Source organism: Trachypithecus francoisi, unplaced genomic scaffold (assembly GCF_009764315.1).
Source record: "Trachypithecus francoisi isolate TF-2019V2 unplaced genomic scaffold, Tfra_2.0 Lachesis_group8, whole genome shotgun sequence".
NCBI classification, from domain to species: Eukaryota; Metazoa; Chordata; class Mammalia; order Primates; family Cercopithecidae; genus Trachypithecus; species Trachypithecus francoisi.
This window is the reverse complement of record NW_022681473.1, coordinates 61,412,909-61,484,997: the sequence shown is the minus strand read 5'-3', so window position 1 is coordinate 61,484,997 and position 72,089 is coordinate 61,412,909. Positions and strand designations below refer to the sequence as shown.

Genomic DNA, 72,089 nt, shown 5'->3' with positions numbered 1-72,089 from the left:
TGTACTCCACTGTATGAGATGTGGGGTGTCGGTCTGCCCCTAGTGGGGGATGTCTCCCAGTTAGACTACTCAGGGATCAGGGACCCACTTGAACAGGCAGTCTCTCCATTCTCAGATCTCAACCTCTGTGTTGGGAGATCCACTGCTCTCTTCAAAGCTGTCAGACAGAGTCATTTGCATCTGCAGAGGTTTCTGCTGCCTTTGTTGTTGTTGTTGTTGTTGTTTAGCTGTGCCCTGTCCCCAGAGGTGGAGTCTGCAGAGACAGGCAGGCCTCTTTGAGCTGCTGTGAGCTCCTCCCACTTCGAGATCCAGCGGCTTTGTTTACCTACTTACGCCTCAGCAATGGCGGGCGCCCCTCCCCCGGCCTCGCTGCTGTCTTGCCGTTAGATCTCAGACTCCTGTGCTAGCAATGAGGGATGCTCTGTGGGCGTGGGACCCTCACAGCCAGGTGTGGGATAAAATCTCCTGATGTGCCCTTTGCTAAGACCCTTGGTAAAGTGCAGTATTGGGGTGAGAGTTACCCGATTTTCCAGGTGTTGTGTGTCTCAGTTCCCCTGGCTAGGAAAAGGGATTCCCTTCCCCCTTACACTTCCCAGGTGAGGGGATGCCTATCCCTGCTTCAGCTCTGGCTGGTTGGGCTGCAGCAGCTGACCAGCACCGATTGTCCTGCACTCCCTAGTGAGATGTACCCAGTACCTCAGTTGAAAATGCAGAAATCACCTGTCTTCTGTGTCGCTTGTGCTGGGAGCTGGTGACTGGAGCTCTTCCTATTCAGCCATCTTGCTCCGCCCCACCATTTGTTCAGTTTTATACTTGCCCTAGCAACATATAACAGAAAGCTAAGATTAAAAAATATCAGATTCCATGTGATATAAAATGACCCACCTCGATAAGTAATAAAACTTTGGTTGAGCAGCTAGAATAAAATCAGAGTGATTCTATTCCTTAGATCCCCTGTGGGTCAATACAGAAGAAGAACATGAATAAGGGCATAAGTGTGTTGCAAGGTGAAACGTTTATTTATTTATTATTTTTTTTTATTATACTTTAAGTTCTAGGGTACATGTGCATGACGTTTATATCATGTATAACTCCCCAATGCAATCCCTCCCTCCTCCCCCCTCCCCATGATAGGCCCCAGTGTGTGATGTTCCCCTTCCCGAGTCCAAGTGATCTCATTGTTCAGTTCCCACCTATGAATGAGAACATGCGGTGTTTGGTTTTCTCTTCTTGTGATAGTTTGCTAAGAATGATGGTTTCCAGCTGCATCCATGTCCCTACAAGGACGCAAACTCATCCTTTTTTATGGCTGCATAGTATTCCATGGTGTGTATGTGCCACATTTTCTTAATCCAGAGGTTAAGACATTGCAAGTAGAGCAGTTCCACGTTAATTAGTTCAAACAGTTTTGAAAGACTGATTATGTGATGTAGATATAGATTTTGTGTTATGGAACTCAATATTTTGAGAGACTATCATATTAGAAGAGTGATTTGCATTAATATTAAATTACTCTAGGACTATTGTGTAGATGAATGATAAGTGAATAAGAGAGCTTGGAATATAAGCCTCATTCTATTTGAGCATTTCTTCCTTACCTAGCCATGGTGACCTTCAAGTTCCAGGAAGTCCAGAATACACCTAGTGCGCTGAGAAGCCACTGCTGTTATTTCTATCCTAAGCAATTTCTAGTTTTTTTATTTATTTATTGTTTTTATAAAGGAAAGAGGTTTAATCGACTCATAGTTCCACATGGCTGGGGAGAGCAATTTCTACTTTAATTCTTAGAATTACATCTAGAATCTGGGTCATTTTCCAGTGTCCTCTTTTCTTTGCTGAACAATGAGGATGAGAGTAACATATCCACTTCATAGGAAGATTACTTGTGTTTATGAGGATTTATGTGTATTGTAATGATTAAAGTATAAAATGAATGTGATAAATATTATGACTACTAAAGTGTAGGATTAATATAGAATGTTGTTATTGCTATTATTATTGCTGCTGTTACTATTTTTCATAGGGCAGGTGGGGAAAGTAGCATCTGAAAGTAATATAATATTGTGGAATATTCATTGTCTCTTGATTGATTGTGGCATTGATTGACGCTTCCTTGAAAGACTTTTTACTTTACTTTTGCACAGGGCATGACTTATGACTAAGTTGATATTGAAGGCTGAAAAATGCAGATAAAATAACAGAAATATTCATTTATTAGGAAGACATTTCAACTATACAATCATTTTTCGATGGGAAAACCATGGAGTAACTTTTCCTTGAACATTTTTTTTGTTAGTTTTCCTATGTTTTGAGAAAAATAAAAATAACTATCGTTTATTCAGGGCATTGAAATAGTAAAATGGTTAAGATATCCCCGAGAAACTGTGATTGTGCAGTAACCAGCTCCTGGAACTTCCCACAATCCCCCCCCAAAACACACACACTCACACACTTACACACACATATACATTTCTCAAATGTCCTCAATACTATCTTCTTTCCCAGATATGAGACTCCAAAGGGCAATTTGAGCCCTAGAGAAACCTCCTTAGCCTTGGAAGTCTCTGGGGAATAACCCTGTTTGTGGATCTGTGAAACTCTCTAGGGCACACTAACGGGAGGAATGCTGGAGCAACTCAGGACATAAAAGCCCTCATGGGGTAGTGACAGTGGTGTTGCCAGGCAAACCTCAGGCTGCTTAAGAATCATCTTCTAGCTGAGGCTTCTCTCAGCAACAAGGTGAGTTGGAGAGTAAAACCAGAAGATAAGGTTGGTCTGTTGACAGAACATGTTCTGACATCATTCCTGAAATCTCTAACTGGCTTCCAAGTACTCCTTTCCATTTCTCCTTATCTTTGTTCTTCATTCCCCTATCCAAGCACTCAAGTCCTGTGCCTTGTCTTTTTTCTCACTCACATCTGCTTTAAGGGAAAGATATGAAGTCACAACTTATTTATCCTAATGGTGTAAAGATAACCCTTTTCTAAGAGGTAGATAGAAATCAGATCCTCTATAGTGAATGTATTGCCTTTGAAGGTAGGAAGCTCTCTGTGACTGGAACGAATGTAGGCAGAAGGTAAGTGTCAGCTATAGAATATGGCATGCATAATTCTAGACTGGTTAGGTATTGGGTCTTTTAAAAAAAACTTTTTATCTAGAACTTGAAATAATTGGAGTGTAGGAATGTTCCCCCTAAAGGAAGAAATTTGTGGCTTTACTCTCAGGTGAAAGATGGTTACAATTAATCTTTACATCAGGAGGGTTTTTATTTCTGTTTCTTAAGGTCCACCCTGCCCATCTTACATAGTAGTATAATGAAGGGTAAAACTATTCTTTTAAGACCAGTCTCCAAGTCTTTGCTATTGTGAATAGTGCCGCAATAAACATACGTGTGCATGTGTCTTTGTAGTAGAGTAATTTATAATCCTTTGGGTATATACCCAGTAGTGGGATGGCTGGGTCATATGGTACATCTAGTTCTAGATCCTTGAGGAATCGCCATACTGTTTTCCATAATGGTTGAACTAGTTTACAATCCCACCAACAGTGTAAAAGTGTTCCTATTTCTCCACATCCTCTCCAACACCTGTTGTTTCCTGACTTCTTAATGATTGCCATTCTAACTGGTGTGAGATGGTATCTCATTGTGGTTTTGATTTGCATTTCTCTGATGGCGAGTGATGATGAGCATTTTTTCATGTGTCTGTTGGCTGTATGGATGTCTTCTTTTGAGAAATGTCTGTTCATATCCTTTGCCCACTTTTTGATGGGGTTGTTTGTTTTTTTCTTGTATATTTGTTTGAGTTCTTTGTAGATTCTGGATATTAGCCCTTTGTCAGATGAGTAGGTTGCAAAAATTTTTTCCCATTCTGTAGGTTGCCTGTTCACTCTGATGGTAGTTTCTTTAGCTGTGCAAAAGCTCTTTAGTTTAATTAGATCCCATGTGTCAATTTTTGCTTTTGCTGCCGTTGCTTTTGGTGTTTTAGACATGAAGTCCTTGCCCATGCCTATGTCCTGAATGATACTACCTAGATTTTCTTCTAGGGTTTTTATGGTATTAGGTCTAACATTTAAGTCTCTAATCCATCTTGAATTAATTTTCGTATAAGGGGTAAGGAAAGGATCCAGTTTCAGCTTTCTACTTATGGCTAGCCAATTTTCCCAGCACCATTTATTAAATAGGGAATCTTGGAATCAACCCAAATGTCCATCTGTGACAGACTGGATTAAGAAAATGTGGCACATATACACCATGGAATACTATGCAGCCATCAAAAGGGATGAGTTTGCGTCCTTTGTAGGGACATGGATGCAGCTGGAAACCATCATTCTTAGCAAACTATCACAAGAACAGAAAACCAAACACCGCATGTTCTCACTCATAGGTGGGAACTGAACAATGAGATCACTTGGACTCGGGAAGGGGAACATCACACACTGGGGCCTATCATGGGGAGGGGGGAGGAGGGAGGGATTGCATTGGGGAGTTATACACGATATAAATGTCATGCACATGTACCCTAGAACTTAAAGTATAATAAAAAAAAAAAAAAAAAAAAAAAGACCAGTCTCAACCTTGTACTATTATTCACAATGTCCTAGAATGCCTGGAAACCTGAAAGTTTTTCTAACACTTATAGCAAATGAAAGGGTTATTTTTGGTTCTTTGTTTGCTGCTACTCACATAATAAAGAGATTTTATAATTTGTTTAATTTTCACCCTGCTTCTTCAATCTAGTATCTATAATGGGTCCACATAAGTTGTGGGAGCCTAGAGAGCAAATATAGAGCCTAGAGAACACTTACACAGCCCGTTTTCCCAGAAATGTGGCAGTATATATAGTAGAGTGTCAAGCCAGGAAAAATTGTCAAAGGCAGAACTTAGGGTCCAAGAGCCTTATCTTCAAAAGATAGATTTGAATTCTACCTGTTTTCTAGATCCTGGGCAATATAGATAAATAATAAAGTCTGAGGACTGCTGCAAGACCAAGAGATGCAATTTTGACTTTGTCTTCTCTAATGGAGCACCCAAGCTCCCATAACAGTTGTAATTCTCCTCAAAAAGGATATGCAGTTCCCTTCAACCCCTGCCCATTTTTTTATCTTCTTTTTTTTCTATCAACATGTTGTTGACTCAGGCAAGTTATTTTCTTTATCTAGGTTTTAGATTCTTTCTTAAATGTGAAATAGTTCAATTTTTACCTCTGCCATTCTTTGAATTTTTGTTTTTATCCTTTAGTTTGTTCTCTCTCCTTCCTTCCTCCCACCATATTTTTTTCTTTTCCCATTTTCTCACTTCTCAGAATTTTCCCTCATTCCTCCTCTTTATAACAATTATTTGACAAAATTAATAAGAGCTTTCTCAAAAAATCACTAAGACATACGAAAACCAAAACAACAGTTATTTGGGTAGGTAAAAATGTTTATTGGCAATCTCATAGGCCACATACTTGAACTAACTCAGCTGTCTTTTATGAAAGAAATGGAAGGAAATTGCTATGTTATATAAATAGATAAAATAATCTAAGCTTGGCTAAGCTTGGAGGAAACTTGATAAGAAATCTTTCAAAGGGTATTTTTGGAGATGTTAAAAACAGTTATAATATGCTTTTTAGTTTATCATGAGAATGGGTCAATCAGAAATGTACAATAGCCTGGAGGTGAGATGCTCAATAGTTGTAAAGCAGAGAGTAAATTATTTCAAAAATGCAAGGGATACAGAATTAAATGTGATTATTTGTGATAGAGGAGAATCTCTTAGTTTTCACCTCTGCTGCAGAAAATCTGGTCAAAAGATGCAAACAAACAAAAATAGAAAAAAAAGAATTCAATATTAATACTGAATATACATGAACAACAAAACCTTTAGTTCAAAATGATCATAATAAAAGAACACATTTTATTTTGAGGGCTTTTAAATTTTAATTCTCACACTGATCCTATGAAGTAGATATTATTATTGCCCACTCATTATATATGTAGGGGCTTTATTGAGGATCAGGGGGAGCTGGGATCCAAATACAGGATGTGTGGATCTAGATTCCATGCTCTTAACACTACATTGCCTCTTAGTCAACTTGATTCCAATCAATCGATAAAGATAACTGATGAGAGTCTTAAGGTTAATGGGTTTTCAATGAGAGTATATTCTACCCTTGTCAACCATGTCCAAAGTCTAATGACCCCATCAAAGGGTCTTTGGTAGCTAGTATAGGTACTGGTTCTGGCAATATGAATGTGCCTTCCAGATCTCCATGGAGGCCTCCATAATCCAGAAAATCAGGGTGTAACATGATCACTGTGCCTTAGCAACGAGAGATTGCCAGATAATTCTGATCCTGAAAAAGTCTTCCATTGAGTCCTGGGTATTTTACTTTCTCTTGGACAGAATGGGTTATTCTATCCAACAATTACTGTTGTTGCTTTACCAAGTATAATTTGCTTCCCCATATATTAAGATTTCACTAATTTAGAAATGGCAAACATTTTTAATTTTAAATGAGTAAAGTGTCTGTAGTTCTTGGGTTGAGAATGATTCTGAGGCTCTGGGGAAACAAAGGAGGAGAACGCATAAACAGAAGCTAGGTGTGTGCAAGGGATATTTCCACCCCTGCCCTTGGCACAAGATATATTGCCTTCATGAAAGCCCTGGACATAAGAAGTGTGATGAATGGGAGTGGCATTTTTTGTAGATAATCAAACTATTCATATTTCATCTTGACTCAGTTATATTCATAGTGGCTAAATTATTATGTCCTCAGCTTCTGACTCAATAGCTTATAAGACATTGATTAGGAACAAGGAAAAAAGTAGCAGGAGAGGCAGAATATATTTTACTACATGGGTTGGTGCTACAGTGTCTGCTTGAAGCTGAATATGACTTACTTATTCTTGGGTGAGTCATTTTCCCTTAGGTCAGTAGGACCTTACTCAACAGGATGCACCTTGGAGTAATGATTTTAGGGATTCTGTCGCCTCTTAAATTTTGCCTCCCTTACCCCCTGAAATACACAGTTATGTGGGGAAAAATGGCTCCACTCTCAAGTAATTAAGAGTCTAATGTATCATTTATCTTTGTCACTGTATTTTTAGGAAGCCATTCATCAGGATCCCATGAGTTCCTTTCCGATGACTAGCTCACATTGGCACCATGCAGATAATAACTACTCCCACTTCCAACACCTTTACTTTGTCTTCACTGGAATTCCAGGGCTCAAGCAAAAGTATTACCGGATGACATTCCCGCTGGGTGCTGTATATGTTATTGCCCTCTTTGGCAATAGCATCATAATCTCTACCATCACGTCTGAATCATCTCTACATATCCTTATGTACTACTTTCTGTGCATGCTGGCTTTGGCAGACATGGGGCTTGCCCTCTGTACTTTGCCCTCTATGCTAGGCATATTCTGGTTTAACTACAAATCCATTGCCTTTGATGCCTGTCTTGTTCAGATGTACTTCATCCACACTTTCACAGCCATTGAGTCTGGAGTGCTGGTGGCAATGGCCTTTGATCAGGTTGTGGCAATCTGGACCCCTCTCAGGTACAGCACCATTCTAACCAATGGTGTGGTCTGCAAAACAGGGTTAGTCATTTTGTCAAGGGCAGTCTGTGTTGTCTTCCCTATGCCTTTCTTCATCAAGAGGCTCCCCTTCTACCACTCAAACATCCTCTCTCACTCCTTCTGCCTCCACCAAGACGTTATGCACCTTGCCTGTGCCAGCACCCGCGTCAACCGTCTCTATGGCCTCATCGCTGTCATCTTCACCAAGGGTTCTGACTCCCTCTCCATCCTCCTCTCCTATGTGTTTATACTTCAAACAGTAATGGCTATTGCCTCAAGGGAGGGTTGTCTGAAGGCACTCAACACCTGTGTTTCACACATCTGTGCTGTACTCATCTTCTATGTGCCACTCATTGAGGTGTCTGTCATTCATCGCTTTGGAAAGCACCTGTCACCCCTGACTCATGCCCTCATGGCAAATGCATACCTTGTTGTATCCCCTGTGCTAAACCACATAGTCTATACTGTGAAAACCAAAGAAATACAAAGGAAGATCTTCCAGATGTTTGTTCAAACCAAGATTACAGCAGAAGGTTAGAGTCTGCCTGTTTGAGAGAAGAAGCAGCTATTCTGTAAAAGCTCAGTTATGACTATGAAAAATAAAGCTTCATTTATTTATTTACATTTTCTGTGTGACTTTAATTGGGCAAAGAAAGATCTCTCTGTTCATAGAGAATATTTTTTTTTTCCTATGCCAAATTGTCCATTGTCTAATATAGAAAGGGTGGTATCTACAAGAACTATTCATTGTACTGGTCTGTAACTCTATATTTAAGACAGCATATAACAGCTAAAGGCAGAGATTATTACAAATTCCATTTTTAAATAAAACTTTTGAATAAACACAGGCCATAAGTTTTATGTGTTTTAAATTCAACTTCCTTAATTTAATTTAATTTAACATTCTAGATCAAGAATTAGCAGTGGCTTCCATGGGCTTAGTAGGAAAGAAACAAACTGTACTCATGAAATAATAAGAAAACACCAGGGAAGAATATATTATTAAATAAAGTATGAGTCAGAAAGATGATCCAGTTGTAGAATTAAGAATATAAATTTATACATTTATATACATTATATAATATACATATTATATATACATTATATATTATATATACATTATATATATAATATATATTTATATATACATATATATAATATATATTTATATACATTATATATATAATATATTATATATACATTATATATAATATATTATATATACATTATATATATAATATATATTTATATACATTATATATACACACACATATATAAATGTATACAGTGAGCAGGGCCACGAACCATATTGTATAACTTAAGATCAAAAGATTAAGGGTAAGGTTTAGCTCTTCCATGCAACAGCTATGTGAATACTGAGTATTCTCTTTATATTTCTTAGCTGCAATTTCTTTATTTTGAAAGTGAAAGTAATATTACTTAGCATCTAGAATTTTCATGAAATTAATCATAAATTTAATAGAACTATGCAACTATGGGTATTCAAGAACATTGAATGATAGAGAATAAGAAAACTTCCGTTTATAGACTATCCACTAAATAAAAGACACAGTGCTAGACCCTTTTACATGTTATCTCATCTGATAATTATGGCATCCTATGAGAGAGAGTGTTATGCACTGATTCCAGATGAAGATATCAAGATACAAAATAGTTAATTTGCTTGTTGGCCAAGTCTGAGCTGAACAGACATCTTCTGTACCTTAGAAAAGAGGTTAAATGGGTTAGGCAAACAGATGGTGAAGACACTCAGAGAAGGGGCTTAAAGAATCATGATTAGTTTTGTTTGAAGGCAAAATAAGTATAAGAGTTGGAAATAACAGAGATGCATGTATACATTGAGCTATGTGTATTTGTTTATGTGGTCAAAATGACTTTTTCAAAGTATTTTGAATGTTGAAATCTAACACACTAGATTCTTTGAGACTTCAGTGTCACTATTTATTACTCTAACCAGTGACTACTTTAGAAGTTTGAAAGATTAGTTCAGAAAGATTTTCTGGGCAAGAAAAGAGTTTTTCCATTTAAACACTGCTTTCATGTACATGAGGACTTATTGAACTTCTTTAGATAGGTGCTTAGATAGATTCATAAAAATAAATTCTATTATCCTTTTCTTAATTGCACAAAAACAAAAGTGCATTTCAGACATTTAAAAAATAATATAACTATCAAATATTATTTATATTTTCTTGACTTTGTGGAGATACTTGAGCTCTGCCATGTCTGGAGGGACTTAAGTGTTTGCCAACACTGTCACAGCCCTGAATCTGGAGCAGAGCTATTCCTCATGTTGTTAAGAGACTTGGCCTAGCGCTACCTTCTCCAACGTGGGGGAAGAGGTCCTAGAATCAGTGTTAAGTGACCAATATTCTCAAGGCATAAACAAGACTCCTTGAGGATTTTTAGGTCTTGGGTGTTTTCACCTATTTAGGATGCTTGAAAGTTATGCAATAACGTATTCTAAATCACAATCTATGTTTTACAAATAAATTCTTCACAGCCGCTATCTTTGGTGCTTTAAGAACACAAAGACTGGCCTCAGAAGCAAGTATAATGGTAAAGAAGATTGTGTTTATTTCTTTATCCCCTTTCTGTCTTCTTCACTTTCCCCTTTAAAGGTGAAGATGGTAGCTGCAGCAATCACAGCATCAACAGTACAAGTGATAGCTACAATACCATCTATGAACTTCAGTAACTGATGCATGATATACTGTATTGTCTCATTACTCCTAGAATTCACTCTATGTGTAAATATATTGAAAGTAAAAGTTTAGATGTCTTATATCTCTGGGTTTAAGTCCTGGCTGTGCTACTCACTATCTGTGTAATCCGGGATGAGATTTCTAATGTATTCAATACTGACTGTTCTAACATACAATCTCTGGATGAGAATATTACTTATTTCATAGAGTTGCAGCGATTAAGGAACTTCATGTATGTAAGATGTTACCTGGAGCCTGAAACAATGTAAACATTCAACAAATGTTGGTTTGTATTATATTTATTATTATTCTCAATTTTTAAAAATACATGGAGGCACAAAGGGTTTATGTAACTCTGTCAAGCTCAGATAGGAAGTAAGTGGGCACAGTCAAAATCTGAAGCCACATTATTCTAGCTGCTAAGTACATGCTGATTCTCACTGTCTCTCTTTTCTGTCTTCTCTCTTGTATACTCAAAGTTGTCTTTCTGTTTCCATAAGGAAATAATTGTATAGTATATTTTAAATGAGGAAGTATAATAGTCATGTCAGTGGCAAGATTTCAGTTCCAGAACAAAATGTCAAGGAGAGAATCTAAAGAAGGGACTGATTTAGTAGTGTGCTATTGAAAGTGAGGTCTATGAACCAGTGCTGGTTTGGCAACTGTCCGTTACCTATCTGTGCTGAGGCAAGTTCCAAAATGGAAAGTGTTTGAAGATGTTTATAGCAATTCGACTTCCCAGTAGTACTGAAGCACATAATTTTATATAGAAAGTCAGAACAATAAAATTATACTGATCCAAGGTGAACAGGGAAAATCGAAAACAAAAATCAAAATGGATTTACCATGGGTATTTTGAGAAGCACTGATTTAAAATGATGCATCCTATTTTTTTCATAGTTAATTTAAACAATATCTATTCTATATATTGAGCTAGGCACAGTGCTACATAATAATGATGATGAAACTCACAAAGTCAAGAACTGCAGAAAAGGTACAGTCTAATGGTGGAAAGAGGCAAGCGAATAGCTGGAATGCTTTCTGGATGCCTATAAGATAACCTAGAGACTGAAAAATGCCATCTGTTTTCCCAGGTAAGAATGGCCAAAAGTTAGCATGAGTTTGATAGTTTGTTGATACGTGTACTCAATCCTTTTAGTGCTGTGAATATATCCTTAAATCAATACCTTCAAGACTAAATTCATTGAGCCACGATGTAATCCCAATTTCTCTATATCAGTTTCAGGAATCTAGAGTATGACTTTTTTATTTTCTTTTTTATTAAACTTAAAGTTCTAGGGTACATGTGCATAATGTGCAGGTTTGTTACATATGTATACACGTGCCATGTTGGTGTGCTGCACCCACTAACTCATCATTTACATTAGATATATCTCCTAATGCTATCCCTCCCCCCTCCCCCACCCCATAACAGACCCCAGTGTGTGATGTTCCCCTTCCTGTGTCCAAGTGTTCTCATTGTTCAATTCCCACCTATGAGTGAGAACATGTGGTGTTTGGTTTTCTGTTCTTGCGATAGTTTGCTGAGAATGATGGTTTCCAGCTGCATCCATGTCCCTACTAAGGACATGAACTCATCCTTTTTATGGCTGTATAGTATTCCATGGTGTATATGTGCCACATTTTCTTAATCTAGTCTGTCATTGGTGGACATTTGGGTTGGTTCCAAGTCTTTGTTATTGTGAATAGTGCTGCAATAAACATACGTGTGCACGTGTCTTTATAGCAGCATACTTTATAATCCTTTGGGTATATACCCAGTAATGGGATGGCTGAGTCAAATGGTATTTCTAGTTCTAGATCCTTGAGGAATCGCCACACTGTCTTCCACAATGGTTGAACTAGTTTACAGTCCCACCAACACTGTAAAATTGTTCCTATTTCTCCACATCCTCTCCAGCACCTGTTGTTTCGTGACTTTTTAATGATTGTCACTCTAACTGGTGTGAGATAGTATCTCATTGTGGTTTTGATTTGCATTTCTCTGATGGCGAGTAATGATGAGCATTTTTTCATGTGTCTGTTGCCTGCATAAATGTCTTCTTTTGAGAAATGTCTGTTCATATCCTTTGCCCACTTCTTGATGGTGTTGTTTGATTTTTTCTTGGAAATTTGTTTGAGTTCTTTGTAGGTTCTGGATATTAGTCCTTTGTCAGATGGGTAGATTGTAAAAATTGTCTCCCATTCTGTAGGTTGCCTGTTCACTCTGATGGCAGTTCCTTTTGCTGTACAGGAGCTCTTTAGTTTAATTAGATCCCATTTGTCAATTTTGGCTTCTGTTGCCATTGCTTTTGGTGTTTTAGAAACGAAGTCCTTGCCATGCCTATGTCCTGAATGGCATTGCCTAGGTTTTCTTCTAGGGTTTTTTATGGTTTCAGGTCTAACATTTAAGTCTCTAATCCATCTTGAATTAATTTTTGTGTAAGGTGTAAGGAAGGGATCCAGTTTCAGCTTTCTACATATGGTTAGCCAGTTTTCCCAGCACCATTTATTAAATAGGGAATCCTTTCCCTGTTTCTTGTTTTTGTCAGGTTTGTCAAAAATAAGATGGTTGTGGATGTCTGGTATTATTTCTGAGGGCTCTATTCTGTTCCATTGGTCTATATCTGTTTGGTACCAGTACCATGCTGTTTTGGTTACTGTAGGCTTGCAGCATAGTTTGAAGTCGGGTGGTATGATGCCTCCAGCTTTGTTCTTTTGGCTTAGGACTGTCTTGGCAATGCAGGCTCTTTTTTGGTTCCATATGAACTTTAAAGTAGTTTTTTCCAATTCTGTGAAGAAAGTCATTGGTAGCTTAATGGGGATGGCATTTAATCTAGAAATTACCTTGGGCAGTATGGCCATTTTTACGATATTGATTCTTCCTATCCATGAGCATGGAATGTTCTTCCATTTGTTTGTGTCCTCTTTTATTTTGTTGAGCAGTGGTTTGTAGTTCTCCTTAAAGAGGTCCTTCACATCCCTTGTAAGTTGGATTCCCAGGTATTTTATTCTCTTTGAAGCAATGGTGAATGGGAGTTCACTCATGATTTGGCTCTCTGTTTGTCTGTTATTAGTGTATAACAATGCTAGTGTCTTTTGGACATTGGTTTTGTATCCTGAGACTTTGCTGAAGCTGCTTATCAGCTTAAGGAGATTTTGGGCTGAGATGATGGGGTTTTCTAAATATACAATCATGTCATCTGCAAACAGGCACAATTTGACTTCCTCTTTTCCTAATTGAATACAGTTTATTTCTTTCTCATGCCTGATTGCCCTGGCCAGAACTTCTAACACTATGTTGAATAGGAGTGGTGAGAGAGGGCATCCCTGTCTTGTGCCAGTTTTCAAAGGAAATGCTTCTGGTTTTTGCCCATTCAGTATGATATTGGCTGTGGGTTTGTCATAAAAAGTTCTTAGCATTTTGAGATATGTCCCATCAATATCTAGTTTATTGAGAGTGTTTAGCATGAAGGGCTGCTGAATTTTCTCAAAGGCCTTTTCTGCATCTATTGAGATAATCATGTGATTTTTGTCTTTGGTTCTGTTAATGTGATGGATTACATTTATTGACTTGAATATATGTTCCACCAGCCTTGCATCCCAGGGATGAAGCCAACTTGATCATGGTGGATAAGCGTTTTGATGTGCTACTGGATTCCGTTTGCTAGTATTTTATTGAGGATTTTTGCATTGATGTTCATCAAGGATATTGGTCTAAAATTCTCTTTTTTTGTTGTGTCCCTGCCTGGCCTTGGTAGCAGGATGATGCTGGCCTCATAAAATGAGTTAGGGAGGATTCCCTCTTTTTCTATTGATTGGAATAGTTTCAGAAGGAATGATAGCAGCTCCTCTTTGTACCTCTGGTAGATTTCGGCTATGAATCCGTCTGGTCCTGGACTTTTTTTTGGTTGGTAGGCTATTAATTATTGCCTCAATTTCAGAGCCTGTTATTGGTCTATTCAGGAATTCAACTTCTTCCTGGTTTAGTCTTGGGAGGGTGTATGTGTCCAGGAATTTATCCATTTCTTCTAGATTTTCTAGTTTATTTGTATAGAGGTGTTTATAGTATTCTATAATGGTAGTTTGTATTTTTGTGGAATTGGTGGTGATATCCCCTTTATCATTTTTTATTGCATCTACTTGATTCTTCTCTCATTTCTTCTTTATTAGTCTTGCTAGTGGTCTATCAATTTTGTTAATCTTTTCAAAAAAGCAGCTCCAAGATTCATTGATTTTTTGGAGGGTTTTTTGTGTCTCTATCTCCTTCAGTTCTGTTCTGATCTTAGTTATTTCTTGCCTTCTGCTAGCTTTTGAATGTGTTTGCTCTTGCTTCTCTAGCTCTTTTAATTGTGATGTTAGGGTGTCGATTTTAGATATTTCTGGCTTTCTCTTGTGGGCATTTAGTGCTATAAATTTCCCTCTACACACTGCTTTAAATGTGTGCCAGAGATTCTGATATGTTGTATCTTTGTTCTCATTGGTTTCAAAGAACATCTTTATTTCTGCCTTCATTTTGTTATGTACCCAGTAGTCATTCAGGAGGAGGTTGTTCTGTTTCCATGTAGTTTAGTGGTTTTGATTGAGTTTCTTAATCCTTAGTTTTATTGCACTGTGGTCTGAGAGACAGTTTGTTATAGTTTCTGTTCTTTCACATTTGCTGAGGAGTGCTTTACTTCCAACTATGTGGTCAATTTTGGAATAAGTGTGATGTGGTGCTGAGAGGAACGTATATTCTGTTGATTTGGGGTGGAGAGTTCTGTAGATGTCTATTAGGTCTGCTTGGTGCAGAGTTGAGTTCAACTCCTGGATATCCTTGTTAACTTTTTGTCTCATTGATCTGTCTAATGTTGACAGTGGGGTATTACAGTCTCTCATTGTTATTGTGTGGAGTCTAAGTCTCTTTGTTAAGTTTCTAAAGACTTGCTTTATGAATCTGGGTGCTCCTGTATTGGGTGCATATATATTTAAGATATTTAGCTCTTCTTGTTGGACTGATCACTTTACCATTGTGTAAATGGGACCATTTTTGATGGTTTAAAGTCTGTTTTATCAGAGACTAGGATTGCAACCCCTGCTTTTTTTGTTTTCCGTTTGCTTGGTAGATCTTCCTCCATCCCTTTATTTTGAGCCTATGTATGTCTCTGCATGTGAGATGGGTCTCCTGAATACAGCAGACTGATGGGTCTTGACTCTTTATCCAGTTTGCCAGTCTGTGTCTTTTAATTGGAGCATTTATTCCATTTACATTTAAGGTTAATATTGTTATGTGTGAACTTGATCCTGTTATTATGATGTTAGCTGGTTATTTTGCTTGTTAGTTGAAGCAGTTTCTTCCTAGCATTGATGGTCTTTACATTTTGGCATGGTTTTGTGGTGACTGGTACTGGTTTTTCCATTTGATATTTAGTGCTTCCTTTAGGAGTTCTTGTAGGGCAGTCCTGGTGGTGGCAAAATCTCTCAAAATTTGCTTGTTTGTAAAGGATTTTATTTCTCCTCTACTTATGAAGCTTAGTTTGGCTGGATATGAAATTCTGGGTTGAAAATTCTTTTCTTTAAGAATGTTGAATATTGGCCCCTACTCTGTTCTGACTTGTAGAGTTTCTGCCAAGAGATCTGCTGTTAGTCTGATGGGCTTCCCTTTGTGGGTAACCCAACCTTTCTCTCTGGCTGCCCTTAACATTTTTTCCTCCATTTCAACTTTGGTGAGTCTTACAATTATATGTCTTGGAGTTGCTCTTCTTGAGGAGTATCTTTTTGGCGTTCTCTGTTCTTCCTGAATTTGAATATTGGCCTCCCTTGCTAGGTTGGGGAAGTTCTCCTGGATAATATCCTGCAGAGTGTTTTCCAACCTGGTTCCATTCTCCCTGTCACTTTCAGGTACACCAATCATACATAGATTTGGTCTTTTCACATAGTTCTATATTTCTTGGAGGTTTTGTTCATTTCTTTTTACTCTTTTTTCTCTAAACTTCTCTTCTTGCTTCATTTCATTCATTTGATCTTCAATCACTGATACCCTTTCTTTCAGCTGATCAAGTCGGTTACTGAAGCTTGTGCATTTGTCACATAGTTCTCATGTCATGGTTTTCATCTCTATCAGTTCGTTTATGAACTTCACTACATTGGTTATTCTAGTTAGCCATTCATCAAATCTTTTTTCAAGGTTTTTAGCTTCTTTGCGCTGGGTTTGTAGTTCCTCCTTTAGCTTGGAGAAGTTTGAAGTCTTCTTCTCTCAACTTGTCAAAGTCATTCTCTGTCCAGCTTTGTTCTGTTGCTGGCAAGGAGCTGTATTCCTTTGGAGGGGGAGAGGTACTCTGATTTTTAGAATTTCCAGCTTTTCTGTACTGCTTTTTCCCCTCTTTGTGATTTTATCTACCTTCGGTCTTTGATGTTGGTGACATGCAGATGGAGTTTTGGTGTGGATGTCCTTTATGTTTGTTAGTTTTCCTTCTAACAGTCAGGACCCTCAGCTGCAGATCTGTTGGAATTTGCTTGAGGTCCACTCCAGACCCTGTTTGCCTGGGTATCAGCAGCAGAGGCTGCAGAAGAGTGAATATTGCTGAACAGCAAATGTTGCTCTCTGATTGTTCCTCTTGAAGCTTCCTCTTAGCGGTGTACCCAGCTGTGTGAAGTGTGAGGTGTCAGTCTGCCCCTAGTGGGGGATGTCTCCCAGTTAGGCTACTCGGGGGTCAGGGACCCACTTGAGCAGACAATTTGTCCGGTCTCAGATCTCAAACTCTGTGCTGGGAAAACCACTATTCTCTTTAAAGCTGTCAGACAGGGACATTTACATCTGCAGAGGTTTCTGCTGCCTTTTGTTTGGCTATGCCCTGTCCCCAGAGATGGAGTCTACAGAGGCAGGCAGGCTTCCTTGAGCTTTGGTGGGCTCTACCCAGTTGGAGCTTCCCGGCCACTTTTTTTTTTTTTTTTACCTACTTAAGCCTCAGCAATGGCAGGCACCCCTCCCAGCCTCGTTGCCACTCTGCTGTTAGATCTCAGCTGCTGTGCTAGCAATGAGGGAGGCTCTGTGGGCGTGGGACCCTCTGAGCCAGGTGTGGGATATAATCTCCTGCTGTGCCATTTGCTAAGACCCTTGGTAAAGTGCAGTATTAGAGTGGGAGTGATCTGATTTTCCAGGTGTTGTGTGTCACAGTTTCCCTTGGCTAGGAAAGGGAATTCCCTTCCCCCTTGTGCTTCCTGGGTGAGGTGATGCCTTGCCCTGCTTTGGCTCTCGATGGGCTGCACCCACTGTCCTGCCCCCACTGTCCAACACACCCTAGTGAGATGAACCCAGTACTTCAGTTGGAAATGCAGAAATCACCCATCTGCTGTGTTGCTCACACTGGGAGCTGGAGGCTGGAGCTGTTCCTATTTGGTCATCTTGGCACAGATCAAGTGTCTCACTATATTACCCAGGCTGGTCTCCTGGGCTCCAATGCCTTGGCCTCCCAAAGTGTTGGGATTACAGGCATGAGCCACCACATCTGGCCTAGACTGTGACTCTTTTATACAATATTCCATAACCAGAGTTTTGGTCTTTGCAGTGGTGAAAAACATCAAGGAGTAGCTCCCACATTAACTGACGTCTTTCAGACTGCCTTCTACCTTAGCTCCCTGATGCTCACTTTTCACTTTAAAAATCAGGGCCTGTGGTAGATAGAATAACAGCCTTTTAGATATTCATGACTTAATTTGGAAACTGTGAATATGTTATGTTACATGACAAAATGGAATTAAGGTTGTTAATAAAATGACTTTAAGATAAGATCATCCTAGATCACTTGGGTAAGCCTAACGTAATCACAGGGGTCCTTTAAATGTGAAAGTTGGAGGCACAAGCATCGATGTCAGAGTGATGTGATGTGAAAGGAGAACCTCTTGATTCACCGTTGCTGGATATGAAAGAGGCCACAGGCCAAGGATAGTGGTAGCCTCTAGAAGCTGAAAAAGGTAAGGAAATGAACTCTCCCCCAGGGCTTCTTGAAATAGAGACATTTTGTGGCCTTGATTTTAGCCCAGTGAGACCCCAAAACCATCAAGTTTGTGATAATTTGCTACATTGGCAGTAAGGAACTAATATAAGGGCCAGTGTTGGAAATTTAAAAAAAGATAGAATTTGTGCCCTGGAATATGAACACTTCTAAGATCACCTTCAAATTCTTTCTATTTGAACTCATGCTTAGACTCTAGGCAGTTTCTACCACCCTCTACTGTTCAAAATACAATGTTCATTGTACTATAAAAAAGAGGCATGTACCTTTTAGAAAACAGTAACCATTATTTTGAGGTAGAAAGACATGCAGGCAATCTAAAATGATACATGGTCCCAAAAGGTTTTGCAACAGGCTTTAGGATGTAATGTCATCCCATTTTTATGTCTACATTTTTGTAGATAAGAACCACACCTCAGTGGGCATTTGAGAAATGCACACATAGAGGTATGAGCTTGGATGTGTATTCGTTTTCCTTTATGCATGCACTTCCACATAAGCCTGTATATATGTGTATACACATAGAAATATACATTTTCACACTGATACACATCAATAGAAACAAATTCACATATCTCAAAATACTTGTGTTTGTACTTCACGTGAATATTGACACACTCATTTATATAACTTGTATACCAATCCAGATAATTTCAAATACACTTAAAATCTCATAGTTCTACATATGCTTAGAACCATAAAACAACATCTGCACTTTCTATATTCACATACATATGCAAATTACAAATAGAGTCAAATACAGCCAATGGCCTGATTTTGTACAATCTGTGGGCTTTTTAATATTTTAAAGGGTTGTATTTTTTAAAAGGAGAAGAAGAAGCATAAAGATGGTATATGTCTGAAAAATTATAAAATATTTATTTTATGGCCATATAGAGAAAAAACTGTTTATCAGTAGACTAGAAAATTATGCATTCAAGTACACACACTCACACACATACACACACAATCATGGTAGTATGAATGAGTATGGTGGGACTGGCATGCATGTGAGTCAAAAGGAACTCAAATTTAAGAGTAATATTTGACTTCTTTCATTCAAAAAACAAAAAACACATGAATATTTAAATCTCTCCATTGGAATCATGCAAACACAGGCTTTACTCTCTGTACTTTTCTATACTCTTTTAATTCTCTTCCCATCTCAATTGTCTAACTGAGCAGCACTTCCAGAACCATAGACTCAAAACCTCAGAGACATCTCCAGCACCAAACACAATCCACCAGAATGTGATGGTAGTCTGATGGAGGACAGCATGAGTGAGTACAGCCCTTCAGGGAGCAGAGGAGGAAGGGCTCCTCTGACCCAGATGTCCTGACGTAGGAGGCCAGTGGTAGCAGGAGACCACAGTAGGTGGTATGGAGAGGATGGCCATATGTGAATATTTTTTCTTTCATAGAAAGTCTCTTAGTATGTCTTGGCAAGGTGAGATGAAGAGAAGGTTGCATCCAGTCAGAGGAAACTAGAGGGTGTTGGGTGGAATGAAAGCAGTGAAAGAGAGGGGAAACAGTAGCTATTCTGTCTCCTGCCTAGACTTTCAAGGACCTTTGCCTCAAGTTGACCTGAGTTAAGAGCTATGAGGCAAGTTTAGTGGTACGTGTGGACATATCATAAGTGATAATGCTGGATGAGAGCATTCTTTTTATTCACAGCACAGAGGGTCCATTTTGTCTCAGCCTTTCCAATGTGGCCAATGCTTTCTTGATGTATCCCTGTACCACAGCTGCCATTTGAATGTCCTTAAAGCACTCACAACTTTAAAGTGCAAGTGCTACTGGCCCTGCTCACAATGGTCATGGCTCTTGTCTTTTTCTGCTGGTTCTTGGATTATTTTCCCAGTGCACTTGGCTTCTCTGTGTCCACCTTTCATATTGGAGACCAGTACAGGTTCTTATCTCTGGGATTTGGACTTGATCTTCCTGATAGTCCTGGTGCCAGCGTAATTGACACCTTGGGTAACTTTACTTTCAAGTGATCCAGACTGGGAAATCTCCAGTAGTGCAGCAGATAGCCTATCCTTGTCACAGGAGGGCGATTCAGATAGAAGGACAGAAATGATAATGCACTGTCTATCCCCTTTCAGTAAGTATTGGCCATTTATCTACCTCGCTTTTGGAAGTGCCCATTTAGACCATTTTCTTATATTTTTAATGAGTCATTTGTCTCTGTATTGATTGATTGTGAGACTCTGTCAGATACATGCATTGTCACTCTTTCTTCTGTGACTTGCCTTTTCGATCTTGTAATGGTATGTTTTCAAGTAGTTTATTTTTTTGAAGATCAATTGTTGATATTATTTTTTAATGGCTAATGCCTTTTAGGTCCTGCCTAAGAAATATTTGCTTTCTCCAAATTCTTGAACATATTAGCCTATTTTATTTTGTTTCAGAAGCTTTATAATTTTAGGTTTCAAATTTAGGCTTATATTGTATTTCAAAATGATTGTTTTACATTGCAGTAGAAGTTGAGGTTCATTTGTTTCTTCATACAGATCGCTGACTATTCTAAAGACATAAAGATATTTCTCTGTCACTGAATTGCACCAATTCCTTTTGTAGTAATTCATTAATTATATATTTGGAGCTATTTCTAAATTTGTGTCATTTTTTTAACCATGTATTGATTTACTTTTACAGAAATACAAGGCCACCCTTAGGGTATGTGAGACACTTGACAAATATATGTTGTAGGGTCCACATCTAGATAAAAAATTTCATTAAAATAATGTTTAAAAATACATCAACCCATGGGAGATATCATTATGAATAGATTAATATATTAGTCAGAGTTCTCTAGAGGGACAGACTAATAGGATAGATATAATAAAAGAAAGTTTATTAAGGAGTATTAACTCATATGATCATAACATCACATAATAGGCCATCTGCAATCTGAGGAGAAATGAAGCCAGTCCAAGTCCCAAAGCTGAAGAACTTGGAGTCCAATATTCAAGGGCAGGAAGCATTTAGCATTGGAGAAAGATATAAGCTGGGAGGCTAAGCCAGTCTAATCTCTCCATGTTCTTCTGCCTGCTTTTATTCTGGCCATGCTGGCAGCTGATTAGATTGTGCCCATCTACATTAAGGTTGGGTCTGCCTTTCCCAGTTCACTGACTCAAATGTTAGTGTCCTTTGGCAACACCCTCATAGACACACCATGAAACAATACTTTGCATCCTTCAATCCAATCAAGTTGACAATCAGTATTAACTGTCACAAGTTAACACTTTGTCAACTTGAACCCACACACATCTCCAAAACCATACATAATCTTCAAATAAAGACAACAATAAGGTTATACTTACATCTAACGTAAGACAATTATCCTTTATACAACCGAAAACATACCTGTCCACAACCCAAATGCTAATTCATAAAGTTAACAACACTTAAATGCTGACATGAAATCAATAAATCTTATGTCACATGATAAAAGAAAAGGAAATAAAATGAAGATATTTTCTTAGTACAAGTGTATACATGCAGAAACATTTAACAAAAGAAGGAGGAAATACTCATGACAACTACAGTTCTTGTTTCTGAAACTGGTCACATGATCATAGCTGGTATTGATGACTATCTTCTTGTACTACTCATTCTGTATTCCCTTTGCCTTCAGCAAGCATCTCAGCAGGTTGTGGTTTTTTTTCCTGGTGGAGTGATCCAAATCTTCATTCCTGAAGGGTCTGGGCCATTTTTAGTCCTGTCTTGACTGGGCTGTTGTGGTTTCCCATTGACCTCAACCACAGGGCATGGTAATACTAAGAGATGCCCCAAGGGATCTCCTGTAGTCCCCGCATACTCTTCCTTACCTCTATTGCGGATTTGTAGTAGACTAATTTCATCTTGATAGTCCTGGTCAATCATCCCAGCCAACACTGTAACTTCCTTCTTAGACTGTTGAGCCCAAAGTGTCCAGGTGGCAACCTTAACTTCCAGTTTAATGAAATCTTTGTTGTGTCTCTTGGTGGCAGTGTTCCTCCCTCTGGAACTAAGACATCTAGGCCAGCAGAATGTAATGTCACAGGAACAGGAAGCAAAAATTTTGCTAATGGATCATTAGAGGTGATGATGAGTGGTGCCACTTCCACTTCCACTCCTTGATTCTTAGACTCATGAATCCTGATTATGGAAGAAGCAGGACCATATATTGGATGCTGATTCAGAACATACACAGCCTTCTGGAGAACTTTGCCCCAACCCTGCAAAGTATTGTCACCTACTTGGCATTGTAATTGTGACTTCGAAAGGCCATTCCACCATTCTATCAATCCAGTTGCTTCAGGATGATGGAAAACCTGGTAAGACGAGTGAATTCCATGAGTACGAGCCCACTGCCACACACTTCTTTAGTCATAAAGGGAGTACCTTGGTCAGAGCAATGCTGTGTGGAATACCATAATGGTGGATAAGGCATTCAGTGAGTCCATGGATGGTAGTCTTGGCAGAAGCATTGTGTGTGGGATAGGCAAACCCATATCCAGAGTAAGTGTATATTCCAGTGAGGACAAATCTCTGCCCTTTTCATGTTGGAAGAGGTCCAGTATAATCAGTCTGCCACCAAGTAACTGACTGATGATCCTGAGGAATGGTGCCATATCTAGGGCTCAGTGTTGGCCTCTCCTGCTGGCAAACTGGGCACTCAGCAGTGGCTGTAGCCAGGTCAGTCTTGATGAGTGGAAGTCCATGTAGCTGAGCCCATGTGTAACCTCCATCCCTGCCACCATGGCCACTTTGTTCATGGGCCCATTGGGTGACCACAGATATGTCTGGAAATAGAGGCTGAGTTGTGTCCACAGATAGCGTCACCCTATCAACTTGATTATTAAAATCCTCCTCTGCTAAGGTCACTCATTGGTGAGCACTCACAATGAATACAAATATCTTCACAGTTTTTGACCACTCAGAGAGGTCCATTCACATACCTCTTCCCCATATTTCTTTGTCACCAATTTTCCTGTCATGGTTCTTCCAAGTCCCTGACCAACCAGCCAAACCATTACAGAAATCAGTATATAATCACACATCTGGTTCTTTCTCCTTCCATGCAAATTGCACAACCAGGCACACTGCTTGAGTTCTGCTCACTGGGAAGATTTCCTTTCACCGCTGTCCTTAAAGGATGTCGCCGGGCGCGATGGCTCAAGCCTGTAATCCCAGCACTTTGGGAGGCCGAGATGGGCGGATCACGAGGTCAGGAGATCGAGACCATCCTGGCTAATACGGTGAAACCCCGTCTCTACTAAAAAATACAAAAAACTAGCCAGGCGACGAGGCGGGCGCCTGTAGTCCCAGCTACTCGGGAGGCTGAGACAGGAGAATGGCGTGAACCTGGGAGGCGGAGCTTGCAGTGAGCTGAGAGCCGGCCACTGCACTCCAGCCTGGGCGGCAGAGCAAGACTCCGTCTCAAAAAAAAAAAAAAAAAAAAAAAAGGATGTCGTAGAAAGGGGTTGTGGTGCTATGGCTGTCCACTTTCGGGTGGTGCCTGCATCATGCACCGCCATCTGTGAACCAGGCCCTAGTCTTCTCTTCCTCTGTCAACTGATCATAGGGAACTCCCCAAGAAGGCATCGATGCAGGCTGGGGGAAAGAAGGCAGGGTGGCAGGAGTGGAGACCATGGACATTTCAGCCACTTCCCCTTGTAACTTGTGCCTTCAGGACCTGCTCAAGCCTGATCACGTATATACCATTTCCTTTTGATGATGTAATTCTGCTGTTCATGACCCACTTTATGGCTAGATGAGTCAGAAAGCACCGAGTTCATGACAGGCAGTTGAGGTCACATGGTGACTTGATGACTCATAGTCACCTATGGGGGCCTGCCAAAGGCTCCAAACAGCATCCCTATCTGCCACTGACACCTCAAGGACCATTGGATTTGCTGGGTCGTATGGCCCAAGTGGAAGAGCAGCTTGCACAGCAGCCTGGGCCTGTTGCAGAGCCTTCTCCTGTTCTGGACCCCACTCAAAACTGGCAGGCTTTCCAGTCACTCAATAAATGGGCCAGAATAGCACACCCAAATGAGGAATGTGTTGCCTCCAAAATCCAAATAGGCCCAGTAGGCATTGTGTGTCTTTCTTGGTTGTAAGAGGGGCCGAATGTAGCAACTTATCCTTCACCTTAGAAGGAATATCTCTACAAACCTCAAACTGCTGGACTCCTAGAAATTTTACTGAGGTAGAAGGTACTTAAAGTTTAGTCATATTTATTTCCCATCCTCTAGCATGTAATTGTCTCACCAATAAGTCCAGTGTGTTTGCTACTTCTTGCTAACTGGATCCAATCAGAATAATGTCATCAATGTAATGGATCAGTGTGATATCTTGTGGAATCAAAAAGTGATCAAAGTCTCTCTGAACAAGATAATGAAATAACGCTGGAGAGCTGATATAACCCTGAGGTAGGATAGTAAAGGCATATTGCTGGCCTTGCCAGCTGAAGGTAAATTGCTTCTGGTGGGCCTTATGGACAGGAATGGAGAAAAAGGCATTTGCCAAATCAACGGCTTCATACCAGGTACCAGGAAATGTGTTAATTTGCTCAAGCAATGAAACCATGTCTGGTATAGCAGCTGCAATTGGAGCCACCACTTGGTTAAGCTTGTGATAATCCACTGTCTTTCTCTAAGATCCATCTGTCTTCTGCACTGGCCAAATAGGAGAGTCAAATGGGGATGTGGTGGGAATCACCAACCCTGCATCTTTCAAGTCTTTGATGGTGGCACTAATCTCTGCAATCCCTCCAGGAATGTGATATTGTTTTTGGTTTATTATTTTTCTAGGCAGAGGCAGCTCTAATGGCTTCCATTTGGCCTTTCCCACCATGATAGTTCTCACCCTACCAGTCAGGGAGCCAATGTGGGGAGTTCTGCCCACTACTAAGTATGTCTATGCCAATTATGCATTCTGGCACTGGGGAAATGACCACAGGATGAGTCTGGGTACCCATTGGACCCACTGTAAGTCAGACTTGAGCTAAAATTCCATTAATTCCCTGATTTCCATAAGCCCATACTTTAGCGGGAGGACCACAATGACGTTTTGGGTCCCCTAGAATCAACGTCAGCTCAAAGCCATTGTCCAGTAGTTAGTCCCTAAAATATCTGAGCATTTCTGTTTCTTCAATGCACTGTTACCCTGGTAAAAAGCCATAGGTCTGCTTGGGGAAGGATGGGAGAAAAGTTAACAGCATAAATTGTTGGTAGTGTAGTGGTGTCCTTCCTTAAGGGGACCTGGCCTCCTCTTCGTTCAAGGGGTTCTGGGTCTGTAAACTGATTCAAGTCTGGAAATTGATTGAGGGGCCATGATGCTCTGTTTTATAATTCAAATTAGTTTTTTGGCCACTCCATCTGGAAGTTTTCTGCTTAAATAAATTAAATGAGATGCAGTAGGCTTCCTATCCCTTTCACTTCTAGGAACACTGTGATTAATTAGCCAATGCCAGAGCGCTACACAAGTCAGGCTATTCTGATTGCTGCTTTGCCTCTGCTGTTTATTGTGGTAGCTACGCCCATCTTGCCTTTGACAGTTGAGTGCCACCATTTGGCCCCTGCCACTTCGGGATCAAATTATTTCCATTGCATTTAAATGTTGTAGTTCAGTGCTCCAGTTCCTACTGTAAGATCTGGCATACAGAGAAGAGCAATCACAGAGCAGCACCTTCAAGGATGCAGGTGCTGCCCTCACAAATCTATTTTGAAAGGCACTGGTCAAGGGTATAGCTTCTGGAACCTCCCAGCTGGGATGAATAAGTCTAAAGTGACTAACCCACTCCAGCATCCCAATCTCCCCAAGCCTTTGGATCCCTTCTTTTACATTGAACCAAGGGAGATCAGATGTTTCCAGGTCATCCACAGTGGGCCACCTTTTAATCTATATTTCAGCTAACCAAACAAATAAACTATTAAAACCTTTTGTAACTCCCTGAGTTGCAACATTACATGCAGAATCCCTTTTTAGTGGGCCCAAATCAATTAATTCAGCCTGATCCAACTCTATGTTCCTTCCACCATTATCCCATACCCTTAATATCCATTCCCATGCCTGTTCTCCAAATTTCTGCTTATATAAGTTAGAAAACTCAAGTAGTTCTTTTTGAGCGTAGTGCACCTCCTCATGTGTCACACTCTCAACCTCACCTCTAGGGGTCTGCTGGGACTTTAGTCTAGTTATTGGTCTAGGAGCAAACAGGGGTGTTTGGGGTGGGTCCTGAGACGGATCTACATCATCTTGCCTGGCAACTGCCTCAGGGGAGGACATCACTATTGCCTCAGGCAGCACAGGGTTTATCTCCTCAGACAAAGGTGGAAAGGCTGATGGCAACATGGTTTGGGGAGGGGATGTTGCCACTGCTGGGGATGGGGAAGCTGTTTCTTCTGGCAAAAAAGGTTCATCAGAGTTTACAAGGTCAGTGTCTCCAGTTTCATCAGGGTCCTCCCACACATCCCCATTCCAAGTTGTAGGGTCCCATTCTTTTCCAATCAATGCCTCACTTTAACAGTAGACATCTGACAAGGCTGTGCATGCACCTTTTGTTGCAGGTCAGCCACTCGCATGATAAGAGCTTATGTCTGATTTTCCACAATTTCAGCTCTTTCTCTGCAGAAGATAAGACTGTGACTCTGGGCAATCTTAGCAGATTTGAGGCTCAGTATCTGCTTCTGAAGTTGGGAATTAGAATCCTTGAGTTCATAATTTTCTTTCATCACTTTGTTCAGTGAACTTAGGAGCAACCAACCAACTTCATTACGTTCTTTGGTTTTCCACATATGGTCAAAGGTGTTATGTACAGAGTCACTAAACTCCTTGATTCTCATGAGTAATGGGTCTGGAGGGTCAAATGCATTTATTTTGCATAACTCTCTAAACAGTTCATGCCAAGGACTATCAGTGTTCTCCATGCTATTAGAAGTAAAGTCCTTAGCATTTTTGGGTCTAATCATATTAAGCAGTCAATTCTAGAATCCCCCAAACCAATGAAAAAACTCCATCCTTACTATTCTGGTCCTCTAGAAGCACTCCTGGTAGCAAAATCTGCATTAGTCAGGGTTCTCTAGAAAGACAGAATTATAGGATAGATGTATATCTAAAGGGGAGTTTATTAAGGAGTACTAACTCACAGGATCACAAGGTCCCACAATAGGTTGCCTGCATGTTGAAGAGGAAAGAAGCCAGTCTGAGTCCCAAAGCTGAAGAACTTGGAGTCTGATGTTCGAGGGCAGGAAGCATCCAGCACGGGAGAAAGATGTAGGCCGGGAGCTAGACTGGTCTAGCCTTTTCATGTTTTTCTACCTGCTTTTGTTCTGGCCATGCTGGAAACTGATTATATTGTGCCCCACCTGGATGGAGGGTGGATCTGCCTTTCCTAGTCCACTGACTCAAATGTTAATCTCCTTTGGCAACACCCTCACAGACATACCCTGGAACAATACTTTACATCCTTCAATCCAATCAAGTTGACCCTCAGTATTAACCATCACAATTAAAATTTAGAATAATGACGGAGATGGATTTTTTTATTGTATTAGTTTGTTAGGACTGCCATAATAGAGTATTACAAGCAGTGTATTTAACAACCAGAATTTATTGTGTCACAGTTCTAAAGGCTAGAAGCCCACTGTCAAGGTACCCACACGTTTGGTTCCTACTGTCAGCTGTGATAGAGAATCTGTTTTACACCTCTCACTTACCCCTTCTGGTGGTTTGCTGGAAACCTTGGCTTATAGATATATCATCTTGATCTCTGCCTTGTCCACATGGCATCCACATGTGTGTGTATATCTGTGATCAAATTTCTCCTTTATACAAGAACTTGGATTCTTGTATAAAGAATGTTGGATTAGGATCTCACTATACTCCAGTATGACCTCTTTTTAATTTAACTAATTATATCTTCAATGACCCTAAGTAAGGTCATACTCTGAGGAACTGAGGCTTAGGACATCAACATATAAATTTGGAGGGGTTGGGGAAGAGGATAACTGTCTAATCAGGACATGTAAATTTTACTTTTGTTTTCTGGTAATGACTAAGACCTTCACTACAGTGTTGACATTAACAAGATTCTCTTTGAAATTAGTGGAAGACAGAGCATAGACCTAGATATTTCCCCTCTATCCAGATTTGATTTCCCTACATAAATGTGGTAACTCAGCCTAGATGGTGGAGAAAATGATGATGAGGGCACCATGCTTAGGCAAGTAAGAAGAAATGAGGCAGGCAAAAGTCATCTCATTTTACACATGCCCAGATCAAAAGTGAGGAGGCTTAATCTTCTACATCAGACCTGGGAAGTCTGCTTCCTGATGAGGCACAGAAGCAACAAAATATCCTTCCTTTAGCTTAGGGGACAAATACACTCATCCAGGGAGGTCAGTATATTATTGTGTCCCTCCTCAATAAAGAAAGATAAATGTAAACATATTGTGAGGTATTTTGAAAACCCACATGAGGTTGGTTACCATGAACTTGCAACAGTAACAATCTGCTATTTTGTGTTATTATTTCTAGCAGTTGCTCAGTGGTACAGGGATACCAAAGTATAACATTTTGTATGGTAGTTGTGATAGAAAAATAGATATCAAGGTTATTTATATTAGTATGGCTGGAATGATGGACTATAAGTACTAATTTTATATGAAGGATTTTAAGAGAAAAGAAGATTGAAGGATATATATCTATATATATACACACACATACATACATGTTATATTTAATTCTTTGTACATAATACCTATATTATATGTCTATGTAATATAATAAACTTAATGTTATATATCATATGTAAATTGATATACATATGTAAGTAATGGATTATATGGAATAACATGGGATGAATAAAAGAACTAGAAAAATGGATGCTGTTGTTAAATGCAAAGATGTTCAAAAAGTATCTCTAAGCTTTGGCAAGGTCCATGCCATGTCCATACATGATTGACTAATGTATTGTGCAGATAGAGGTCAAAAAAAGTGAGGATATAAAAACCTGAGGCTGCGGCCCAGGTTTCTACATGTATTTATTGAAGTGTTCCAGTATTCTCATGTTGACATCGTCGGCAACCTATTCTTTCATTGAAACGTCTTTTCTAAATATCCTTCTTGTCCTGCTCTTGTAACCCTACAATTACAGATTGAAGAGACTTTAAGTTTATTGTAACCAACCTTTACTGGGACTCTCAATACTTCCCATAATTCCTTGTACATCCCAATGGAGACTGGGCTTCAGCACAGGGCTGTAAGTCAGATTCCTAGTCCTCAAAGCACCTTGCAGAGGTACCAGCTTTGGAAAGACTCAAATGATGAGGGGCTTCTAGAAGAGCCAATCAGGAAGATTGACCTTTCCACTACACACTCTTTTTTAGCCTGCCTTTCCCTACTGAACTTGAAAAGCAGCGTGCTTGAACAGAGAAGTACTTTCCAAAGAGCCTGAATGTCATGTCTGCTTGGAGTCACTGTTCCATTTGAAAGAGGGGAAAGGTCAGATGAGGAAATGCAGGTCCTGCTCAAGAGGTCACATTCTGTTTTGGGGGAAAAGTCACTCTAAAAGAAATGAAGAAGAAAGAAAGAAAGTAAAAGGACCTGAACTTGGTTCTGCTTTCTTTATACTGAGGATTTCATAAATAGAAGTCAAAAACAACAACTACAGAAAAATAATTTGCAACCAGAGATAAACCGAAAATTCCTATGACCAATGCCATCCAGATCTCTAAAATAATAAAATCTTAACTATTCCCTGTAACCTGGACTCTCTAGCAAGAACAATTGTATTCCAGATTTTGTAGGCTGATATGTGAAAATATATCATTAACTTTGTGACTATGATGATCACAATCCTACCACAAAAACATTAATGTAAAGCTGATAACCTTGGTAGTTTTTGTGTATTTTTCTCTCTTTAGATGTATGTTGGGTTTTGTATTTTGTGGGCTGCATATTCTGAAGTCTGACTGCTTTGCACCCTTTTCAAATAAGGGTTTTAAATACTCCTTTATCAAATTTTTAGACATCTAATCAATCATGAGATTTAAATGAAATCAGAAAGTGTTGACAAAAATTAAATATTTTAATACCAACAGGACCCTATTTGGTGATCGAGACAGAGAAAGCTCTATATAAGCTTCAACTGTTCAGACTGAGCAAAGAGAGCCTTCCAGCCTCACAAATTTTCAGAACTGACTGTGGCATGATCTCCATTGGAATTGCCGTTGCCTGTTTGTATAATGACCCACTCAGATTTGAGGGGCTTTGGAACAATTGCTACCTCAGTAAACCCTGATGCACCAAGAGATGCTGCACATCCTTATGAACCCCACATTCATTAAATACGCATACTAATATGTATACATATGATGTTCAACCTCACACATCAGGTATGTAGCTGGGCATGTGCCTTCACAAAGCCTGCACACTTAGTGACCTTGAATGCACAGTATGATGGTAGCACACTAATTATGCATACTGATAGCAAATGACTATTCATACTTTTGTATGCAGACATGCTTATTCATACACAGGCTCACATTCACATGCAAATCCAGTCCCTGATGCATATACCTGTCAGATACACACAATTTACATGATATATCAGCACACTTTCATATTGCACAAAATATCCCTTCAGTTGTAAATATACATACTTGCACTAAAAATACATGCATATATAGACAAACTCACATTCATGTAGTATTAAAATTTCTTGCACATTTCTGAGCATTCAAATATCCTGCCTTTTCATTTGTGCATGCAGAGGAGAGAGGAAATGTAAGGGTTAACACTTCTAGCTTTAGTCTCCATTCTCAGAGGAGGCTGGTGTAAATATGAGGCAGCAGGCTCAGGGGGAGTGGTAGATCTGATGCTTGGGGGAAGTGAAAGGACAGACCTAGTTCTTTGAATAGGTCCTGATCTGAGGTCTCTGACATAGGCTGAATCCAAGAAACTTTTTAGAACTGCTTATGAGCATGCTCTACTTGGTCAGAGATACAGTAGAAGTCAGGGCAAGTGGATCCCTGTGCCTCAGCCACCTCTTCACTTCCCAAAAAGCAGTATGATTTATGGAACACTAAGAAGCAGGAAGGCGAGAAACTGTGCAGAATGGCCTTACTCACTGGGAGCTTCAGGTCTAGAGATCAATGGCCATTGAGCTTCATTCTGAGAATGGGAGAAGACTCGGTTCTCCCACTGTGTCCTCCAGGGTAAGCCTAGAAAGGTAGGAATACTGCCTTCACACAAAAATACTCCAAGAAGGAGGTTGGTTCTGAGAGTTACCCTGATCCAGTATTACTGGTTTTAGTTTCAGATACCTCAGTGAGAAAACAGAGTTTGAATTTCCCTGAAGCTATTTCTAAGCAGATCTCAGTTTATTTTATCCTTTATCCCTTCACTGACTTAAGCAACACCCTGACAGATACCTGTATTTAGTTCCATATAATGGGTGCAGTAATTGAAGTCCAACAGAGCCTGTGAGTACTTTCTTGGGACTCGAACTCATTACCACAGATAAAAGTTGAACTCTACTCTGTGAGAGAAGATGGTTCTTAGAACCAATTTCTTAAACAAAAGGTACACAGAGATTTACAAGTTAATTTTATTTTAGAAAACAGCAAGCTTGAATGGCCGGGCGCCGGTGGCTCAAGCCTGTAATCCCAGCACTTTGGGAGGCCGAGACAGGCGGATCACAAGGTCAGGAGATCGAGACCATCCTGGCTAACACAGTGAAACCCCGTCTCTACTAAAAAATACAAAAAAACTAGCCGGGCGAGGTGGCAGATACCTGTAGTCCCAGCTACTCAGGAGGCTGAGGCAGGAGAATGGCATAAACCCGGGAGGCGAAGCTTGCAGTGAGCTGAGATCCGGCCACTGCACTCCAGCCTGGGTGACAGAGTGAGACTCCGTCTTAAAAAAAAAAAAAAAGAAAACAGCAGGCTTGAATCTGAAGTCCAAAGTGTGATCAGTGGGGCTACAATATTTGAAAAGGACAAGACATTTCAGCTCTCAGTATGCATTAGGCTCATAAGATTTCTAGCCTGTCAATAATAATAATAATAATAATAGCACTGTAGGGGAGGAAGGAGAGTTGGGCAAGAAGGGAAATTATATTGTTCATCTTTTCCTACCTTTTAGAGAATGTACATTTCAATTTCTCAAAACAGCAGCAGGCTTATTACCTGTGCTTCCCATATTTAAAAACCCCCCACATTAGACAAAAATGGCCAAGGATTGGTTAGCTCTCTGTACACTCCACATGACTTGTAGCATTAACTCTATTAAGTCTGCAAGTCTATGAGAAAAGAAAGACAAGGCAACTTTTAACAGTGAAGGCACTAGATTCCATGGGTCAGCAGAGAAAAGTGGAGAAAGAAAAGGGAGGCGGTTGGCAAGGGTCCCCATCTCCCAATTTAGTCTTGAGTCACAGGGCACCTCTGCTCGTCCATTGTCCACCAAGAGAAGAAAATTTGAGAGCAGAAGTTCAGAGTCAGCAGAATGAAATGAGGAAGGCTGAGATGCATCACTTCATGGGGCTCTATGAAAAGGCCATTAAGGAGACTGGGGAAGGAGTAAAGCAGAAGACAGTAACTGGTTTTTGCAAGTAGTCGAAAGACTCACCAGCCTCTAAAGCGGGCATAGAACAGGAGAATTCTCCATTTAGTCTCATGAGCAGAAGTTAATAAAGACATCATCCCAGAGAAAGCAGCACACACCCAGAGATGCCAGCAGGCCAAACTGGAGACTGTGCTAGAGGTTCCAGTCCAGTGAAGTAGCAGGGGTCCTGGGTGCAAATTCAGATCTGCCTCTAATTCAGCATGCAGTTGGGCATGCCCTCTTCATGACTCTTTGTCATGATAGGGCAGCAATCTCTGCTTTCCCCAACTCAGGTGTGTGCCCCAATTAATCGTTATCTAGCACAGGTGGCATGAGTACCACTAAGCGTACTGGCTGTGCAGTTGTGCATCCAGAACTAACTTATTGTGTGGCCTTGGGCAAATTATGTCACTGAAGCCTATTTTTCTCATTGTAAAGTGAAGATACAGAGGTTTTGTGTATGTTAGATACAATAAAACTTAAAAGCCTGCAGTGCTGTATCTTGAAATTTAGTCATTCCTTGCACAATGACTCAGAGATAATTGTACACTTTGATAAATTGCACCTTTAACCAGCACCTCTTACGTTGCCTGGTGCAACAATGAGAATAGTCTGAGTATGTTTCTCCAAGTGCCCCAAGCCTGTGGAAGTGTGTTCTCACAAGTAGACGGTGACACACAAGAGGAAAAGGGCAGGTGGAAGGAAATTCCCTGGCTCAAACAGAATATATAAAGAAGTTTGGGAAGACCAGACCAGACAGAAGGGATAGAACAGAATGCCTGGACCCTATATAATATGTGGCTTTCAATTTTCACCATAGCTTACATAGAAGAATTTGCCTTGAGCAAATCTACAGCTATTATCTTAATAGGATGGTCAAGCTTCAGGTTTAGAGCAAAACTTAGGAAGTCAGAGTCCCATTTATCTCATGCTGTTATAAATCTTGGGAAAATTAGAAAGAAGCAAGCCATCTTTGGGATTATGAGGCCCTTTTAAGGAACCATTTGATCTAGGGAATGAAACATCTGTAAGTTCCCAAAGGCAATTTGTTAAGGAGGATTGGAAGGGATACTCTTCTTGCCTCTTCCTTTGAAGGAGGTAAGAACTAAGGATTTCAATCAAAACACAGAACAACTGAGTTTAAATAGTGAAAAAGTAGTGGGTAAGAACCAAGTGAGCTTTGTGCCATCAATTCTGAAGTAGAAAGTGGTCACCACAGGAATCAGTGGGTAGAAGTAACCCAGGTAAAGCAAGTGCACACCAGAGGGTGGCATTCGCACAGCAGTGCAACATTTAGAAGGAGAAATGAACATTACTTTCTTTTGGACACAGCATCAAGGTAAGGTCAATTGGATTATATCAGAACATTTAGGATATTGTTAATCCAATCATGAGTCTATTGAATAATGATATTTATTTGTTACTTTCTCTAAGGATTTTAAAAATTAAACTCCTGCCCTGTACCAAGCACAAAGATACTATGTGTAGTGTAGGGTTCAGGGCAGAGTTCATGAAAAATTTACTATCTAGGATGGAGGCTAGCAAACTATAGCCTGTAGACTAAATCCTCTTTGGAGTTTATTTTTGTAAGTAAACTTTTATTGGAATTCAACCATACTCACTCATTTATATATTGACTATGGATGGTTTTACACCACTGTAGCTAAATTGATATGTTGTAACTAAGACTGTATAGCTCAAAATTCCTCAAATTTTTATGATCTGACTTTTTACAGAAAAATTTTGCTAACCACTAATTTGGGGGGGCCTATACTAAGGATAAAATATTGAATTACAGGTACGTAATTGATCAGTAATTTATCCTCCAGCCCAAGCCCTTATGGTAACTGCCCCTAAGCTAACTCAACATCAATACATAAATTTCTATGGGCATTGAAGCCACACTGGCTTCTTAGCCTGACAAGTTGTCCGAGCAGCTTAACAGAGGGATAAATAAGACCTGCGTGAAAAATTGAAAATATCAGCTGTCAGTTTTAAAGAATAGAAGGAAAATAATTACTATGACATTATTTGTCATGATTTTTTTCCTTAATAGATTCTGCTTTCAAGAAAACATTGATGCTTGAAAAACAACTGTACTTGCAGCTATCACATTTTGTTCTACCCTATTTTGAATGACATATATATATATAAAATAAAGAATAGCATCATTTTATGTTGCAAGATTTTATTTATAAAAAAGGTTGAAATTATCCCACCTTATCTTTAAACTCAATTGCCCTATTACCCAATTGTCCCATCCAAAGGCATATCAGTAATAACACTTGTTTTGATTCCTATTTGCAGAGAGTAGATCACTTTCCCAATGGAGAACATATTAACCAGCCCATGGTGCTGGCTTCAGGGAACAGTTCTTCTCATCCTGCTTGGAATCCCAGGCCTGGAGAGTGTCCAGTTTTGGATTGCCTTTCTGTTCTGTGCCATGTATGCTGTCGCTGTTGTTGGAAATATCACTCTCCTCCATGTAATCAGAATTGACCACACCCTGCATAAGCCCATGTACCTCTTTCTGGCCATGGTGGCTATCACTGACCTGGTCCTCTCCTCCTCCACCCAACCTAAGGTGTTGGCCATATACTGGTTTCATGCTCATGAGATTGAGTACCATGCCTGCCTCATCCAGGTGTTCTTCATCCATGCCTTTTCTTTTTTTTTTTTTTTTTTTTTTTCTTTTTCTTTTTCTTTTTTATTATACTTTAAGTTCTAGAGTACATGTGCATAACGTTTATATCATGTATAACTCCCCAATGCAATCCCTCCCTCCTCCCCCCTCCCCATGATAGGCCCCAGTGTGTGATGTTCCCCTTCCCGAGTCCAAGTGATCTCATTGTTCAGTTCCCACCTATGAGTGAGAACATGCGGTGTTTGGTTTCTCTTCTTGTGATAGTTTGCTAAGAATGATGGTTTCCAGCTGCATCCATGTCCCTACAAAGGACGCAAACTCATCCTTTTTGATGGCTGCATAGTATTCCATGGTGTATATGTGCCACATTTTCTTAATCCAGTCTGTCACAGATGGACATTTGGGTTGATTCCAAGTCTTTGCTATTGTGAATAGTGCCGCAATAAACATACGTGTGCATGTGTCTTTGTAGTAGAGTAATTATAATCCTTTGGGTATATACCCAGTAGTGGGATGGCTGGGTCATATGGTACATCTAGTTCTAGATCCTTGAGGAATCGCCATACTGTTTTCCATAATGGTTGAACTAGTTTACAATCCCACCAACAGTGTAAAAGTGTTCCTATTTCTCCACATCCTCTCCAACATCTATTGTTTCCTGACTTCTTAATGATTGCCATTCTAACTGGTGTGAGATGGTATCTCATTGTGGTTTTGATTTGCATTTCTCTGATGGCGAGTGATGACGAGCATTTTTTCATGTGTCTGTTGGCTGTATGGATGTCTTCTTTTGAGAAATGTCTGTTCATATCCTTTGCCCACTTTTTGATGGGGTTGTTTGTTTTTTTCTTGTATATTTGTTTGAGTTCTTTGTAGATTCTGGATATTAGCCCTTTGTCAGATGAGTAGGTTGCAAAAATTTTCTCCCATTCTGTAGGTTGCCTGTTCACTCTGATGGTAGTTTCTTTTGCTGTGCAAAAGCTCTTTAGTTTAATGAGATCCCATTTGTCAATTTTGGCTTTAGCTGCCGTTGCTTTTGGTGTTTTAGACATGAAGTCCTTGCCCATGCCTATGTCCTGAATGGTACTACCTAGATTTTCTTCTAGGGTTTTTATGGTATTAGGTCTAACATTTAAGTCTCTAATCCATCTTGAATTAATTTTCGTATAAGGGGTAAGGAAAGGATCCAGTTTCAGCTTTCTACTTGTGGCTAGCCAATTTTCCCAGCACCATTTATTAAATAGGGAATCCTTTCCCCATTTCTTGTTTTTGTCAGTTTGTCAAAGATCAGATGGCTGTAGATGTGTGGTATTATTTCTAAGGACTCTGTTCTGTTCCACTGGTCTATTCTCTGTTGTGGTACCAGTACCATGCTGTTTTGGTTACTGTAGCCTTGTAGTATAGTTTGAAGTCAGGTAGCGTGACGCCTCCAGCTTTGTCCTTTTGACCTAGGATTGTCTTGGCAATGCGGGCTCTTTTTTGGTTCCATATGAACTTTAAAGCAGTTTTTTCCAATTCTGTGAAGAAACTCATTGGTAGCTTGATGGGGATGGCATTGAATCTATAAATAACCTTGGGCAGTATGGCCATTTTCACGATATTGATTCTTCCTATCCATGAGCATGTTATGTTCTTCCATTTGTTTGTGTCCTCTTTGATTTCACTGAGCAGTGGTTTGTAGTTCTCCTTGAAGAGGTCCTTTACATCCCTTGTAAGCTGGATTCCTAGGTATTTGATTCTCTTTGAAGCAATTGTGAATGGAAGTTCATTCCTGACTTGGCTCTCTGCTTGTCTGTTACTGGTGTATAAGAATGCTTGTGATTTTTGCACATTAATTTTGTATCCTGAGACTTTGCTGAAGTTGCTTATCAGCTTAAGGAGATTTTGGGCTGAGACGATGGTTTTTCTAAATATACAATCATGTCATCTGCAAACAGGGACAATTTGACTTCTTCTTTTCCTAACTGGATACCCTTGATTTCTTTCTCTTGCCTGATTGCCCTAGCCAGAACTTCCAACACTATGTTGAATAGGAGTGGTGAGAGAGGGCATCCCTGTCTTGTGCCAGTTTTCAAAGGGATTTTTCCAGTTTTTGCCCATTCAGTATGATATTAGCTGTGGGTTTGTCGTAAATAGCTCTTATTATTTTGAGGTACGTTCCATCAATACCGAATTTATTGAGCGTTTTTAGCATAAAGGGCTGTTGAATTTTGTCAAAAGCCTTTTCTGCATCTATTGAGATAATCATGTGGTTCTTGTCTTTGGTTCTGTTTATATGCTGGATTACATTTATTGATTTGCGAATGTTGAACCAGCCTTGCATCCCAGGGATGAAGCCCACTTGGTCATGGTGGATAAGCTTTTTGATGTGCTGCTGAATCCGGTTTGCCAGTATTTTATTGAGAATTTTTGCATCGATGTTCATCAGGGATATTGGTCTAAAATTCTCTTTTTTTGTTGTGTCTCTGCCAGGCTTTGGTATCAGGATGATGTTGGCCTCATAAAAAGAGTTAGGGAGGATTCCCTCTTTTTCTATTGATTGGAATAGTTTCAGAAGGAATGGTACCAGCTCCTCCTTGTACCTCTGGTAGAATTCAGCTGTGAATCCATCTGGTCCTGGACTTTTTTTGGTGGGTAGGCTATTAATTGTTGCCTCAATTTCAGAGCCTGTTATTGGTCTATTCAGGGATTCAACTTCTTCCTGGTTCAGTCTTGGGAGAGTGTAAGTGTCCAGGAAATTATCCATTTCTTCTAGATTTTCTAGTCGATTTGCGTAGAGGCATTTATAGTATTCTCTGATGGTTGTTTGTATTTCTGTGGGGTCGGTGGTGATATCCCCTTTATCATTTTTTATTGCGTCTATTTGATTCCTCTCTCTTTTCTTCTTATTAGTCTTGCTAGCGGTCTGTCAATTTTGTTGATCTTTTCAAAAAACCAACTCCTGGATTCATTGATTTTTTGGAGGGTTTTTTGTGACTCTATCTCCTTCAGTTCTGCTCTGATCTTAGTTATTTCTTGCCTTCTGCTAGCTTTTGAATGTGTTTGCTCTTGCCTCTCTAGTTCTTTTAATTGTGATGTTAAAGTGTCAATTTTAGATCTTTCCTGCTTTCTCTTGTGGGCATTTAGTGCTATAAATTTCCCTCTACACACTGCTTTAAATGTGTCCCAGAGATTCTGGTATGTTGTATCTTTGTTCTCATTGATTTCAAAGAACATCTTTATTTCTGCTTTCATTTCGTTATGTACCCAGTAGTCATTCAGGAGCAGGTTATTCAGTTTCCATGTAGATGAGCGGTTTTGATTGAGTTTCTTAGTCCTGAGTTCTAGTTTGATTGCACTGTGGTCTGAGAGACAGTTTGTTATAATTTCTGTTCTTGTACATTTGCTGAGGAGTGCTTTACTTCCAATTATGTGGTCAATTTTGGAATAAGTGCGATGTGGTGCTGAGAAGAATGTATATTCTGTTGATTTGGGGTGGAGAGTTCTATAGATGTCTATTAGGTCCGCTTGGTGCAGAGATGAGTTCAATTCCTGGATATCCTTGTTAACTTTCTGTCTCGTTGATCTGTCTAATGTTGACAGTGGAGTGTTGAAATCTCCCATTATTATTGTATGGGAGTCTAAGTCTCTTTGTAGGTCTCTAAGGACTTGCTTTATGAATCTGGGTGCTCCTGTATTGGGTGCATAGATATTTAGGAGAGTTAGCTCTTCCTGTTGAATTGATCCCTTTACCATTATATAATGGCCTTCTTTGTCTCTTTTGATCTTTGATGGTTTAAAGTCTGTTTTATCAGAGACTAGGATTGCAACCCCTGCTTTTTTTTGTTCTCCATTTGCTTGGTAGATCTTTCTCCATCCCTTTATTTTGAGCCTATGTATGTCTCTGCATGTGAGATGGGTCTCCTGAATACAGCAGACTGATGGGTCTTGACTCTTTATCCAGTTTGCCAGTCTGTGTCTTTTTATTGGAGCATTTAGTCCATTTACATTTAAGGTTAATATTGTTATGTGTGAACTTGATCCTGTCATTATGATATTAACTGGTTATTTTGCTCATTAGTTGATGCAGTTTCTTCCTAGCCTCGATGGTCTTTACATTTTGGCATGTTTTTGCAATGGCTGGTACCGGTTGTTCCTTTCCATGTTTAGGGCTTCCTTCAGGGTCTCTTGTAAGGCAGGCCTGGTGGTGACAAAATCTCTAAGCATTTGCTTATCTGTAAAGGATTTTATTTCTCCTTCACTGATGAAACTTAGTTTGGCTGGATATGAAATTCTGGGTTGAAAATTCTTTTCTTTAAGAACGTTGAATATTGGCCCCCACTCTCTTCTGGCTTGTAGAGTTTCTGCCGAGAGATCTGCTGTTAGTCTGATGGGCTTCCCTTTGTGGGTAACCCGACCTTTCTCTCTGGCTGCCCTTAAGATTTTTTCCTTCATTTCAACTTTGGTGAATCTGGCAATTATGTGTCTTGGAGTTGCTCTTCTGGAGGAGTATCTTTGTGGCGTTCTCTGTATTTCCTGAATTTGAATGTTGGCCTGCCCTACTAGGTTGGGGAAGTTCTCCTGGATGATATCCTGAAGAGTGTTTTCCAACTTGGTTCCATTTTCCCCCTCACTTTCAGGCACCCCAATCAGACGTAGATTTGGTCTTTTTACATAATCCCATACTTCTTGCAGGCTTTGTTCATTTCTTTTTCTTCTTTTTTCTTTTGGTTTCTCTTCTCGCTTCATTTCATTCATTTGATCCTCAATCGCTGATACTCTTTCTTCCAGTTGATCGAGTCAGTTACTGAAGCTTGTGCATTTGTCACGTATTTATCGTGTCATGGTTTTCATCTCTGTCATTTCGTTTATGATCTTCTCTGCATTAATTAGTCTAGCTGTCAATTCTTCCACTTTTTTTTCAAGATTTTTAGTTTCTTTGCGCTGGGTACGTAATTCCTCCTTTAGCTCTGAGAAGTTTGATGGACTGAAGCCTTCTTCTCTCATCTCGTCAAAGTCATTCTCTGACCAGCTTTGATCCCTTGCTGGCGATGGGCTGCGCTCCTTTGCAGGGAGAGATGCGCTCTTATTTTTTGAATTTCCAGCTTTTCTGCCCTGCTTTTTCCCCATCTTTGTGGTTTTATCTGTCTCTGGTCTTTGATGATGGTGACGTACGGATGGGGTTTTGGTATAGGTGTCCTTCCTGTTTGATAGTTTTCCGTCTGACAGTCAGAAGGACTGTCTGTTGGTCTGTTGGAGATTGCTTGAGGTCCACTCCAGACCCTGTTTGCCTGGGTATCAGCAGCAGAGGTTGCCAAAGATAGAATATTGCTGAACAGCGAGTGTACCTGTCTGATTCTTCCTTTGGAAGTTTCCTCTCAGGGATGACTCCACCCTGTGAGGTGTGGGGTGTCAGACTGCCCCTAGTGGGGGATGTCTCCCAGCTAGGCTACTCAGGGGTCAGGGACCCACCTGAGCAGGCAGTCTGTCCGTTCTCGGATCTCAACCTCCGCGTTGGGAGATCCACGGCTCTCCCCAAAGCTGTCAGACAGAGTCGTTCGCCTCTGCACCGCCCCCGCTGCTTTCCCTATTGGACCTCAGCTGTGGGCTGTCCCCAGAGGTGGAGTCTACAGAGACAGGCAGGTTTCCTTGAGCTGCTGTGAGCTCCACCCAGTTCGAGCTTCCCAGCGGCTTTGTTTACCTACTTAAGCCTCAGCAATGGCGGGCGCCCCTCCCCCAGCCTCGCTGCTGCCTTGCGGATAGATCGCCGCAGACGGCTGTGTTAGCAGTGAGGGAGGATCCGTGGGCGTGGGACCCTCCCGGCCAGGTGTGGGATATATTCTCCTGGTGTGCCTGTTTCCTTAAAGCGCAGTATTGGGGTGGGAGTTACGCGATTTTCCAGGTGTTATGTGTCTCAGTTCCCCTGGCTAGGAAAACGGATTTCCTTCCCCCTTGCGCTTCCAGGTGAGGCGATGCCTCGCCCTGCTTCAGCTCACGCTGGTCAGGCTGCAGCAGCTGACCAGCACCGATTGTCCGGCACTCCCTAGAGAGATGACCCCAGTACCTCAGTTGAAAATGCAGAAATCACCGGTCTTCTGTGTTACTCGCGCTGGGAGTTGGAGACTGGAGCTGTTCCTATTCGGCCATCTTGCTCCGCCCCTCCATGCCTTTTCTTTTATGGAGTCTGGGGTGCTCATGGCTATGGCCCTGGATCGCTATGTGGCCATCTGCTTCCCACTCCGACACTAGTCTCATGACCCCATTGGTCATGATTGAACTGGGGACTGTCGTGATGCTGACAGGGCTGCTGTGGGTGAGCCCCTTCTGCTTCATGGTGTCTAGGATGCCCTTCTGCCAACACCAAGCCATTTCCCAGTCATACTGTGAGCACATGGCTGTGCTGAAGTTGGTGTGTGCTGATACAAGCATAAATCGTGAGTATGGACTCTTTGTGGCCTTCTCTGTGGCTGGCTTTGACATGACTGTCATAGGTATGTCATACATGATGATTTTGAGAGCCGTGCTTCAGTTCCCCTCAGGTGAAGCCCGCCTCAAAGCTTTTAGCACATGTGCCTCCCATATCTGTCTCATCTTGGCTTTTTATATCCCAGCCCTTTTTTCTTTCCTCACCCACCGCTTTGGCCATTGTGTGCCCCGAGTGGTACATATCCTGTTTGCTAATCTCTATCTACTGGTACCTCCCATGCTCAACCCCATCATTTACGGAGTTAGTACCAAACAGATCAGGGACAGAGTTACCCAAGGATGTTGTGGAAACGTCCCTTGAGCCAAGGGTCACAAAATGACCACCACTTAAATTGTACCACTGATCTAGGGACATAAATGAATATTTTTCTTTTTTTTTTTTTTTGAGACGGAGTCTTGCTCTGCCGCCCAGGCTGGAGTGCAGTGGCCGGGTCTCAGCTCACTGCAAGCTCCGCCTCCTGGGTTTACGCCATTCTCCTGCCTCAGCCTCCCAAGCAGCTGGGACTACAGGCGCCCGCCATGTCGCCCGGCTAGTTTTTTGTATTTTTTAGTAGAGACGGGGGTTTCACCATGTTAGCCAGGATGGTCTCGATCTCCTGACCTCGTGATCCGCCCGTCTCGGCCTCCCAAAGTGCTGGGATTACAGGCTTGAGCCACCGCGCCCGGCCATAAATGAATATTTTTCAGACTATTACTTACCATAGGTGAGTCAGCTCTGTAAACATTTGACCCGGAGGTAGATAACCCTCCAGAAACAAAAGCAACAATTTCAGGGCAAGAGATTTCTGAGACATGCCATAAAAACTTAGTTGACCTCAGTTCATCATCACAAGAAATAATAAGAATATTTTCACCTATTAAGTCAGTGAATGTTTTTAAAAAGAATGTCACCTTTCACAGATGATTAAGGTAAAAACATTATTTACACTACTGGTAGGAGTACAACTTAGTACACTTTGTTTAAAAGAAATTTAGAAATGTAAATAAAATAGTTAAAAAGTATTCTCTCTATATGTATCTATGCATCTATATCTATATATGCAATTTCCTCTCTGAGAATCAAAAATTTGGAAGCAAAAACCTGTACAAAGTAATGCACAAAATCATTATGTATTAAAACCCAACAGAAAACCAGTCAAATATTGTCCTGTTTTTTCCAATTCTGTGAAGAAAGTCATTGGTAGCTTAATGGGGATGGCATTGAATCTATAAATTGCCTTGGGCAGTATGGCCATTTTCCCAATATTGATTCTTCCTACACATTCCATTACTGGCTATATACCCAAAGGAATATAAGTCATGCTGCTATAAAGACACATGCACACGTATGTTTATTGCGGCACTATTCACAATAGCAAAGACTTGGAATCAACCCAAATGCCCATCAGTGACAGACTGGATTAAGAAAATGTGGCACATACACACCATAGAATACTATGCAGCCATAAAAAAGGATGAGTTTGTGTCCTTTGTAGGGACATGGATGCAGCTGGAAACCATCATTCTCAGCAAACTATCACAAGAACAGAAAACCAAATGCCGCATGTTCTCACTCATAGGTGGGAATTGAGCAGTGAGATCACTTGGACACAGGAAAGGGAACATCACACACCAGCTCCTATTGTGGGAGGGGAGGGGGGAGGGGTGAGGGGTGAGGGATAGCATTAGGAGATATACCTAATGTAAATGATGAGTTAATGGGTGCAGCACACCAACATGGCACATGTATACATATGTAACAAACCTGCATGTTGTGCACACGTACCCTAGAACTTAAAGTATAATAAATATATATATATATTGTCCTGTAAGAAACCAGATAAATCAATGTGCAATTGAATATTAGATGCCTTTTAATATCTGACATTTGCAACAAGTATCTAAAGATGTAGTAAGTGATGAAGATATGTTATGTTTAGAAAAAAGATAAAGAATTGTCTTTAAGACTTGATGCCAATTCTAAAATGGAATGCATGTACATAAAAAGAGATTCAAGAAATACATTCAAATCATAGTAAAAACTATTCTGAGTAGCGAGGCTTATAATAGTTTCATTTTCTTTTTGGGCCTTAGTGTATTTTTAAAAAATATCCTCAATTGAGAATGTTTTATTTTAGTATGGGAAAAAGTCATGAAAATAACAACAGAAACACAGGTAAGGGATTAATTCAGTGCCAAAGTTTAGTGAGATGGGATGGACAATCTGAGAGGATGACAGACAGTGGCATAGATGAGATCCATCGAAGCTCAGGGATCCAGATGTAGAATTGCTGCTGGATCACAGCTTCTTCAGGCTGCTAACTAACAATGGGGATCAGGTGAGCTGAAGTGTTGGTCTCTCTTTTCCAACATTTTCTTATTCCCCTAGGACAATGGATTTCAGAATGAAGCAGAAGTTTTTGGAAAGAATGAGGAAGATCTTCTCTTCTGAATGGAATATATTGTATGGTTTAAGGTGATAGGAAAGCTATTAGAAATTTTAATAACATATTTTCATGGTAATTTCTTTCTAATTAACATTGTAAACCATTTTTAAAAGCATGCTTGCTTTCGATTCACTGGACTTGAACTGTCAACCTTTCACAGCTCTTTCTGAGAAAGCCAATGAAGAAGGTTCTAGAATTCAAGGTCTTAGGTTTCTAAAGCCAAAATTAGATTAAGGTGCTTTGAGTGGATTCAGGAGCATGTTTGCCTCTTCCAGAAAAAAACAGATTATGTTGAAGTCTGAAGATACTACCCCAAAAGAATGGGTGTTCTGAGGAGAATTTTCATCCTCCCCAAAGTTCAGAGTTAAAAGGACCAATTTCTCTCTATCTGTAAATTAGTGAATGAGAAAATTTCTCTTTCTCTTTCTCTTTTTAAAATTAGCTTTATTACTGTGTAACTTGCAGTGATAACATTTTAATGTTTCTATACACATTTTGATGAGTTCTAACACCTGTGCAGCCACCAGTTCCTCAATCAAGATGAAGAACATTGCAATCATTTAATAAAGATTTCTCCTGCCCCACTGTAGTTAGTCAACCCCCTTCCACCTCAACCAGGGAAACTTTCATATGATTTTTTCACTATAGATTAATTCTTATGGCTCTAGGACTGTACATCAATAGAAGAATAGATGATTTATTATTTTGAGTCTGTCATCTTTCATGCGTATAAAGTTTCACTCAAGCTGTTGTGCATATTAGTACATTTCCTGATTTTGCTGAGCAGTATATTCCATATTTTCAACATGCCTTTACTAATACAGTGATGCTTCTCTTCTTTGCTCTAGCCCTTCTACTATTTTTATACTTCCAAACACATCAATGACTCGTCTGTCTTAAGTCTTTGCTCTTATTTCTCCAGTGGCCCCAGTTGTTCTTCTAGAGGGCATTCTGGGTCCCATCATTATCCTTCAGATCTCAACTAATGCCACTTCTCCTAGAGGTTTCCTCACCCACTTGTCTTCACCAGCTCCTGAGCCATGCAACTTTTCTATCAATTCACGTGTCTTGTTTCCAACTTATCACTTACCACAATCTCAAATTTTTATTATTTATCTATCATCTGTCCCTATGACTTGAATATAATTTTCATAAGAGAGTAGTGCTGTTTCTCACTCATTTATTCTAAAACCTAGCACACACATGAAAAAAAAAAAAAAAGAAAGGCACATGAATGAACGAATTTTAATGTTTCTGATTTGATACATTGCCCCAACAATCCAGTACTGTCCAAAAGTTGGCATTTGCAATTATACTCATGCCTCACTCCCCCAAAACTGACTATAGTGCCAGACCTCTCAGTCTTAAGGACTCCTTTCATTATCTGCACTGAAGTAACATTTTGAAGGAGGCTGTGTGATTTGGTTTGGATCTTTGCCCCCACCCAAATCTCATGTCGAATTGTAATGCCCAACATTGGAGGTGGAGCCAGCTGGGAAATGATTGGATCACGGGGGTTGTTTCTCATGAATGATATAGAACCATCCCCTTTGGTTGCAATAGTGAGTGAGTTTTCATGAGATTTGGTCATTTACCACTGTGTAGCACCTCCCCTCTTACTCTTTCTTCTTCCTCCCTGGCCATGTAAGATGTACCTGCTTTCTCTTTACCTTCCGCCATGATTGTAAGTTTCCTAAGGCCTCCCCAGAAGCAGAAGCTGTTATGCTTCCACAGCCTGCAGAACTGTGAGCCAATTAAATCTCTTTTTCAAAATGAATTATCCAATCTCAGGTATTTCTTTATAGCATTGAGAGAATGGACTAACACATTGTCAAATAAGATAGGTTTGTTATAAAATAGCAAATTGTCTCTGACTCATCTCTTTTTATAAAAATTAAAATGTTTGTAACATTTTAAATTCCTATTCAAGCAATATATTAAGCAGTCACTCTGCACCCAGCATTTTGCTGGAGAATGGGGATAGAATGAGGAATGAAAGAAACTGACAAGCATAGCATCTAGTTTGTGTGATTTCTACCCAAAATCAAAATACTGAATTTCTACAATTTTAGCTCCAATATTGAAACTATTATTTAAGATGTGTTGTACTATCATGATTGTAAGCTACCTTAGGTATTCTGAATCAATGAAAATAGACAATTCTCTTCCTTACAACTTGAAGAATCCCAGTGTCCATGACATGAAATACGTAACTAACCTAGAGTGTGTCTATACTCATTCACAAAAGCTCTCAAGTGAGTACATTGAGTGAGGGACTCCATTTTCCATGTGTTAATGGGCAGAGTCACCACAGTGCCTCTCTTCCCTCAAATAACACAAATCTATGATCATAGTGACTAAGACAGGCCAGATAGAACATTTCAAAGGCAGACCCCAGTAAGTCAACGTACTGTGGTTTTTAAACATTGCTCAGAATCATACTGTGATCTCAGGGTTTAGTTCTAGAGTATTTTCCAAAGGGCAACACCTCCTCAGTAATGTCTGCTCTGCATAGAACCAAACACAGTGCTATTAGGATGCTGACATTTCATACTCAAATCAACAAGCATTTTTTGACCAGTGGCTGTGTACCCACTGCAATGCGTGGTGCCTGGGATGTAGAGATAAAGTTTACAGGTCTTCCTTAGAACCCTACCTCTGCCCTCCTACAGTGCCTGTTCCATTCTGCTCTCATCATACTTACTGACTTTTTTATATCCTAATGATCTGGCTCTGTGTGTGCCTCTATATCTTATCTACCATGAAGAAAAATGTTGCTTTATTTACCTCAGATGTTGGCAAATCCTAACACAGAGTAGGCATCAATAAGTATGTGGGAAGCAATATCTTTCTATTCAAGGGAAGTGATAGGCACATGTCAGTAAAGACCTAAAACACATACTTTCAATACTCTGCATGTTAAGTATTTTAAGACAAAAATAAAATCCTAAGCCTCCAAACCATCTGAATGGATCCCTCCTCTCAACTAAGGGCATTGTAAAGTTAACCTGTCAATCTAGTTCAAGCCATGATGAGAAGGTGAAGTCAGTCATGCCTCATTACCATTAACATCAACACAGACCTTAAGACTGGTAGAACAGACTCTTTAAGTCTGATATGAAACATTTCCAATGTGTCCTCTCTGAAACCAGCTACTTGGAGGTTTCATCTGCATGATAAAACCTTGGTCTCTACAACTCCTTATATTAACCCAGACAATACATTCTATTGATTCCAGGCCATTAGATAATAATCAATTACCAATCAGAAAATCTATGAATCTGCCTGTGACCTGGAAGCCCCCACTTTCAGTTGCCCTGCCTTTCCAGACTGAACCAACGTACACCTTACACGTATTGATTGATGTATTATGTCTCCCCAAAATGTATAACACCAAGTTGTAGCCTGATCATCTTGGGACAGGTCAATAAGGCCTCCTAAGGCTGTGTCATTGACATGTCCTTAACCTTGGCAAAATAAACTTCTAAATTAAGACTTGTCTCAGATAATGTTTGGTTTATATTATTGTTGGCATTTATGCTGTGTGGGTAGGCCTATGGCCCAAATCTCCCCAAGAAAATGACTGGGCTGAAGGCAGCAGGAGTGTGAGGTCCTGTTATCCCACCTTAACATTAAAAATCTTAATGTTTAATTTTGGCCTACAAACCCTGAAGTCACTGGTTCTTCCTACTCTGTCTACTGAGGTCAGAGGTTTGAAAGCCAGAGAAGGAAGGAAAGAAAGGCCCAGACAATGTGCTGCCCGATTTTGCAGAGCATGGCCCTTCCCTTTACTTCATCTCTACCCCAGATGAGGCTGGGCTCTCAGTTTGTGGTTTTCAGTTCTCCACGTATCTATCCTAAGTGTGGCCATCATGGAGACATGTATAATATGTAAATGAGCTCATCCAAATATACCTTGTAGATGAGGAAACAGAAACCAAGGAATCCAAGTAGCAACTTTGGGTTTCTTTCTGAGCCAGAAAATAGAAAAACTCAAAAGGTGGGAAAACAGTAAATACATAAGTGAATAAAAAGCAGAGCTACTAGGTGGGAATTGAGTCTAAGAAATCAGGTAAAAGTCTTAAAGAAATGTGTAAGCAAAAGGTTGTGGACTACATAACTCTGAGGAGGAATTCACATTGTCATTCAATTTAATGATGCCCCTGAAGTTGTAGAAAACTGTTCCTTGGGGAGAGAATAAAAGATAAATTTTACTTGTCCAATTTCTGCTTCTTGAATGTGCCAGCTCCATTTGAAATCTCATGCTTTGGAAAAAGGACCAAGGCCTACAGGGAAGAAAGAGAAGCAGGATACCTTCTCACTCTATCTCCCCATGTTAATTGGTTTCCTGACTGAGTAGAAAGGGCTCAGTGGATGTTTAAGCCAGATTTGCAGCAGGAGTACTCTTGGTACCAGAAACAGGGCAATCATAGTGCACAGTCTCTGCAGCAGGAAGGTGTAGGCAAGACATTAGGAAGGGAAAGTCTGTTCCGGGAGGGGTAAATGTTGCTCTGGGAAAGGAATAGAGAAGCCTAACATGTGGTCACATAGGCTGTGGACCAACTGGGATGGTGGTTTGAGTTACCAACTTTATGAAGATAGTTTTATTGAATAGCACAAGGCATGGGGAAAATTCATCCATTCATTCATTTCTTCAGGAACTTCAATGAACTCTTTAATGTGTCTTCTGTTTTACTAGCCCTCAACAGTCATATTTTAAAAAAAATTTCATAATTAATTGTAAGTTGTCTTAAATGTGTCCACTAAATCACTCTTACTACTGCATGCCCAGCACTTAGTGGCCTGTAATGGCATAAGTATTAACAGGAAAAGTTCATTTGTTACATGAAGAAATATGTGAATGATGAATGTTGTGTTCTAAAGAGGTCTCACATAGCATTTTTAAAAGTGAGTAAGCCCCAGTATTGCTTCTCTGGGAGCTCTCGCTCTCACTGAGCAGTTGGCTCATCGACAATGGCAACTCGTCTAGTAGCAGCTACAGAAGAAACTAGCCCTGAGGTATTACCCTTTTCCCAAGGTTCCTGGACAATAGGGCTGAGATTGCCTTAGGTGTAGCAAAGGAGGAGAAGCACTGTAGAAGCAGGAGACCTGGCATCTCCCAGGAGTCCCAGCTCAGGCCTTTCCTCAGTGTGTGACTAGAGAAGTTTCTGCCCTTCCTTACTCCATCAAGTTTGTCTCCATTTCTCCTCTTAGAATAAGGCAGCAATCAATGATCAGGCCTGCCTACATCCCAACACAGAGAAAGCATTTATGTGTAACAAGGAAGCCTGTATATTTATGAATTCCTCCTTGGCAGGGGTACTTGAGTGCACAGATCTATTGAAAAGGGGTCTGAAACACAGAAAACGTTCTACTCAAAAGTAGGATTTTTTTGTTTGTTTGTTTGTTTGTTTTGAGCAGGAAGAACATATTGAGCACCCATGCAGGGCATGGAGAAGACACAAAGCCTAACACTGAACTCGGTCCTTACGATTTTGTATGGAGAGATAGACTTGTAAAAAGTTAGAAATGCAATTCATTTGGGCCAAACAATACAATTACATATTTTGAATCTAGCTCTGTCACTTGGAAACTATATGACCTTGAATAGTTACTCAATGACTCTAAGTCTCATTTCCCTCACATGTAAATGTTGATTAATGCTTTTTCCCAAAGTTGTTGGGGAAATTTACTGATATACTCTATAAAATCTGCTAGCATATTTTCGTATTAACAAATTAAATGTGATATTACAATGTAATAGGTAATTGCCTTGTAATTGTCTGTATGCATCTTTTTCTATAGAAAAATCATCCAAAGTTTGAGCAGAAAATTGCTGTATTTTCCCCTGTATCTCCAGGGTCTAGCATCCTGACTGGCATTTCATCAGTATTCAATGAATATCTATTGAATGAATAAGTAATCACTCTAGCAACTTTGTTGTATAATGATTAACACAATTCCTAAAGCATGTACTAGACTCACTGCACAGACATATTGCACATATACCCACATTTGTGTACCTTCAATTTTTTAATTTCTCTGTGCTGAGAATCTTCACTTGCCTTACACAAAACCCAGGAATAACTTTACTCAGCAAAATTTTACTGCATCCTCTAGTACACAGCAAAATTAATGTCACTTATGCTGAGTCAAAAGAGTAAAGGCAGAACACCTATTAGTCTACTAAGTATGTGTCAAGAAACTAGAACTATGATAAATATGTAAAAAAGTGATGCCATAGAAAGGGAAAAAAGTATGCATCAAGGAACCACAGATATGCCCACGTTTATTTCATCACAGATATCCATTACCAATAACTGCCTAAACATAAAGATAAATTTTTGATCCTATAACACTTTTCCTTACTCTACTTTAAGAAAAATATATATACCAGATACCAAGACCTTTGGTCTTGCTATAGGACTTCTTGAATCTTTCTTACTGTAATTATTATTAAATTGATAACCAAGGGTGAAATATAACTTAATATTTTATGAATAAGCATACATAAGTGTTATCTGGATGAATGTGATAATTTGTTCTCACTGATGCTCATCTCCAGTGTCAAAGTGTGAAGCTACTTAATGAATTAGATTTAGATTTTGTGATACCATATATCAAAATGCACACATTCCAAAATATGGTATATACAGAACAAACATGACCTGTTATGTATCTTCACCCACAAGCCTTACCCATTCCTGCATTTCCCCAGATGTACAAAATCTGATGCACCATAACTGTGGAAAGTTAGATAATTAATTCTTCCAGTGGATACTTACTCTACTTCTTACACGTGATTCCATTCTCCTAGACCCTATTTTTTCTCCTCTGGAACACTTGAATGATTCTTCTTCGAATCTGCTTGGTCTTCACACTGTAGGCAATGGGGTTTAGCACAGCGGGGAGGAGTAGGTATATATTGGCCATGATCATGTGCACTACTGGTGATAAATGTTCCCCATATCTGTGAATCGTGGAGGCACCAATAAAAGGAACATAGAAGAGGAACATGACAGACATGTGAGAGAGGCAGGTGCTGAGGGTTGTGAGCCTTTCACTTCTGGAGGCAATGCCCAGCACAGTCTTCAGGATGAGTACATAAGACATTAGAATGAGGAGGGCATCGAGCCCCAGTGTGAAGATGACGGCGATGAAGCCATAGAGGCTGTTGACACGGGTGCTGGCACAAGCTAGCCACATCATATCTTGGTGAAGATTATATGAATGAGAAAAGACATTGGAATTGGAAGAAGGGTAGATGCTTTATAAGGAAGGGCACAGGGAGGACCACACAGATTGCCCGGATGAGGACAGCTATTCCAATCTTTCCAATAACACTGTGAGTGAGGATGGAAACATAGCGTAATGGGTTTCAGATGGCCACAAATCCGTCAAAGGCCGTGGACACTAGGACTCCTGATTCTGCTATTCCAAATACATGGATGAAGAACATCTGCATGATGTATGCATCGAAAACAATCTCAGGGGCATTAAACCAGAATATGCTGAGCGTGGAGGGCAAGGTGGACATGGAGAGACTAACGTCAGTGAGAGCCAAGATAGAGAGGAAGTAGTACATGGGGTCATGGAGACTCGGCTCCACCTTGATGATAGCTAGGATGGTACCATTTCCCAGGAGTGTGAGTTTGTAGAGAAATCCCAAGAGAAAGGCCAATCATGGCTTCTTGTCTGGCATTCCTGGGATACCTGTCAAGATGAAGCTATGGCGGTTGGCATATGATGCATTCAAGTTCGTCATGTTGTTCTCACCATGGGTGGGGCTGGACTCTTCCACTTAGTTCACAGCTCCTAAATAGAATATATATTCTCATATGGACAGAACAATGGCTTCATGAATGCATAGGTAGAATAGCAGAGGAACGAATAAAGTTAAAAAACAACTTTTAGATGATACTTGTAACACTTTGTCTTTTTCCTTCCTACACAGTTACATGTGATTACCTCCCTTCTCTTGGAATAAATTTCTTTATTTGAAAAATGGAAACAAGAGTAAACATCCAGTGTTTAGACAGTAAAGAATTTTGCTGTCTCCTTTGATATCTCCTCCTCATATAGTTTTCAAGGTTTAGCAGAAAAGAAGTAGACATAACCAAGGTCTTAATAACATAGAGCATATTGCTAAATAATTTTTAAAAACCCCACTAAAAAACCTCACAATACCATCTAAACACACTTATGACTATATACAATCCCACAGTCATCACAACCTACATCCACATAAATCCATGTGTATGAGGGTATTTTATATATATGTATATATATATGTGTATATGTATATATGTATATATGCATAGGTATATATGAATCTATATGTGTGTGTATATATATAGATACATACAGCTTCCAAGTATACACATATGAACTTCTATATACACATACACATAAATATACTAGATTGGTGCAAAAGTAATTGCAGCTTTTGCCTTTTTTAAATCTAATATGTTCGTGTGTGTGTGTGTATATATATATATATAGAGAGAGAGAGAGAGAGAGTATTGGATATCTATTGTAAGGATAATTGTAATGAATTACATATGCAAATAGACACATTATTGGATGAAATTATTCTATTTAACATTTAATCTTTAGAAATTTAAACAATTTATAATTTTCCATAGTCTCATTTTAAGATAGCTAGAAGAAAATAAAGTTTATTGGCTCATAAACAACCAAATATAAGGTATAAGGTAATACTTAGCCCAGTTCTTTCAGGCTCCCTAACTGATCTTTCTGTATCCATGAGTGCCCCCTTCTAATACATTCTTCATTCGGCAGTTAGAATAGACTTTTTTAGAACAAATATAAATCTCATTTATTTATTTCAAGCAAAACTCCTTTAAGGGTTCCCAATGTACTTAGAACAAAGCTCTAAATCCTTATCTTAGCCCTCAATGTAAAGCGAGATTCAACCCCTACCTACCTCTCTAGCACCAACTCACACCATTTACTCTCCCCTTCAGTCTCTTTAATCCAGCCAAATTTGCAGTCTTTAAGTTCCTGGGTCCCAGTGAGATACTTCCTGATACAGCGTTTCTCCATGAATTCTTTCCAGGTCTTTACGTTTTTCTTCACCCCTCGTGAAGCTCTTCTTTGCCTAAGCAAAGCCTAGCTATCCTTCCCAATTATGCTGATTCCAAATATCCACAGTAGCTTAAGGTTTCCTCATATGTTGTTTTCATATTTTTGGGGTCTTCCTTCTTATCAGTGAGTATAGTTAAACATTGCGTACGTATTTGTTTAATGTCCATCTCTCCTACTAGAAGTTAAAATTTCCTGACGTAAAGGACTGTTTTATGGTTCATCACCTCATTGAGCATATGCAAGGCATTATCAATTTTTTCCATATTAGTGCAATTAAGACATAAAACAATGAATGGGTGAATATGGATTATTGAATGTCAATCTTCTTTCCGAAGAAGTCTTATAATCTCTCAAACTCTGTTCTGATCTCCTGCATATGAATTAAAAATCTTCAACAAAGAGAAAAATCTATTTTTCTAAGAGACCACAGACAAAAACTTAAATTGGGAGTCTGTGAGAGGTACTATGGTGTCTTTGTTCTCACCTAGGTACTTGTGAGAAGAGAGAAAAACATTTCAAAATCTCGTCTGGGAGCTCCGAAGTTGGGGTAAGATCAGGCATGTAAGAACAAGTAGTTTCCCTACCTTTTCTACCTCGTTTCTTTGCTCTAGGATGAGGATTTTCTGTTAGAAAAATGTGACTGCTAATAAGTTATTTTACAGATTTGGGTATCTTAGACACAGAAGAATTTTTGAAAGGTAGTGTAGTCCACTCATACTTGTTGTGTTGTGTCTTTCTAACAAAATTTGGGCCCCTTCCTCCCAGAAATCACAATGGTCAGATCTAAACAAAGCACTTTGTGATGCCTGCCTAACCTTCTGCCTGCACTCTGAGGAGGGGTTTTGTTTTACTTTAAATGTTAAGTGAGAGCCTTCACTTGTTTGGGCCTGCTGTTCTGTATCCCCAGCCATTCTTCTGGTTTTCAGGTGGGAACGACCAGCTGGTTCATCCCTACTAGTGGTTTTTCTTGGGACCTACTTGAAAAATCTTTAACATTCCTGAAGTCCTGAGGACCTGCTGAAGCCCTGTTCTTCCATGCAAATAGTTGATTCTTGTTTATCCCTGATGTTTTACTGTTTTTGACTCTGATTTTCCTTACCTGAATCAGTGTTTCACCCTCATCTTCTTTTTTTCATTCTTATCTCCATTCTTCATATTCTTTCTTTTAATCTTCTTTAAATTCCAGACACCTCCTTTCTCTATCTCCCAATGAAATTCTTATACATTCTTCCATTCCATCTTTATTTTATGCCTAGCCTTGCGCTACGTCCTCCCCATAGTGTATGTCTTCTTCTTTTACTCCTAATAACAACACCTGCATTTTACCTTTTCTTTCCATCTTTGCTTTCTACCACCACATGACCCTCTATACACTATTCTCATCTGTCCTTATCACATTCCTCTCTAGAATCTTTGTGAGGATTTAATTTAAAAATGTCCTAAATAATCTTACACAGAGCTTGCTATGTAGAGTACATGGAAAAACATCTTTTAAGATTAATTTATTACCTTTATCAACCTGGTGCTATGGTTCAGAATTAATTTGGTTGCTTTCCTTTCCTGAGACTAGCATGTAGAGGCCCTTATAAGACTGCTCAAACCCCTGTTGATGTCTGGAGTCATCAAGATTCTCCAAGGATTTCACAACTTCTCTGAAAGAACTCCCGTGAAGGGTGTTATGTAGTGCCACTTGAGCTATCCCTTCCTAATTTCCCTAAGGATTCTAAACCCTTCCTTTATCTGTCAGACTGTCCTCTATTCAGTCAACATATATGCAAAATTTTTCTTCATTTTAATTTTATTTGCATAGTCTTAGCCAGGTGTTAACTCACATACATGCACACAATTGCATGTGTATGCATGTGCAAACACACACTGATTTGAATCATGTTTAATCACTAAGTAAGATTTACAGTTCCAGCCCAATTTCAGTTGAGGTCTTCTCATTCCAAAGCTGGTCTCAGTCTCAATGATGACATAGTGTTGCAATTTGCCATGAAACAGAGCTGGAGTTTACTGTTGTTTGGAATGGATAGAATGATTGTCTGGACTCTGCCTATCAGGAGCATCTAAAAAAACGTTCTTTGAATTTGCTGAACTTCTTTCGTTTTCTGAATTGTTATTCCAATACCTCATGTATAATTTCTTGCATTTAATTTAATGTATTTCTCTGTAAGGATGTTTTGCATTAATGAGGTAATTCTTAAAAATACAGGAACAGCTGGTTTCTCTAGTCTGTGCCTCTGTGTGGTTAGACCTTAAATTGTCCACAGACCCTTTCTATCACATCTTCATGCCCTTTTGATCTCATTTATTTTCCATCACAAGCATATTCACATAATCACAGCAGAAAACAAATTCTTGTGGTGATGCTTTAGTTTAGGCATGATTGAGATCATATGGCCGAAGGCTATTCATTTATTTTTAATTTCTAAACCCATTTCTTCCCCACTACGTACTACAACCAAAAAGAGACAATGCAAGCTATAAACATTAAGAGCTAGGGCTTTATAATGTGTGTCAATACATTTTTAATAAAAAATTGTGAATATTTCTGTCTGAAATACTATTGGGGATAGAACAAAAACACACAAAATGCTTGATGCAACCCCCGCTGAGTGTTAAACTGGTGGCTTGAACTTCCCTGAAGATATCAGGCCTTGACTCCTCCATGTCACAGAAACTGATGCCACCACTAGAATCAACTTCACAAAGACTCCTATATTATCCCATTAATTTCCTATTATCGGGAGCTTAATCCATCAAAAGTGTTCCTGTCCATATCTAAAATGGTTAAATATAATAAAAAGAACAGAGTTCATGAGTCTTATATACCGTGTTTTAATTTACAGTTTTAATTTTTTCAGCTCTTTGGACTTAGGGAAAGTTATTTAACCACTCATTCATTCAGCATTCCTTGTTAGCTATTCTTAAATGAGTTCTACTGGTGAAGTCCAGCTATTCCTCCTCCTTCCCATCAGCATTTATACAACCAAATAAGCCTAATGAAAGTCATATAAGCATGTTGACTATTCTCATTTTAAATGTATTTATTAGTGAAATTATAAATTAATTGCCAAAGGCCTCACATATTCTTTCATTGCTTCCAAATTATGACACTTTATTTTTTCCTCTGCTTGATTATCTCTACTAGCATCAGAGATCTGGTTTCCTTTTACATTAGGAAAAAGAAATTAGCCAGTATTTGTCTAATTTCTTTGCTTAATTTTAATGCAAAACACTCTAAAACATGAAAAATAATTATTAGGAAAGGAAATTTCCTCTGAAGGAGAACTAATGAATCCTCTTTGCTCAAAAAGGGGGAATATATGAACCAAAAAAAACTTTAAAAAAATTAACTCTATGAAAACTAACTAAAACAGGCAACATGTTGAGAAACATTCATTCTTGAAAGCCTTTACAACTTCAGGCCAAAATACCACTCTCCTACCATTGTCAAATTATTATTCTTCTCCTTCTTCTTCCTCCTCCTCCCCCTCCCCCTCCCTTTCCTCCTCCTCCTCCTCCTTCTCCTTCTCCTTCTCCTTCTTCTTTCTCCTTTCTTCTTTCTTCTTCTTCTTTCTTCTTTCTTTCTTCCTTCTTCCTTCTTCCTTCTTCTTCTTTCTTCTTTCTTCTTTCTTCTTTCTTCTTTCTTCTTTCTTCTTCTTCTTTCTTCTTCTTCTTCTTCTTCTTCTTCTTCCTCTTCTTCTTTCTTCTTCTTCTTCTTCCTCTGACAGAGGAGTAGGAGGAGTAAGAGGAGTAATTGTTTTAGCAGTAGTTTTACCAGGTTGGGAGTGGTTGACAAACCAGCAGTTGTGCTGCCAGACAGTGCAGACTCAATTTCAGGTGGAAAGAAAAAAGCAAAACTTGGTTAACTAAGACTGGAAAACTCAGTAGGAAATAAACAAGCACCATCCACAGTTTTAGTAGTCATCGGGACATTTTACAGGGAGAACCTGGAAATTATTGTTATGGAAGGGCTCTCCATATATCTCTGGCTTTGTGAGAAAGTATTCAAACATGTGAGAGAAACTGGAGAGAGCTTTATGGCATGAGAAAGCAAAGAGAGACTTGAAAACTGGTTGAATATTAAATGTATGCTACACACACCACTCAAATCAATCAGTGCAAGTGTTTCTGACTGAAGGGTTTTAACAGCAATTTCTGCCTCAATATTGGCATACCACCAAGACGTGTATACTCATGGGCAATTCCTAGGAAGCCAGGCTAAGGAAGTGGAATACAAATAAAATGATCTGGAAGTAATCAGTGGTTGCACTTAGTGTAATAATGTGAAATACGAGTGATCTGAAATGATCAGCGGCAACAATTAGTGCAAGAGATTTATTTTGAGAAGACAAATTTCAGTTTAAATTCATACAAGTTACTAAAAATAAAAGAAAATTTAAAAACACAACAAATCTCTTAAAAGCAATTAAGAATCTAAGGTTTCTATTATATCCATGATACCTGGTTGATAACAAAAACCTATGAGACTTTTAAGGAAACAAGAAAACACAAGCAAACAAGAAAACATTTCATGCTCATGGATTGGAAGAATCAACATCATGAAAATGATCATACTGCCCAAAGCAATTTATAGATTCAATGCCATTCCCATTAAACTACTATTGGCATTCTTCACAGAGTTATAAAAGCTATTTTAAAATTCATGTGGAACCAAAAAAGAGCCTGAATAGCCAAGGCAATCCTAAGCAAAAAGAACAAAATTGGAGACATTATGCCACCTGACTTCAAACCATATTACAAGGCTACAGTAACCAAAATAGCATGGTACAGGTACAGTAACAGACATATAGACCAATGGAAAAGAACAGAAAACCCGGAAAGAAGATTACACACCTGCAACCATCTGATTTTTGACATTTGCTCCTGAGCTTGCAAGCAGGAGTCATCAGGACATTTCACAGGGAGAATGTGGAAAAATAAGTAATGGGGAAATGATTCCCTATTTAACAAATGGTGCTGGGGGAACTGGCTAGCCACAGGCAGAAAACTGAAACTGGACCTTTTCCTTACACCATACACAAAAATCAACTCAAGATGGACTAAAGACTTAAAGGTAAAACCCAAAATTTAAAAATCCCAGAAGAAAACCTAGGCAATACCATTCAGGACATAGGCACGGGGAGCGATTTCATGACGAAGATGCCAAAAGCAATTGCAACAAAACCAAAAATTGACCAATGGGAAATAATTAAAGTAAAGAGCTTCTGCACAGCAAAAGAAACTATCAACAGAGAAAGTAGACAGCATGCAGAAAAGGACAAAACTTTTGAAATCTATGCATTTGATATCTAATATCTATAAGGAATTTAAACAAATTTACAAGAAAAAAACACCCCCATTAAAAAGTGAGCAAAGGACATGAACAGACATGTCTCAAAAGAAGACATACATGCGACCAGCAAACATATGACCAAAAGTTCAACATCACTGATCATTAGAGAACTGCAAATCAAAACCACAATGAGATGCTGTCCTTTTTTTTTTAATGGAGTCTCGCTCTGTTCCCCAAGCTAGAGTGCAGTGATGTGATCTGGGCTCACTGCAACCTCCACCTCCTGGGTTCAAGCGATTCTCCTGCCTCAGCCTCCTGAGTAGCTGGGGTTACAGTTACAGGCGTGCGCCATCATGTCTGGCTAATTTTTGTAGTTTTAGTAGTTGGCCAAGCTGGTTTCGAACTCCTGACCTCATGATCTGCCCCCACCTTGACCTCCCAAAGTTCTGGGATTACAGGTGTGAGCCACCATGCCCGGCCAAGATGCTGTCTTATACTAATCAGTATGGTTATTACTGAAAAGTCAAAAAACAAAAGATGCTGGCAAGGTTGGGAAGAAAAAGGAACACTTTTACACTCTTAGTGGGAGTATAAATTAGCTCAACCATTGTGGAAGAAGTTACGGCATTTTCTCAAAGACCTAGAGGCAGAAATACCATTTGACCAAGAAATCCCATTACTGAATATATACCTAAAAGAATAAAAATTGTTCTATTGTAAAGGCAAATGCATGTGCATATTCATTGCAGCACTAGTCACAATAGCAAAGACATGAAGTCAACCTAAATACCTATTATTAATAGACTGGATAAAGAAAATGTGGTATAGATACACCATGTAATACCATGGAGCCATAAAAAGGAATGAAATAATGTCCTTTCCAAGGACATGGATGGAGCCGGAGGACATTATCCTTAGCAAACTATCCCAGAAATAGAAAAAAAAAAAAACCACTTGTTCTTACTTATAAGTGGGAGCTGAATGATGAGAACACATGGACAAATGGTGGGAACAACACACACTCAAGTGTGTTGGAGGGATGGGTGTGTGAGGAGGCGTAGCATCAGGAAGAAGAGCTAATGGATGCTGGGCTTAATACCTGGATGATAGGGTGATCTGTGCAGCAAACCACCAAGGCACACATTTACCTATGTAACAAACATGCACATCCTGCACATATACCCCTGAATTTAAGATAAAAGTTGAAAGTTAAAGCAAGTATAACAATCAGTAGAATTTTACTTGGAAAAGGCCCATATATTGATTTTAGCAAACAGATAATTCCAATAGTGTATTATAAATGTGTTGAGACCATTAAAAATTATATTAAAATAATTAAAATAAATGTGATGATAGTGATTGAACAAATACATAATATCCATAGAGAAAAAAGAATGCATTTAAAAAGCTAATAGAAATTTGAGTTGAAAATTACAATGAACCAAAAATTTTTAAAAAATTACTAGATAGACTCAATAGCTGATTTAAGATGGTAGAAGTAAGAATCTATAACATGAAGCTAAGTAAATAAAAAACGTCAAATCCAAATAATATGTAGAAAAATATTTAAGACAAATAAATAGGGTTTCAGACATTTGTGGGACAATATCAGCACACAAAATTTGTGTGATTGAAGTTCCTAAAGAAAAAATGAAAGTGACAGAATCAATGCTTGCAAATATACCTTTAAAACTGTTCTAGATTGAATAACAAATACATTAGTCTACAGGTTAAGTAAGTTCAAGAAAACTAAATTAGAATACATGTAAAGATATTAACACATAGGTAAATCATAATAAAACTGCTGAAATACCAAGACTGATAACAGCAAAAGAAAAATGACTCACCAAGTACAAGGTTAACAAGATTGAATCAATGCATGATATTTCATCTGAGAAAAAAAAAAAAAAAAAAGCCAGAGGCTAGAAGGCATTGGATTGACATTTATAAAGTTCTGAGAGAAACAAAAACCCTCAAGAATTCTGTATTCAGTGAAATTATTCTTCAAAAACAAAGGTAGAATAAATAAATTCCCTAATAAATACAAGCCTAAAGACTTTATTGCTAGAAAATCTACCCTATGAAAAATCAAGAAATGTTAAAGGATGTCCTCATGGTGAGTAGAAATGACACCAGACATTAATTAAATCCAAGGAAGAAATAAAGAACACTGGAGGAGTTTCCAGGATGGCCAAATAGGAACAGCTCCAGTCTACAGTTCCCAGTGTGAGCAATGCAGAAGATAGGTGATTTGTGCATTTCCAACTGAGGTACTGGGTTCATCTCACTGGGGCTTGTTGGACAGTGGGTGTAGTCCACTGGAGTGTGAGTTGAAACAGGGCAGGGCATTGCCTCGCCCAGGAAGAGCAAGGGGTTGGGGAATTCCCTTTCCTGGCCAAGGGAAGTCGTGACAGATGGTACCTGGAAAATCGGAAAACTACCACCCTAATACTGTGCTTTTCTGATAGTCTTAGCAAACAACACCAGGAGATTATATCCTGTGCCTGGCTTGCAGGGTTACATGCCCATGGAGCCTCGCTCACTGTTAGCACAGCTTCATAAGTGAAGGAGAAATAAAATCCTTTACAGACAAGGAAATGCTGAGAGATTTTGTCACCACCAGGCCTGACTTGTAAGAGCTCCTGAAGGAAGCACTAAACATGGAAAGGAACAACCAGTACCAGTCACTACAAAAAAATGCCAAATTGTAAAGACCATCAATGCTAGGAAGAAACTGCATCAACTAACGAGCAAAATAACCAGCTAACATCATAATGACAGGATCAAATTCACACATAACAATATTAACCTTAAATGTAGATGGGCTAAATGATCCAATTAAAAGATACAGACTGGCAAATTGGATAAAGAGTCAAGACCCATCAGTGTGCTGTATTCAGGAGACACATCTCACGTGCAGAGACACACATAGGCTCAAAATAAAGGGATGGAGGAAGATCTACCAAGGAAATGGAAAACAAGAAAAGCAGGAGTTGCAATCCTAGTCTCTGATAAAACAGACTTTAAACCAACAAAGATCAAAAGAGACAAAGAAGGCCATTACATAATGGTAAAGGGATCAATTCAACAAGAAGAGCTAACTATCCTAAATATATATGCACCCAATACAGAAGCACCCAGATTCATAAAGCAAGTCCTTAGAGACCTACAAAGAGGGTCTATATGATTCCGACAAAGAGACTTAGACTCCTACACAATAATATTGGGAGACTGTAACACCCCACTGTCAACATTATACAGATCAACGAGACAGAAAGTTAATAAGGATATCCAGGACTTGAGCTCAGCTCTGCACCAAGCAGACCTAATAGACATCTACAGAGCTCTTCATCCCAAATCAACAGAATATACATTCTTCTCAGTACCTCATTGCACTTATTCCAAAATTGACCACATAGTTGGAAGTAAAGCACTCCTCAGCAAATGTAAAAGAACAGAAACTATAACAAACTGTCTCACAGACCACAGTGCAATCAAACTAGAACTCAGGATTAAGAAACTCAGTCAAAACCGCTCAACTACATGGAAACTTAACAATCTGCTCCTGAGTGACTACTGGGTACATAATGAAATGAAGGCAGAAATAAAGATGTTCTTTGAAACCAATGAGAACAACGACACAACATACCAGAATCTCTGGGACACATTTAAAGCAGTGTGTAGAGAGAAATTGATAGCACTAAATGCCCACAAGAGAAAGCGGGAAAGATCTAAAATTGACACCCTAATATCACAATTAAAAGAACTAGAGAAGCAAAAGTAAACACATTCAAAAACTAGCAGAAAGCAAGAAATAACAAAGATCAGAGCAGAACTGAAGGAGATAGAGACACAAAAAACCCTTCAAAAAATCCATGAATCCAGGAACTGCTTTTTTGAAAATATCAACCAAATTGATAGACTGCTAGCAAGGCTAATAAAGAAGAAAAGAGAGAAGAATCAAATAGATGCAATAAAAAATGATAAAGAGGATATCACTACCGATCCCACAGAAATACAAACTACCATCAGAGAATACTATAAACACCTCTATGCAAATGAACTAGAAAACCCAGAAGAAATGGATGGATCCCTGGACATATACACCCTCCCAAGACTAAACCAGGAAGAAGTTGAATCCCTGAATAGATCAAAAACAGACTTTGAATTAAGGCAATAATTAATAGCCTACCAACCAAAAAAAGTCCAGGACCAGACGGATTCACAGTTGAATTCTACCAGAGGTACAAAGAGCGCTTGTACTATTCCTTTTGAAACTATTCCAATCAATAGAAAAAGAGAAAATCCTCCCTAACTCATTTAATGAGGCCAGCATCATCCTGATACCAAAGTCTGGCAGAGACACAATAAAAAAAAAGAATTTTGGACCAATATCCCTGATGAACATCGATGCAAAAATCCTCAATAAAATACTGGCAAACTGAATCCAGCAGCACATCAAAAAACTTATTCACCATGTTGGCTTCATCCCTGGGATGCAAGGCTGGTTGAACATACTCAAGTCAATAAACCTAATCCGTCATATAAACAGAATCAAAGACAAAAACCACATGATTATCTCAATAGATGCAGAAAAGGCCTTCGAGAAAATTCAACAGCCCTTCATGCTAAACTCTCTCAATAAACTAGGTATTGATGGGGCATATCTCAAAATACTAAGAGCTATTTATGACAAACCCACAGCCAATATCATACTGAATGGGCAAAAACTGGAAGATTCCCTTTGAAAACTGGCACAAGGCAGGGATGCCCTCTCTCACCACTCCTATTCAACATAGTGTTGGAAGTTCTGGCTAGGGCAATCAGGCATGAGAAAGAAATAAAGGGTATTCAATTAGGAAAAGAGGAAGTCAAATTGTCCCTGTTTGCAGATGACATGATTGTATATTTAGAATACCCCATCATTTCAGCCCAAAATCTCCTTAAGCTGATAAGCAACTTCAGCAAAGTCTCAGGATACAAAATCAATGTGCAAAAATCACAAGCATTCCTATACACCAATAACAGATGAATAGCTAAATCATGAGTGAACTCCCATTCACAATTGCTTCAAAGAGAATAAAATACCTAGGAATCCAACTTACAAGGGATGTGAAGGACCTCTTCAAGGAGAACTACAAATCACTGCTCAACAAAATAAAAGAGTACACAAACAAATGGAAGAACATTCCATTCTCATGGATGGGAAGAATTAATATCGTGAAAATGGCCATACTGCCCAAGGTAATTTCTAGATTAAATGCCATCCCCATTAAGCTACCAATGACTTTCTTCACAGAATTGGAAAAGACTACTTTAAAGTTCATATGGAACCAAAAAAGGGCCCACATTGCCAAGACAATCCTAATCCAAAAGAACAAAGCTGGAGGCATCAGACTACCTGACTTCAAACTATACTACAAGGCAACAGTAACCAAAACAGCATGGTACTTGTGCCAAAACAGAGATATAGACCAATGGAACAGAACAGAGCCCTCAGAAATAATACCACACATCTATAGCCATCTGATCTTTGACAAACCTGATAAAAACAAGAAATGGGAAAAGGATTCCCTATTTAATAAAAGGTGTGGGGAAAACTGGCTAGCCATAAGAAGAAAGCTGAAACTGGATCCCTTTCTTACACCTTATACAAAAATTAATTCAAGATGGGTTAAAGACTTAAATGTTAGACCTAAAACCATAAAAACCTTACAAGAAAACCTTGGCAATACCATTCTGAATATAGGCATGGGTAAGGACTTCATGACTAAAACATCAAAAGCAGTGGCAACAAAGGCCAAAATTGACAAATGGGATCTAATTAAACTAAAGGGCTTCTGTACAGCAAAAGGAACTGCCATCAGAGTGAACAGGCAACCTACAGAATGGGAGACAATTTTTACAATCTACCCATCTAACAAAGGACTAATATCCAGAATCTGCAAAGAATTTAAACAAATTTACAGGAAAAAAATCAAACAACCCGATCAAAAAGTGGGTAAAGGCTATCAACAGACACTTCTCAAAAGAAGACAGTTATGCAGCCAACAGACACATGAAAAAATGCTCATTATCACTGACCATCAGAGAAATGCAAATGAAAACCACAATGAGATACCATCTCATACCAGTTAGAATGGCCATCATTAAAAAGTCAGGAAACAACAAGTGCTGGAGAGGATGTGGAGAAATAGGAACACTTTTACACTGTTGGTGGGACTGTAAACTAGTTAAACCATTGTGGAAGACAGTGTGGTTATTCCTCAAGGATCTAGAACTAGAAATACCATTTGACCCAGCCATCCCATTACTGGGTCTATACCCAAAGGATTATAAATCATTCTGCTATAAGGACACATGCACACATATGTTTATTGTGGCACTATTCACAATAGCAAAGACTTGGAACCAACCCAAATGTCCATCAATGACAGACTGGATTAAGAAAATGTGGCACATATATACCATGGAATACTATGCAGCCATACAAAAGGATGAGTTCATGTCATTTGTAAGGACATCGATGAAGCTGGAAACCATCATTGTGAGCAAACTATTGCAAGGACAGAGAAACAAACACCACATGTTCTCACCCATAGGTGGGAACTGAACAATGAGAACACTTGGACACAGGGTGGGGAACATTACACACTGTCGTCAGGTGGGGAGAGGGAGAGGGATAGCATTAGGAGATATACCTAATGTAAATGACGAGTTACAATGGGTGCAGCACACCAACATGCCACATATATACATATGTAACAAACCTGCACATTGTGTACATGTACCCTAGAACTTAAAGTATAATATTAATAATAATAATAAAAGAAAATACACTGAAAATGATAGATATTGAGTAATATAAAAGGCTGCTTATGTAAATATTGTATTATCTTTAAAATATGTTTTTAAAAACACTTGTTTAACTAAATAATGACACTGAATTATATGGTCTATATCATGTAGGTGGAATATGTATTAAAATAGTTTCATAAAGGATAAAATAAAATCGAGCTACAGTGTGGAAAAGCTGAAATATTTTACTGTGATTAAGACACTATTAACGTGAACTAGAGAGTCATAAGGTGAAGATGGATTTTCTAATTTTTAGAATAATTACTAAGAAAAATAACTCAAAATATAGCTAATACTGTGTTAATAGAAAAATCAAAATGGCACAGTGAATCACTGAATAGTACCATGGTGATGGATTAGATATGTGTAAGAGAGGGAGAAAAGACCTGAATTTTAGTTTGGGTTACTGGGTGAATTGTGGTTTGGTTAGTGATTTACTGAAATTAACCTTAAGCAGATGAAAAGAAAACATTTTATTTTTGTTTTCATTTCACAGTATTTGCCATGTTAAATTTCAGTTTCCTATTTGTATTACAGTGGAGTTATCAAGTAGGAAGCTGATCTGGAGATCAAGACAGTATTGTAGCCTGAAGATATACACTTGTAGTTAATCAGTATGTAGATGATATTTAAAGCAGTGGTAGTTGATGATATCAGTAAGTGAGAAAGTGGAGTTAAAATAGAGGAAAAAAGATCAAATAAAAGATACACTGACATTTAGTGCTCTAGGAAGAAGACATATAATCAAAGAATAATAAAGAGTATAAATTAAAGTAGGAGGAAACATCAAACAAACATGATTTCAGAGAAACCAATAAAGGAAAATAATTCAACATTGCAGCAATATTCTATTGTATTGAATCCTGAAGAACAAACAGGAGAGTAAGACAATGAATTTTTGCTAAGTGTAGCAATAAGCAGATTATTGGTGACATCTGCACATACTGTTTCAGTGGTGTGAAAAAGAACATTCATTGAAGTGAATTGAGGAGAGAATGGGAAGTATGGACAGGGATTGTAGACCACAATGTGGAGAGGCTTTGCTGTGAAACAGAAAAGAGAATGGGAAAATAACACAATGGTGTGTGAAACAAGGGTAAATTTTTCTTTCAGCTTTTTCTTTTTAGACAGAGAATTATTAAAATTAAGCACTAGGGTTTAAATGTATTTCAATATAGTTAGTGATGCACATTCATATAGGACCGAGAATAATTCTGCGTTTGGATGGGTTGCTACCACAGATCTGTATTAGGAAAAACCAGGTCCTCTGGGAATAAAAGTAGACTAGCATGCTTAGAAGTCTGGGTCTGTGTAGCCTTCCGCTCCAGGGGCATCTTCAGGAAGTCACATGCTCATGTCTCCATAGAATCACTCCAGGGGAAATTCTGGGCAAGGGTGCTGCTGTGGTTGACACATCAGAAAAGACTCTTGTCTCCTAGACCAGGCTTTGGGTGAGTTGGGGAAAAATCTGAGGCCTGAGAAGTGCTTTCTTTGAGGACCTTGTCACAGAATGGCAGAGACTGCAGTATGGACAGTTCATAGAAAAATGTAAAGGTCAGCAATGGGTGGTAGAGGTGAAGGAGATTGTGTGTGTGTTGAGCCCCGTTCACTCTTTTATCTGTAATTTGAATTTAATGGCAGAAATTTCCCCTGTGACTAAATGTTGATCTTCTCCTTTAGAACTAAACAGAACTTCAAAGCACAATGATCAGAGAACCTATATTTAAGCTTTAGTTTTGGGATCTGGTACAAGTTAATCAACTTCTCTGACCCTTGTTTTTCTAGTGCATTCATTAGCAGTAATAATAATACTTTTCCACTAAGGCTTTTGTATCTCTAAATGAGATAGGACATGTAAAGGGCTAAGAACGGAGCCTGGAACATGAACAAGCACTCAATAAATATTAGATTGTTTATTATTAAAGGACTAAAATAATTTTAAAATGTCTGTCCTTTATTTCTTTTATTGTTTATCTAGGATAACACGCAAAGCTTGTGCTTTTTACATTGCTTGTGTTTTTTAAATACCAATAAAGAGTCTAGAATGATCACAATGCTCAGCAAGCATTAGTTTTTCATTTCCTTCTCCTTTTCATTAAAATAGGACTAACACTTCTAACTGTAGATGTGGGAAGTAAGTGGCAAGGGGATTATGTGATTCTACCAAAAACTAGTCAGTAAAACAAGAGCCATATAGATCATTGTCCGTTCTCTTCCCCCACTCACCCCTGAGCCCCTTCTTCTGAGTCCCAGCTCAAGGTCAATAGCAGATAGTTTCTTATCCTAGTGAGACTAGTCTATGGATCCCACAAGAAACAAGTCCAAAGGGCCAGCTTTTACTTAGCAGCTCAGATCCTTTAAGAGTATAGTATGCTCATGCCTGTTCCTCAGAGAGCAGCCTTTCCATCTTCCTGCCTGCGTGGAAGAGTATGGCAAGTGAAGTTCAATACTACATAGAAGGGAAGGACTCTCAATGTCCACTCCTTCTCCACCTTGACCCCCACATATACTTCTGAAGCCACAGAAGCTCCTGTCCTACTGCTGTGAGGAAAGTTTAGGCTCAACTCTCTCCATGGTCTACCACTATTATTTAGACAGAATTAAGCTAGTCAGCTGATGAGACAAGCTAGATATATGGACCCACCTGTAAAACATGCCTTCATTCAACCCCAGCTATACAGTACACTCATGTGTCTCATCTTGCTTTCCCTATGTTCTTTGCTAACAGGTCTTGGATGGAAAAAGAAAAATGCTTCTTTTTGTCCTCTGATTACTCACGACACATCTGGTACTTTGTAGAAACTTAACAAATTTGAAGTCACTTATCAATAAATTAATTAAACATGATCAACTTTTCCTTGGTTCATGAGTTCTTAAGTAATCAAGGGCCTCATTTACTACCCTTGTCCCAAATTCTGGAAGGTCTGTGCTGGTCTCTGGGATTAGGGTGCTTAGATTGCCAGTGTAGTGTTTCTTTTGTGGCTGCTCATCACTCATAATCAATTTTCTTATTCTTTACTTTTTCTTACTGATTTTTACTACATGTGAATTCTACTAGTATATTGTCTTTTCATCTTTGGTTTATCTGAGGCTTGCTTTCACTAAATCCTTTACCGTAAGCATTAATGATAAGGTGCAAAGTCATTGAGACAGATCCACCGAATCCACTGTCTTGAACCCTACAACAGCCACTGCCGGCAAGCCACTGGTATTAAATGTTGGCATAAACTGCCTGAGGGATAGAAAGATTTAGGTAATACAGACTTTGATCAACATATATAAATAGTATATATTAAAGTAGGTGCATAACTTTGGAATTATATAAATAGATTTCATGACAAATCTTTTGAGAGATAAGCAAACTCTTTTGAGAGTCAAGCAAACATTACTAAGTTTATAGGTAATGCATGGGCATTTATTATATCTGAACTTTATTGAGTCTTTATTATTTGCCTGGTGCTTATCTAAGTGCTCTATCAATATTCCAAATGCATACTCTTAACAACCCTGTGGTAGGTACTATTACTTTTATTTTAAAGAAGTGAGGAACTAAGCACAGTGATTATTAAGTAACTTGCTCGAGGTCATAAAACTAAGATTCAAACCCCAGAGCCTTTATTTTTAAAGCGATTTTTCTTTACAACTTCCCTAAACAGAGTCAAAGACAGAGAGATATAGGTAAAGAGAGACAGATATATATATATATAAATATATATATATTTATCCAATCCAGTAGCCACTAGTCACATGTGACTATTGAACATTTAAAATACGGTTAGTACAAGTAAGGTGAAATTGTAATTTAATTTAATCACTTTAAATTTAAATAGATGCATATGTCTAGGGGCTACCATACTGGACAGTACTGCACTAAATTACCGACTGAGAAATTTGGAGTGACTTTTTTCTGTCTTGTTCATTCGCAAGTATCCAGAGCTCTCTGTCTTTTGTGTGTAGCTCTGGATTTTGTCTAATGACTTTGTTACTTTCTATGACCAAGGCTCCTATTTCATTTATTTAAAATAATTTCTTAAAGAAAGAGTTCTTAACCTGGGTCCATAGATGGTTTTCTAAAATATCTGAATTCACTTACTTTTTATGCAGAACTTTGCTTGTATATATGTGTGTGTGGTGTGTTGGGAGGAGTGTGTGTGTGTCTGTGTGTGTGTGTGTATGCATTCTTTTTTTTTTTTATACTTTAAGTTCTAGGATACATGTACATAACGTGCAGGTTTGTTACATAAGTATACTTGTGCCACGTTGGTGTGCTGCACCCATCAACTCGTCAGCACCCATCAATTCATCATTTATATCAGGTATAACTCCCAATGCAATCCCTCCCCCATCCACCCTCCCCATGATAGGCCCCGGTGTGTGATGTTCCCCTTCCCGAGTCCAAGTGATCTCAATGTTCAGTTCCCATCTATGAGTGAGAACATGCGGTGTTTGGTTTTCTGTTCTTGTGATAGTTTGCTAAGAATGATGGTTTCCAGCTGCATCCATGTCCCTACAAAGGACGCAAACTCATCCTTTTTTATGGCTGCGTAATATTCCATGGTGTATATGTGCCACATTTTCTTAATCCAGTCTTAACTGGGAGACCCTTTCTGAGATTCTCAGAAGAGTTATGATAATTACAAATTTCAGAGCCACTATAGCACTACTCTTTCTTCTAGTCCTGAACCTTCTGTCACCTGTGGTTAGACTGGCCTGAAAAGGTGGTTAACTCAGCTGCACATTTGGATATATGTTCTTAAGACGACATCAAAAAATTGAAATGGAAGAGAACTGATTGTGTGGCACCAAGATTTTAATCTGATCTTTTTCACTGCAAGTAGTAGACATTAATATCTGTGATTCCCCACAGATTTAATTAACTAGGCCTTACTTGGAGTTACAGTGAGAAATGTAGCTGCTGCTAACTCAAGATGACGTTTATTAGAATGGCCACATAGGAGTATGGAAGGAAGAGAATGGGTCTTCTCTAAGGAGAAACAGGAAAAATCTTCTAGATGAGTTTTAACACCCAGGACACTGACTTCAGTAATCTGAACCATGTTTGAACCTGTCTTTTGGGAAATTCTCCATGGATGGATTTAATCTGGCTGAACCATATAGTAGTTGTAAAACTCTTTGCAAGTGCTGGAGATCATTCTGCTCCTTAATGAAGAGAAAAGTAAATCTCAAAATTCCTTTCTAGATGCACCTTAGGACAGAGAAATCTAATTGCATGGAAGAACATACTGAAGAAAAAGGCCTGAATAAATGAGAATGACAATGGGAAGACTTTGGATATTTCTGAAAAGGGACTAAAGCAACTCTTCTGTGGCTCCTGGGTATCTGTTTTCTATTGCTGCCATAAGAAGTTACTACAAACTTAGTGGCTTAAAATAATATATATTTATTTTTAACCGTTCATTAGATCAGAAGTCCAAAATGGGTCTCACTGGGCTAAAACCAAGATTTAAGGCATTCTTTTCTGCAATATTTTCTGTAGACTTAGGGGAAAATTCTGTTCACTTACCTTTTCCATCTTCTAAAGGCCGCTAATATTCCTTGTCTTCTGGTTCCCTTCCTTCATCTTCAATGTCAATAATTCATGTCCAGTCCTGCTCATGCTGCCATCTTTCTGGTTCTCTGCAGTTGACAAAGGTTATTCATTTTTTAAGTACTACTGTGATTTGATTTGGCCTACCTGGACAATGTAGGATAAACTCTACATCTCAAGGTTCTTAATTTTTAACTACATATGAAAATTCTCTTTTGACATGCAAAGTAGCTTGTCGATAGTTTTCAAGGATTCAGATGAGGACATCTTTGAGGGTATTATTCTTCCTACCACAGTAGGTCTTTATTAAGTTCCTTGGGAGCCAAGGTGACTTCTTCCTCCCTCACTTGCTGCAGGCTCAGATCCCTTTAGTACTCACAGACTCTTAGGAATACAGAAGGTCAGAGCTTTAAATTTCTTAAAATGTGTCTTTCCTCCTCCATCTCACATCACACAAGTGTCAAAGAGGGAAGTGATTGAGAAATTGAGTACCAAAGAGGGAAATGATCATATGAAAATCAAAACAATTTAAGATCACAACCAAGATGCACACACATACATCCACATGTTTATATCTGCACATCTGTGTTTATGAACCACCCTCATATTAGGATTGTGGTTATATTCTTCATGGTTATTGGTGTTAGTGTTTATTATATACGTAAATACAGTGCCAAATTCTTCCCTAGTATTGCAGTCTGCAAGACAGGTAGCTTCTTGATATTTCTGAATTGCATATGTCCCTATTATGTGCAGATGTTGACTGGAGGTTTTTTGTTTCTCTTTCTCCTAAATATTTTAAAATTTTGTGCTTAGTAGCAGCATTCTTGCTTCATGAAGCAGGGGATATTG

At 39.1% G+C, this 72,089-nt stretch overlaps 3 protein-coding genes across 3 annotated transcripts; 2 read left to right on the top strand and 1 right to left on the bottom strand.

The window, feature by feature from the left end:
* Positions 1–7,128: 7,128 nt before the first annotated feature.
* On the top strand, positions 7,129–8,106 carry LOC117081325 (olfactory receptor 51H1-like). The gene has a single exon (XM_033207143.1). It carries the CDS (start codon positions 7,129–7,131, stop codon positions 8,104–8,106), a length of 978 nt encoding a protein of 325 aa, XP_033063034.1.
* Positions 8,107–35,235: 27,129 nt separating this feature from the next.
* LOC117080666 (olfactory receptor 52R1-like) lies at positions 35,236–42,296 on the top strand. The gene is given in 4 exon segments (XM_033205877.1): positions 35,236–35,270; positions 35,272–35,540; positions 41,670–41,754; positions 41,756–42,296. Coding segments are annotated over 4 exon segments (930 nt in total).
* An 8,938-nt stretch (positions 42,297–51,234) lies between these two features.
* LOC117081324 (olfactory receptor 51H1) lies at positions 51,235–52,186 on the bottom strand. Its single transcript, XM_033207142.1, is given in 2 exon segments — positions 51,235–51,675; positions 51,677–52,186. Coding segments are annotated over 2 exon segments (951 nt in total).
* Positions 52,187–72,089: the final 19,903 nt, after the last annotated feature.

Coding starts and splice junctions, on each gene's coding strand:
- LOC117081325 (XM_033207143.1), top strand. CDS start 7,129: ATGACTAGCTCACATTGGCACCATGCAGATAATAACTACTCCCACTTC.